This window comes from Nuphar pumila, chromosome 8 (genome assembly GCF_984573655.1).
Source record: "Nuphar pumila chromosome 8, dmNupPumi1.hap1.1, whole genome shotgun sequence".
NCBI classification, from domain to species: domain Eukaryota; kingdom Viridiplantae; phylum Streptophyta; class Magnoliopsida; order Nymphaeales; family Nymphaeaceae; genus Nuphar; species Nuphar pumila.
Window position 1 is genome coordinate 17350946 of NC_143256.1, and position 72089 is coordinate 17423034.

Genomic DNA, 72089 nt, shown 5'->3' on the forward strand with positions numbered 1-72089 from the left:
CTCACTATAAGTTTGCAATTACAAAAGGAATCCCATTACACAAGATATCAACATGTTCTTCTATAATACAAATTCTTGAAGGAGCTTCTAGATCTTCCTTGATATGCTCGAAAGGTCTCTAGAATCATCAATAATGCCAATATTTTAAAGAGTGCAAAAGGAGCAATCCAACTAAAAATAACTATATATATATATATATATATATATATATATATATATATATATATATATAGAGAGAGAGAGAGAGAGAGAGAGAGAGAGAGTAATGGGTACGTGCTAAATAAAATATGCTAGATGAAACATGCTAAATGAGTTTTTCAGGGTTTTTTTGTTTTATTTTTAAATTCTAATCGTACAAATGTGATCTATGTACTTGATTTTATAGGGTTCAACTCTTTAAGTGTTCGATTCTGACACATGAGCGGATTTTTATAACGTTTAAAAAATCACCATTCCAAAATCTTTGTTAATTTTTAGGCTCCAAATATCATTTTTTTCATCGAAAACACATGATCCAAGTGTGGATTCCTCGTAAATTGACCATGCCCAACACATTTATGGGGTCAGAACTGCAAAAAAAAAACCCACACCAAAAGAGCAGAAAAACCCATTTAGCACATTTCATTCGCATATTTCATTTCGTACACACCCATCTCTCTCTCTCTCTCTATATATATATATATATATATATATATATATAAATGACCAAACACGCCAAAAATACAATACATATTTAATAAGACATTTTAATAATTTTCAAAATCTTTTAATAGTAAGAAAATTTTTCAACATCAATTTTGAAAGTCATTAAATTTTTATACACAATATTCATTGAGAGTCTCACCTCAATAGATAATTTTACGAAATCATAGTTCTTGATTTATAAGAGAACACAATTGCATATTATCAAAAGAAGAGATGCATGCATAAAATATCTCAAAGATAAACGTATAAATCATTCATCACTTTAAACATTCATGAAAACATGCATTATTGAAAGTCAATACACACATCTATCTCGAAAAGCACATTAATGCATGAAATATGAATTTTCAAACAACATCAATACCATGAATAAATAACTCACAAAAGAGTTTAACCCACACAAAAAATATTCATAAAGCAGGGTTTTTCAAAACAAGTAGCCATATTAAATGTACAACAGAAATAATGGGGAAGTTCAAAATCCCACGTACAAATCATAACAAGAGATATTTTGTAATAATGACAAATATTAATAACAATTTAAATCTCAACAATAGAAACAATATCTATAAATACACTCAAAATATTGCATCCTATGCAACCAAGGCATATCATGATGTAAATCACCCAAGATAACTAATCATGGAACACATTTAAAATATCTTTAAGCATGCAATTAAAACATATTCAATGCAAAATGCATGAAGATTTTCAATAACCATTTCCCAGACAAGGGTAAATAAGTGAATTTTTTTTAGAAATTTTGTGGAGAGATTTGAAAATCCCACAAACATCAAGAAATGATATTTTGCAAACCTTCACAATAGTTCGACCACCATAAGCAATTTACCTCGCTTGACCTTCAAACCTCAAAATTCAAGTGTAATAGCTGCTAGAACAAGAGATCAATGACAATGCCACTTATGAGCTTAACAAACACACAAAAAGTGTGAACATCTCATCTATATAAAATAACACTTAAATAAGAGACAAACCTCAATGTTTCAGCTACTAGAAAAAGAGCATAATACAAACACACAAAAAGTATGAATAACCAATGGGTGCACCTAACTCATTGCAAACAAATCTTTCTTGTCTACGTAAAATGACACTTAAATAAGAGACAAACCTCAATATTCAAGTGCATCAGCTACTAAAATAAGAGTATAATACAAACACACAAAATGTGAATAACCAATGGGTGCATATAACTCACCACAAAAATATCTTTTAAATAAGAGACATAATAGGAGAAGACACAAAGTAAGAGAGCTTGTAATAAAAACAAACTAATGTCATCAAGAAGGATAAATGTATCAATTTTAACAATCTTTCAAACACCATATTTTCAAAATAGATAACCATCACAGATAAACATAATTATAAGTATTCATAATAACATTGTCCAAATAAACAAATGAGTGATATAACACACTCATAGAACTAGAGATCAAACAACCGTCAATTAGAGCCAAACTATAAGGCGACAATCTATACTGATAAGAAAACCAAGGTGCACACAACTCACCCCAACAAGCATCTCTTGTTCAACAAAAGCAACATGGATGTAGATACCAATCAAACCCAAGACAAGTGACAACACATCACTCATAACCTTTGGGAATCTAGACTAGTAAGATGACATGAGGTGCACACATAACTCACCTCAACGGCTAACTCTGACCCAACAACAAGGCCAAAAATAAATGGCGCATCCTAGAAAAATCTATGATGGACAAAAAACAATGCCAAAAGAAGGCAAAAAATACTCACGGAAATTGATTTTCAAATAAGTGAGTTCATATATAAAAGTACCGATTTGAAAAAACAAAGTTTTAAATCAAATCCAATAAAGGTAGATGAAGACTTAGAATGAATATAGTTCAATCATATGCACAACAATATGTCAATTGATGCAATCACTTCCAACACAAGATGTCTCATGACAAATTTTACAAACTTTGACAAGCAAATAATGGACAAGAATCATGCCCAATATAAATAATCTACATAGGTGTGATGAAATTATGATGTTAGAGTATCTTTCAAAAGATAATGGAATCATGAATCCACCAATCAAGAAACAAGTGCACTAAGGCACATCATATACAAAAGATCCAATAAATCTCAATAAAAAGACAAAAGTATATGATTTTATTAAAGAAAAGCTTCTAAGAAGCTAGATCTAAATCATTAGTCTACTATTAGACAATTGATGACAAACATATAGAGATTCACAAAGAGCTATATAACTATCAACAACCATGAACTCATATATATCATACAAAGAATTTTATCACAATGTAACAAATATAAAATCTTTAAGAAACATGCAATGAAGTATCAATGCACAAGAAAGAAACCACTAAGGGTTACAAAAGTGCACAAACACTCAAGTCACTAAGCTACCAAAAAGCACATAAAACTACTAAGGGCTAAGCAACAATCATACAAGAGTCTTTTAAAAAATATAAGTTTTATTCATAAAATGCTCAAGAAGCATACACAAGAACCCACTAAAAAATATAATGCATAATAGAGAAATTAAAATATGTATTCGAGTTCATGATGACAAATCATGCTTATGCCATCCAATAATAATCACAAAGGCTACATAATTAAAATCATGCATGGTCACATAGTTAGAATCACCAAAGAAACATCACTATATATTAAAAATCCCAAAGATAATCTATGTAAATACATACATTAAGAGACACAAAAAAAAATGTAAAAAATTAATATTTTGCAAAACATGAAACACATAAGATTTTAAGAAACCACATATTTTTGCAAAATATAATTTTTTCAATATACATATCCATAATCTAAAAAATATATTAAAAGACAATAATTTCTATTGAGAATGTAGGGTACGGGTCTGGTTCTAGACCCAAAATGATTCTTTTGTATTGTATTTACATGGTTGGTGTTATCAGGTCTGGGTTGACAGACCCGATCCAACTTGTATCATATATATTACATTGAATATAGGGCACAACCTCTCATTGAGAATCGTGCCAGTCATTGCTGCCTCTCCTTCTTGCAAATCCCTTTCTCTTCTGCTGTGGATGAAGATCTGGTCGAAGGTGCGTGACTTCTAACATGGTATCAGAGCAGGCTGAGAAGTAAATACTAGGTCGAGTTCTCTTCTTCCTTTCTTTGATCCAAGATCTGATCTTATCAGATCAGATTCTATTCTCCTTCTGTCCTGAAAATTGATCTTATCATATTAGGTTAAAAATCTCTCTCTTAAAATTTTTAAACATCTTTCTTCCTCTCTAAGTTTTCGATCTCTTAAAACTGAATCTGTTCACGTCAAACAGTCTGGTCACGTCAAACCAGATCTGTTTTCTTAAATCTTGATTATTTTTTTTCCTCTTTGATGCTGGATCGGATCGTTCCAGATCTAGTGTTTTCGTTCCAAGCCAGACTAAATTAGATCTGGCCATGGCATATTGATTCTTCCCTTCAGCAGCGTTAAATCAAATCTGATCGTATCAGATCAGATTTGTGTTTCCATTTAAACCTAGATCTCTCTTTTGTCTTTCAAGTCAAATCTTATTCTCCAAAACCAAATCAAAGTTTCGGTCCATACAAAAAAAAAATTCAGATCATTAATTTGTCGTGTTCTACTGATTATTTGTTTCCCTGCAATATTATTTTCGTAGCAAAAAGAAAAAAAAAATAGATTTACATTGCTGGTAAATCAAACTGCTGGTCAGAGTGTTCTTTTGTTGTCCTTTCACATGGATTCTCCCTTCCAGTTTCCTTGGACAACTCATATAACTACTTGACCTGGAAGCGACAAAGTTTTCCTTTTATTAAGAGTCTGGATCTCTCTGGATATCTTGATGGAACGATCCATGCACCACTAGAATTCGTCCTGCAAGAAGAGCGAGATGATAAAGGGGAGGTTTCCAACAAATTGATTCATAATTCAAAATTTGTAACATGAAGAAGAAAAGATCAGGCAGTTGTGGCTTACATTACCTCTATGCTTTCCCATGAGATATTAGTGGCCATCCTAGATGAATGTTCAGCCAGAGAGTTGTGGCAAATATTGGCGCAGACTTATTCACAGATTTCATAAGCTAGGATTTTGCATTTAAAGAGAGAATTTCAGCTTTTGAAGAAATAGAGTTTATCAGTGACATAATACATGAACAAAATCAAGAGTATTACATATCAACTAGCCATGGTGGGTTGCGTAATTCTTAACAAAGAAAAGGTTCAACAGGCACTGAATGGTCTGGGTTCTGACTACCACATGTTAGTCACCTCTCTTCTATGCCTCCCTTCATTGCCCAGTTTTGAAGATCTACGGACTAAGCTACTACAATATGAAGTTACCATTAGGGGCGAGAAGATGACCCTGAATTCCAACAACCATGAGGTACTTGTCACATGAGTAGTATTAGGGCGAGGACGTGGGGGCTTTTGAGGCGGGCGTGGACATAGAAGAGGTAATCAAGGAGGCCGTGGGCTTTTTCCCATACCCTACATGTCACCTAACTTGTATCCAGGGAACCCTATAAACATCCCGACATGTTTTCAGTGTAATAAAATGGAGCACATTAAAGCAAATTGCTGGCATAATCCGCAAAACAAAGGCAAGTTTAATGGTGCTGGGCCTTCTACTAGGGGACAAGCAGGAGACGACCGTAAAGGAGATGAAAAGAAAAATGTGAAGAATCTTTTGATTTTCGCTCTTTCAGAATTGAGCTTCAAGCAAACTGAGTAGGAGACTTGGTACATTAACTCCGGGCTGCTGCACATGTGACATGTGATATTGGTAAGATTTATTAAAACCGGAGATGGTGTTCTTCATCCTATCTCTCATGTTGGAAATATTTTCCTTCTACTCCCCAATTCCTCATTACCTTTATCTGATGTTTACCATTCTCCTAGTATTGTTAAAAACATTGTTTCTGTTTCTAAACTTGTCGATGATACTAATTCTTTTGTCGAATTTACTCTTTCTGTATGTGTCAAGGATCTTCTCACGAAGAAGACACTCGTTGATGGAGAACGACAGGGAAACATGTATGTCTTCAAGGAATCTCTTCTAGTTCATGATGCATCAATAAATTCACAACCAGTTCGTCCAGTGTCATTCAAAGTTTGTTTTAGTCTATCTCAATGTAATAAGCCAGAGATTTGGCATCGTCGTCTTAGTCATTGTAATCATTCATTTATTGAGAAGCTTGTGTCTAGTGGACTTGTTTCGCAGTCTAGTTTGAATGTCGAGGCTGATTTTCTTCTTTGTTTCCGTTGTCAATTATGTAAAAGTCATGTTCTTCCATTTCATTCAATAAATCAAAGAGATTTTGTGCTTTTTGAAATTGTCTATTATGATGTCTGGAGACATGCCCCGCAGTCTTCTTTATTGGGCAATCATTATTACATTACTTTCATTGATAGTTACTCTAGATACACCTGTATTTATTTTATCAAATATAAATCTGAAGTTTTCAAGCTTTTTTGCTCATTCTGTGCTTTAGTTTGTAATCAATTTTCAACTAAAATTCAATATTTTCATTGTGACGGTGGATGAGAGTACTTATCAAAGGAATTTACTGAATTTCTCTAAAATAATGGAATAGGTCGTCGAATATCTTGTCCACACACACCACAACAAAATGGTGCGACTGAAAGAAAATACTGGCACATTGTAGAGAGTGCGCTGAGTATGTTGCATAACACTCACATTCCTTTAAACTTGTGGATGAAAGTTTTTCATTCAGCTGTCTATGTCATAAATCGACTGCCAATGAAATTGTTAGCAGATCAATCCCCTTATTTTACGCTATTTACACTATTTGGGGTTCATCCTGACTATAATGAGTTGCGAGTGTTTGGCTGCATATGCTATGTTCATATTGACAGTTCTTAACGTGATAAGTTTCAGAAAAAGGCATGCGGGTGTAGGTTTGTTGGATATGTTGATCAATATAGAGGATATCACTGCTATGACTCCACTACCAGTCGCATCAGAGTTTCATGGAATGTCGTGTTTGACGAGACTCATACTGATGATTCAGGAAGTACAGAGGGACACTGTAAGGATGCTAAAAGTTATCAGCCATGGCTTGTTGCTGAGGTGCTTGATCAAATTGTGATGCATGACGTACCCTCATGTCATACACTATCTGCAGAACAAAATAGTATAGTTGTACACCCAGAAAAGAAAATGTCGACAAACACACAAGATATTACTATGCCTGTCATTTCAGATGTTATAAAGTTTTAAGGGATTACCTATGTGCAGTGAAACAAAGACAAAGTTCAACGACCTATTGTGCAACCCAGGAGGCTTGAGAGGATTCACCATCCTATTGAAAAATGGGTAAGTTATGACAACTTCTCTACAGACTTACAATTGTTCATCTCCCAGATTGAAAAGCATGATGAACCTATCAGTTTCTCACAAGCATCTATGTCAATCAAATGGGTTGAGGTCATGAATGAGGAAATGAAAGCTTTACATGAGTGTGGGACTTGGGAGATTGTTCCTAGACCATCGAACAAGAATGTTGTAGGATCTAAATAGGTCTATAAAATCAAGTATAAACTCGATCATTCCATTGAACGCTATAAGGTGAGGCTAGTAGCGAAAGGGTTCACTCAAGAATACGGGCAAGATTATGCCGAAACATTTAGTTCTGTGATCAAGATGGAAACTATTCGATTAGTTCTGTCCTTGTCAGTTCAGTATGGATGGACTCTAAGTCAACTTGATGTCAAAAATGTATTTTTTGCATGGCACTCTCAAGGAAGAGGTGTATATGGAGCAACCCTCTAGTTATACCAAACATAGCCCCAACACGCATGTTTGCAAGCTACGAAGAGCCATCTATGGGCTAAAGCAGGCCTCCCGCTCATGGTTTGATAGTTTCTCTATTGAAGTTCAGAGACATGGGTTCGATCTCATCTTGATCATTCCCTTTTTATTTTTCGAGATTGTCAGGTACGGACATTAATTCTTATATATGTGGATGATATTATTATTACTGGGAACTCCGATGAACACATAGAAGCTACCAAGATCTTATTGAGTCGACAGTTTAAGATGAAAGATTTGGGGGTTTTGCGTTATTTCTTAGGGGTTGAGGTGGATCGACAGGATGAAACACTTCACTAACCCAACACAAATATACTTTGGATTTGTTGGATAAGGCAGGCATGAAGGATTATAAACCTCTATCCACCCCTAGTGTCCTTAATCATAAACTCGGATCCCGGGATGGGGAAGCATATGAAGATTCCAAGAAATATCGGAGTCTTGTGGGTATGTTCCAATATCTCACCTTCACTAGACCAGACATTGTGTATGCAGTGAATCAAGTTTCACAATTCATGCATGACCCACGAACTAAGCATATGAATGTTGTCAAGAGAATCCTTCGATATTTAAAAGGAACTCTTGGAGATGGTCTAGTTTATCATATGCCCAATATGTGGTTCATGCATGAACTGAGATACCTGATTGACAGAATAGACAATGTCAGGCCGAGTGAAGGTAAGATATTGAAGCATTCCTACTATCCTGCGATATCCTGTAGGATCCTCGTACAAATCTCCATCTTAGCAACTGAGTTTCTGATGAAGTACATTGGGTGTGCTGAGGGGCTTACAATCTGTCATACCTGCCTTGCTAAGAACATCAATGGTATACTTATGCTGAGTAAGCGTCATGCCTTAAGGAGTCCTGTCAACTTCTACTCCAAGAAAGTATCGCAGTTTACCAAGATCCTTCATCTTGAATTTATGATTCAAAAGTTCTTTAACCTGTTCAATATGTTCATTAGAGTTACCTGTAATGATAATGTCATCAACATATATCAATAACAGGGTAATTATATATTTGCATTTAAATATGAAAAGAGAATGGTCAAGAAGAGACCGACTAAACCCATATTTTTCTACTTCAAGAGCGAAACTGTCAAACCAAGATTGAGATGCCTGCTTTAGACCATATATAGCTATCTTTAACCTGCACACGTATTCTTTAGAGTTCCCTTTTGCATACCCAGTGGGCTGCTCCATGTATACTTCTTCCTTCGGAGTTCCATGTAGAAACGCATTCTTCACATCCAATTGGTTGAGAGTCCACTGGTGCTCAACAGCCAATGATACTATGATGCGGATAGTTCCCATTTTCACAACTAGAATAAAGGTCTCATCATAGTCTTGTCCTTGCTCCTGTGTGAATCCTTTGGCAACCAGCCTTGCCTTATATCGCTCGATAGCACCATCTAGCTTATACTTTATCTTATAGACCCATTTTGACCCAACCACATTCCGATTATGTGGTCTGGGAACAATATCCCAAGTGCCAGACTCATGAAGAGCCGCCATTTTGTTGTTCATAGCTTCAATTCATCTCTTAGAATTTATTGCTTGATAAAATGTTGTCGGTTGATCTTCCTTGCCCAAAGAGGTTAAGAAAAGTTGAAAATCCATCGTGAAGTTCTCATAACTGACCCACCTATCAATAGGATGCCGAGGTCGGGTAGACCTTCTGTGAGCAAGTGATTGAGTGGAAACATAAGGAGAATTATGCTCCTGATTAAAGCTGGGAGGTATCTCCTTCTCACGTCGAGAGTAACCAATGCCTTTATACCTTTCGGGGGCCAATAGTGATTCAGACGTTACACTTTCTTGAGTTCTTTGCGCAACAGTAGATACGTTTCCCTAGTCTCTTTGATTACATTAAGAAGAACATACATTATCAATACTAGAAAAGAGATCTGAGTTCAACCAAGGGTGATAAACTTCAATTTCAGGAGGAGTGCTAGCATTATGACCAAAATTTGATTCGTCAAACACAACATTTCTGGATATTTTTATGCGCTTGCTCACGGGATCATAGCATTTGTAGCCTTTGTAATCATCAGCATACCCCACAAATCTGCACTTTAAGGCCTTATCCTGAAACTTGTGCCGCATTGAACTGTCAACATGAACATAACATACACCCGAATACACGCAAATCGTGATAATTTGGATGCACACCATGCAAAGAGAAATAGGGTGATTTGTTCTCTAAGATGTTCATAGGCAATCAATTTATGACATAGACAGTTGTGTGAAAAGCCTCTGCCCAGAAGGTAACTGGAAGGTTACTATCATGCATCATGCTCATTGCACTCTTGACAATATGACAATGCTTCCGTTGAGTAATCCCATTCTGTTGAGGTGTGTAAGGGCAAGACACATATCTACTTATTCCATTTGTTTGGAGGAAATTTATGAAGTCATTTGAAGAGAATTCACCCCCTCCATCACATTGGAAACAAATAATATTCTGAGAGAATTGGTTTTGAACAAAAGAATGAAAATTCTGAAATAACTTGAAGGTTTTAGATTTACTTTTCATAAAGAAGATCCATGTATATCGAGAATAACTGTCAACAAATATGAGATAATATCTAGTGCCATACATGGAAGGAACTGGAGCCGGGCCCCAAACATCAGAACACATAATTTCAAATGGTCTTGAAGCTCTTTTATTAATGGAATGAAAAGGAAGAACATGACTCTTACACTGAAGACAACTAGAACACTTTTTATTATCGACACTTAAGTCTAGACTTGACTTGGGAATAAGACTACTTGAAACAAGCTTATCAATAAAGCGACTACTACAATGACCCAGATGACCATGCCAAAGATTCGACTCAATACATTCAGAAAGATTAAAAACACTCTCAATAGAAACTGAAGATGATGATGTGAGCTTCAAGATGGAATCAACAGGTTGAACACGAGAGGAAGGATTCTCTTGGAACACGTACATATTTCCTTGACGTTTTCCTTCAGTGAATGTTTCTCTCGTTTGAAGGTCCTTAACACAAACAGAAAAAAGAGTAAACTCAACTGAAGCATTAATGCCATCTACAAGTTTAGAGACAGAAACAATATTTTTCTTGATATTAGGAGCATGAATGACATTTGAAAGTGCAAGAGAATAGTTGGACATGGGGATTACAAAATTTTCAATGTGCAAAATATGGTGGTGAGACCCATCTCCAGTGACTATACTATTTCTACCAACATAAGAAACAAGATTTAGGAGCTTACCAGCATCACCAGTGACATGAGTGGCTGCACCCGAATCAACATACCAAGTACCTTGATTATTCTGTTTGATATTCAATTCAGCCAAGGCAAATAATAGTAACTCTTTGACTTCTCCACTATTTTTCAATGTATCTGTTCCCTTTCTTGTCTCCAATTGCTTTCCTCTATTTTGCGGGTTAAACCAGCAATTTGCCTTTATGTGTCCCCTTTTGTTCCAGAGAAAGCAGGTAGGTATTGTCCTTTGCCTTTGCCCATTGGGAGGAACATTGGGTGTAGGTAGTATTCCACGACTTCCTTGTCCATTTCTTTCTTGACCCCATTTGTCTCGAAAATCATACCTACCACGTCCTCGCCCATAGGCAACTCCTGTGGCAAGAACATTGTGTGCTCCAACATGAGCATGAGTATCTTCAGAAAATCCTTTCAACGTCATCTCATACTGTAAAAGCTTGACACGAAGATCTTCAAATGTAGGTAAATCTGGCAAACACAATAAGGAAGTAACCATCATATGATAGTCCGACCCCAGCCTACTCAAAGTTTGTCGCACCATATCTTTGTCACTAACAGGGCATCCCACAATGGCCAATTGATCTGTAATAGTCTTCATTTTGTTCAAATACTCCATAATAGTCATGGAGTCCTTTCTTAGCATTTGAAACTCTTTCTTTAAAAATAATACTCTGGCCTGAGAAACTTGAGAATATGTCTGAACCAGTCGATGCCATAATTGCATTGTTGAGCATGAAATGAAATGGGGATCTTCGAAACACGAGCTTAGATTAACAAGGGCAAGTGTCAAGAATGACACTAAAGCATAACCCTTAAAAAGGGTATAACCGGAAACAAAATAAAAACAAAAATGTATTATTTATTGATATGAAAAACCAATTGCTTAAGAAGCATTGGAATGAAATACAAGAGGGGCTGCACCCCTTTATATACACAGCTGAAAGAGGACTCAATAGAGCTGTTGGACACAGTCCAACAGCTCTATTTAGAGCTGTTGGAATGTGTCAGTCCAACAGCTCTATTGCTAGTCAAGTCTGGACAGGACTTGACTAGCAACAGCCATTCTAGTTCAAACTGAACTAGATGACATAAAGACAAAAAATAAAAATAAAGGAAAAAAATACAGAAAAAAAAGAAATGAAAAATGTATTTATATATATATATAATAATAATATAATATTATTATATATACATATGTGTACAGTTTTACATTTTAACACTCCCCCTCAAACTTACGGTACAATGAGCGAAAGTTTGTCTAAGAGAAAGTGAAATCGGGGAGCAGCGAGAGGCTTTGTAAAGAAGTCTGCTAACTGATATTCTGAAGTGACATATGGCAGATCAATTATCCCGTGTAGATATTCCTCTCTGACGTAGTGACAATCCATTTCGATGTGTTTGGTGCGTTCGTGGAATGTTCTGTTACTGGCAATGTAGATCGCACTTTTGTTGTCACAACACATTTGTGAAGCCTTTGTTGCTTCAGCTCCCATGTCAGCAAGCAGTCGTCGGAGCCAAACTACTTCCATGGTCATGGTTGCCATGGCTCTGTATTCAGCTTCGGTGGATGAGAGAGATACCTTCTGCTGCTTTTTACACCTCCACGAGATCAATGATTCCCCTAAAAAGACACAAAAGCCAGTGGTTGAGTGTCTGTTATTGGGATCACCTCCCCAATCAGCATCAGTATATGCAATTAAATCAAGAGAAGAGGAGGAAGATAAGAAAAGTCCTTGTGAAAGAGAGGACTTGATATATATGATAATACGCATGACTGCTCCCATATGAACAGAAGTAGGAGCATGTTGAAATTGACTTGCTGTATGAACAGCATGTGCTATATCTGGTCTGGTAATGGATAGATAGGAAAGTGCCCCGACAAGCTGTCTATAAGGAGTAGGGTCTGCAAGAAGTTCTCCCTCATCAATCTTCATTTTAACATTAACAACTTCTGGAGTGTCAACTTTCTTATCATCAGTAATACCAGACCTGAAAACAATATCAAAAGCAAATTTAGTCTGAGATAATAAATATCCTCTAGGAGAATAAGCAACTTCAATGCCTAAAAAGTATCTCAACAAGCCCAAATCAGTCATTTCAAAATGAGATTTAAGAAGTGTTTTGATTGTTTCAACTCCCTGTTTATCGCTTCCGGTGATGATCATATCATCCACATAGAGAAGAAGCACAATGATCCCTGCATCAGAATTCTTAATAAACAAAGCAGTGTCAGTTAAACAGAATTGAAAACCAATATCAATCATAACACGACTAAACCTATCATACCAAGCTTTTGGTGCTTGTTTAAGTCCGTAAAGAGTTTTTTCTAAGCGAAGGACTTTACCCTTAGGAATACTTAGACCAGAAGGGGGTTCCATGTATACTTCTTCAACTAGCTTTCCATTTAAAAAAACATTTTTGACATCCATTTGAAAAATAGACCATTTTTTGATAGAAGCTAAGGCAATTAAGGTTCGGACAGTAGTCATACGAGCCATCGGAGCAAAGGTTTCTTCATAATCAATCCCATATTCTTGGGCATAACCTTTGGCTACTAAACGGGCTTTATATCTTTCAAGAGTACCATCACTCTTGGTTTTAATTTTATAAACACATCGACATCCTATAGTTTTCTTCCCTGAAGGAAGATCTTGAATATTCCATGTAGAAGCCTTTTCAAGTGCATCTAATTCAGTTTTCATGGCTTCTATCCATTTGATATCAGTTTTTGCTTGAAAATATGTGGATGGTTCTTCATATGAGTGAATTAATGCAATAACTGCCCTATATGTGGGTGAGAAAGACTCGTATGATACAAACCAGTGGCGTAGCTAGGATTGACGTGGGGGATGGGCAAACAGGGGTGTAGCAAAAAAAAAAATGGCGTGATAGTCGGGGGCTCGGGGGCAGCGCCCCCGAAAAAAAAAATTGAGATAAAATAAAAAATGGCTACAATTATTAATAAAAATCTATTTTATATGGACAAATCAAACTATTTGCTGCAGTCAGGGCTGAGCTGGGCTAGGACTGGGCTTTTAAAAAAAAAAAAAATTAACTGTTTCGAGAGGCAGGACTGGGCTACAGCCCATTCCTGCCCCCGCCCCCCCCAGCTCCGCCTCTGACCACCAAGATTGGCCGTAGAACCCCGAAAAAGCTTTAAGCTAAAAAATGAATACATTTTTTATGACACCGATGATGACCAACATGCACCATATGCAGAATTCAAGCAAAAAGAGTATAAAAATGCCTGTTAGACAAAAAATACAGACGCCCAATTATTAAAATCTGTCAATGGCCACAGTTACTCACTACAAGAATCCTAGACAATCGAGAACAAGCAATTCACTCACCAACTATCTGGTAGATAAAGATACGTTATCCGTTGCCTTCGTTACATTGATAGACATCCATACCTTGTTTTAGCAGCAGGCACAAAAGGAGAGTCCTATGCACGCACGATGACCAAGAAAGGATAGCAAGATTGACTCTTCCAATGAGGTTGCGCCCAAAAAGGAGGAAAGAAACTAGACCCACGTTCAGTTGTGCCCCAAAAAGAAAGGATCAAGAACCAAATTGAAGGATTGGCCTGTATTGCTCCTGTAGAATGGATAACTGGATACTGTATCACTAGAGCCACTGAACATGAACAAAACCCACCCTCAAATTTAGGAGATAAGAGGGTCTTCTTCAAACTGCTAGCGATGGTTGCCAGAGATTGGCAAAGGTCCGACTGACTGCGACACCGGTGCCTCGCGTCGCCGGAGATTGCAGCCGAGAGGGAGAAGCTCGGAGGGGGGCACCGCCACCGCGGGTTCACCGAAGGGAGGCCGGCGGCACTGCAGAGCACAAGGGTTGCCGGCGAATGGGGTTGCCGTCTTGCCTGTGACTGAAGGGGAACGCTGGAACGGAGGGGCAGAGCTTTAGAAAACTGGCTAGGGTTTTACCCCTCGCCTCTTTTGGCAGGCTCTAGACTCATCGAGAGCCCGGGTCTCGGTCGACTCGGTTTCACGAGTCCCGATTCGACTCGGTTTTCCGAGTCATGAGTCAACTCGATTTCAAATTTTAGGGTGGGCGGCCGCCCACCCATGCCCACCCCTGGCTCCGCCACTGATATAAACTTTCCTGGAGGCCTCGAGATTCGGGATGATTGTCTAGTTGGAATGTTAGAATATTTTTCAAGTGCACATGGAGGATTAGACTTTTGTCGCCTGGAATGTTGAATACTAGTATCTCTATGAACTTCTTCATTTTCAACATTAAGATCAATAATTCTTTGATCATCATCAAAGTTACAATCAAGGTCATATTCATCAGATGTTGATATTAGATCTAGCAAAAAGGAGTACTCAGTGACGTCTTTTAATTTTCTAAAATCAAAGAAGCTCTCCTTTTCAAGAAAGGAAACATTTCTAGACACATATAGTTTATTATTTTTGAAGTCAAAACATCTATAACCTTTCTGGTTTTCAGCATATCCTAAAAAGGCACAGGGAATCACACGAGGAGAAAGTTTATCATTTTTGTCAGTAAATATGAAACATTTGCACAATTTTACATTTTAACAGAGCAGTCATCTGGAATTGCCACAAGCACTTCTTGTGACAATGTAGAAGTGATATAGGCAACCAACGCCTGATCTCACTTCATCCAGGATACATACTCAGGATTTCTAACATAGGTAATAGAAAGATCTTTCTCACCATTCTTTTCTTCTTGTGGTATGAATTCTAGAGGAACAGGAACAGAAAACAGGCAAAACAGAGATGAAAATGAATTCGAAGATGAAATTATTTCAATCAAGATAGATCTGGGCGTGCAGATCACAATCTGATCTGACATCAATATGCAAATGAGTTTGGAGTGATCCTTTTCAACTCTTGTAATCACACATAGATCAAAAAAATTGATCTTGCTTGATTATTTTGCTTATGGATGGGTAAGATCACGTGCAGCAATGTGAAAGAAGTAGTAGATATGACAGAAGAACAACAGGGAATGAAAGAAGGAGGAAATATGCCAACGTGACCAAATTTCAGTTTTGGATTTTGGAAATAAGAGAAACACGTTGGCTTAAATAAAAAAGGGGAATCAAAAGGAGGTACTTGAAGAAGACAATAAGCAGATTAATGATGTATTTCAAAAGAGCAAAAAGAAAGAGGAGAGTACGAAGAAGAGATTTCAGTCCAGACTGCAGATTTAAATACAAGAGAAATCGATAGGAAAAATGAGAAAACAGGTACCTTAGAAGGAGACAAATCAGTCATAGAAGGAACCGATCTTCAATATTGAACCTGCTGCTCTGATACCATGATAGAAATCATGGGTTCCTTTCTTCATCTACAAGCAACAACACAGCATGGGGAGAGAGAACGAGGCTGCAGCAAAAATCCCTAATCAGGGTATTCATTTTTGCTTCTCTGATTAAATACACACAGATACAATAGCTAGGGTACGAAAATACCCATTACATGTTATGATAAAATTATAGCATGTCATTAATGAAACATTAATGAGCATGTGTTTAAAATGAAAGGAATTGGGTCTGGATCCTGAGATCCAGACTTTATACTAAATGACAGTATCTTTTCACGCCTAACCCGTTTATTAAACGGGTCGGGTTCGTGTTAGGGGTATGCCAACCCAGCTGACCCGTTTAATAAACGGGTTAGGCGGGCGGGTCAACCTGCTAACCTGCCAATCCGTTTACCCGACCCAACCCGTTTATAAACGGGTTGGCGGGTCGTGTCGGGTTACCCGTTTAATAAACGGGTCGGGTTCGTGTTTGCCACAGCCGACCCGTTTAATAAACGGGTCGGGTTGAGGTATGCTGACCAGCCAACCCGCCGGGTCGACCTGCCAACCCGACCCGATTGCCACCCCTAATTGAGATAGGCAACAATGCTCCATCTTGAGGTGTTGCAAAGATATCTATCGAATTGATTTATGAAGTCAAGCCTTGAACTCTCTTGGAGAATTTGCAATTCTGTTCAGAAATTTTGAAGTGCTAAACATCTTGAATGCAACTCTTTCTTATTAAAGTGGCAGGTCACCAATATATGGTTGCTTCTTTTCATAGATATTATTTATCACCATAAAGCTTCCTAGAAGTTTCACCTGAATCTCTGCCTTTTGTAATATTGCTTTTACATGAATTCTTTTCAAATGGCCCAAAAGACATGGCTTTATAATGTGGCTTCAACATTTAAGCTTATGATCATTTGTCTCTTTTCTATTCAATGGTACAGAATTCACTCTCAAAGAAAATAAAACCAGAGGCGGTTCTTTTATGCACATACATGCAGGTCATCTATTTTGTACTTCAAAGGAATTGGCATAGAAGATTCCTTTTTGATGAGTAGCCTTCAATTTTTTGAATATTCATGGCCCATCTCAGTATCATTTCATTGTGCATGAATTGATTAATCAGGCTAATCGGATAACACATATGTTAGTTAATTCACAAGGCTCCAAACTGACTAATAACAGTATCTTCCAACATATTCTCTCTAAAAGATAAATATACTCTTTGTTGTTCTTGTAACTTCAATCTCTAAGAGGTACGTAAATGAGACCAATTTCTTGATGTCAAATTCTTGAATTAGAAACTTAAATAGCCTTTGAAATTCTATATAATATTCCATTGAAATAGTTTGACCAAAATATGCAAGTAATATCATTTTCAATACTCCTTGAGAAGAAATAAAAAATGAATTGAGATTTGTTCACGCCCATGCTTGAAATGAGCAGTACTACATCTTTTAAGCAAGTAATTCAACTTTATGTTCATGTGGTGAAGACGAAGAATAGAGAAGAGATAACAGGAGGTACCACAGGGCTGTAAAGTGCCTCATATGGTGGGTGATGTCGCAGTCAACTCTCTTGTATGTTATGTCTAACTTTAGGTTAACCTAATTACACATATACCTTTTGAAAGGTACACCTTGCCATGTAATGATATAATATGACGAGCAGTGCTTCATTGGCCTAATCATAGCACTATGGATATTGTTTTGTTCTGACATTGTTACCGTGCCAGTTGTAATTTTGACATATAAAATGTCATGAGCAGAAATTCTCTTGATCCAATGTTCACAGCATAAGGAATTGATTTGTATGTGACAGTTGACACTATTTGTTATTCATTATGTAAGTTGTACAAGTGGAATTTGATTTTCGCACGTGCATGGTATAGTCAACCTCTCTCACGCTCTCTATAAACAGGCAACTAACTACAATTTGTATTCATACATGTGCATATATGTATTGGATAAACTGGGAGCTATGTCACATAGGTACGGGTGCAGATGCGGGGGCGGCGATGCTGCACTTTAAAAGAACTTGGGTGTGGGGGTGCGGGAGGGTATATATATATATATATATATATATATATATATATATATATATATATATATATATATATATATATATATATATTTTAACACCACCCCTTTACCCTTTCTCGTGGTACCCCATTCTCAAGCCCCATCCCTCTTTACCCCTTCTCGAGGTACCCCTTTTTTTTTTAATTGGGGGGGGGGGGAGGGGGGTGCTCGAGGTACCGTTACCCATTATCGAGCCCTGTCCCTTTTTTTAATGGACAAAGTTAACCAAGTCCATTTTGGACAATGATAACCTTGGGTGCGGGTTGACCGAATTGGGTGCCACACCCGCGTCGCGTCGACGTGGGTGCAGAGGCCTCTTTGGTGAGTCCCTGTGACATAGACTGGGAGCATGTCTGTGCTCGCTAGTATGTCTAATGGCAATAATATGTGAAAGATTTCCAAAGGCTATTCGGTTGGAGATTTTCTCCTCGTTTTTAAGTTATATTGTCCTAGTCCAATTTGATGATTTTATCAGGTGTTCTCCAAATATTTGGTCCTCTTCTTTGATGTTTGGATAGTAAATATCAGAGATAGTCCATATATTCTTGTCTGGAAAGCTTTCCAGCCAATTATAAAAGTTCAATACACGGTAGTATTGCTCACCAAGTCTGATGAATAGCATATTCCTTTAATAAGGAACAATTTCTTAATCTACCTGCCAAATTCCAATTGATGATATCCTGCTGTGGGGCTTATATTTTGCTGACTGTACAACAACTGTAGCTATGTACAATATGTTCAACTTGCTTTTGCTACAAGAGATGATCCTTTTCCCAAAATTTTACAGGTAAGGAGAATTCCGCTGCATGCTAATCAGTGTGGTGATGAAGAACAAATTGATATTGGTGCACAACCAAAGGACTTAAATATTGCACTTGATAAGCCCGAGCTGGCATTGCTTTCAACTGATTCCGAAGTAATCATGCTTCGTGGATCCAAAGTGTTGTCAACTCTGAATCTTGGGTTTGCTGTGACGGCATCTGCAATTTCACCTGATGGAAGTGAGGCCATTGTTGGTGGCCAAGATGGGAAACTCCACGTCTATTCTGTCAATGGGGACACTCTCACTGAAGAGTCAGTCCTTGAGAAGCATCGTGGTGCTATTAACGCCATTCGTTTCTCCCCAGATGCCTCTATGTTTATTTCTGGTGATCTCAATCGAGAAGCTGTTGTATGGGACCATGTCACTCGAGAGGTACCATCTCTCTCTCTCTCTCTCTCTCTATATATATATATATATATATATATATATATATATATATATATATATATATATATGTGTGTGTGTGTGTGTGTGTGTGTGTGTGTGTGTGTATCAATCCTTGAACACAAGCACACACACATAACAAAAAGAAAACAAGAATTGGTGTATGTACAGAGTCTACAAACAGTATGCGAGGGAGATGCACATTATAACACTTTGCAAACCATGTAAATCCTTTTTTTTTGTCTAAGAGAAATAATTTAAGCCAGGGGATAAGAAATCTTTCAACAAGCTTACAGAATAGATCAAATTAAGATTCTTAACCACCAGTCCTATTCCGACCAATCCAAGCTAAATCCCCATCTGGCCATTTTATTGGCACAATCCAAAGCTTGTTTGAACAACCACTGAAATGCTGGATAAAACCAAAACAAATGCTCAATTGTTTCGTTCTCATCGAAACAGAAGTAGCAAGTACTTGCAAGCTGGAAACTTTTGTCTTTCAATTTGCACTGGTTATTAACCTTATCAAGTGCTAAGAGCCACACAAATATCTTGGCTGTAGGAGAGGGATGGAAACCCTGGACGGTGTCATTTGGAAAGTGGTCTACATCTTTACAGCCAAAAGCATGGCTAAATGAAGCTATAGAGAACATAACACATCCGTCACATTTCCATATAAGGAATTCTCGCTGTCGGAAATTTTCCATGGGCCTAAAAATCCAATAGCCATAACCAAAACCAATCTTCTACCTCTTGCTCCTTGAAATTCCTTCTGAATTCAGTGAACTAACTAGCTCTTCCTTTCCAACATTCACTTACAAGTATGCTGTTATCTCTGTTTATGTGAAAAAACGGTGGATATCTTTCAGCAAGAGTTACATCCCTGGACCATAAGTCAGTCTGGAACCTCAGCTTGACCCCTTTGCAAGCTTGATTTGAACCATAAACTTAATTACCAATTCAATCACCCCCCTTTGCAAGGTCGTACTCCCTTGAAGATTTGATTATTTGGTTCCAGCCAACCACACCACCAGCTGAGATAGAGCTACCATTTCCACGTACCAATCCATTTATCCCCTTCACCCAAGCCTATGGGACCAAAAAACAAGTTAGATTCCAGATTTGTTCAAAGCTAACAGTCAGATATGCCTATGATTCCAGTAAGTGTTTTAAAATTTAACATTCAAAACAAAGAAATCTTCTGAAAAATATTAAATCCATAGAGAAGAAAGAGGTTAGAAGATTAGAGGAAAAAGCATGAAGATGAGATTAATAGATCACTTCGTCATGGCTGCTCTAATTCTGTGTCAATTTTTGTCATTTCAATTTGACTCAATGAAATAAAAAAGAGAAAATGAATATTCCAACTACAACAGGTTGATGTCCCAACTCATTAATCACATGGGATGATCTCTCATAATAGATTAATCCTCACTAGGATTGAGTTAATTTTTTTTTATTAGTCAAGCTAGGTTTGCCTGAATATGGCCCGGTTGAGATAGTGTGACTCCAACTGGTACTACAAATCAATTACCCGAGCCATTGATGACAATGATACAATACTAATGCATGTTACGTAAAGCAAAAATAAAAACACATATTGAAGAAATGCCACGTATCCTTACATCTTGTCCTTAAGAGTTAATTAAACAGAAAGATGAGCACTGTCAGGGATAGAATGGGCATGTTACAAGCTGTCTGAAATTACAGAACACAAAAAATTTGACATGAAGCAAGTTGAAGGAACTGGGAAAAGGAGGAGCCCAGTAAAGATTGGAGATCAGCAATAAGCAGGAATATTACTATTGGGGACCATAAGTTTAGCTTTAAGCAACAATGGGATTACAAAGCAAATTGTGGTGCATAAGACAAATACCAGTTTTGATAATAATGGTGTACTTTGCTATTAATTGCATGTTCTGAATTTTCATGAGAAGGTGACAAAGCAATCAAGACCTAGAATGAATTGATTCGGCGCAATATCCCTGTTATGAAAAATGTAGTAGACATTCATTCTATTGTATGTCAATGGCATTCTAGATCCAAAAACCTTGAAAATTCTTAAGCATTTATGGCCTTGTGTGCGGTATTATAATTACCCTTGTTTTCCTAGACTACAAAATGCCTATGTCACACGGACTCGGCTAGGGAGGTGCCGCACCCGAGTCGACACGCCCCGACACGGGTGCGGACACGGGTGCGGCTTTGGACTCGGCCCGGACTCGGTCAATGCCGAGTCGGACTCGATCAACGAGTCCAGGCCGCGTCCGTCCACATTTTGGACTCGGTCAACTTTGACCGAGTCCAAAAATATCCATTTTTAAGACAAAAAACAAAAAAAAAAAAATTTTATATATCTTTTTTTTTAATATATAACCAGACTGTGCAATGCATGCAGTTGCACAGTCACAGACTGTGCAACTGCAACTGCACAGTCATTGCACACAGTCTGTGTGACTGTGCACAGTCTACACAGTCACAGTCTGCATTGCACAGACTGTGTGCACAGTCTGTGTGACTGTTTCACAAGTCACAACTTATGTAAAAATATGTATAAAACACGATAAAAGGTAACCCAACCATTTGAGATAGCTAAATAAATGCTTTTCCAGTTTAAAAAAATACTAGTTTCACAAGTATTAGAAAAGCTAGCTTAAGAACTACCATAAAGAAATGGGAATGCCAAATTGAAACTTTCGAAAAAAGAGCTATATAACTATCAACAACCATGAACTCATATATATCATACAAAGAATTTTATCACAATGTAACAAATATAAAATCTTTAAGAAACATGCAATGAAGTATCAATGCACAAGAAAGAAACCACTAAGGGTTACAAAAGTGCACAAACACTCAAGTCACTAAGCTACCAAAAAGCACATAAAACTACTAAGGGCTAAGCAACAATCATACAAGAGTCTTTTAAAAAATATAAGTTTTATTCATAAAATGCTCAAGAAGCATACACAAGAACCCACTAAAAAATATAATGCATAATAGAGAAATTAAAATATGTATTCGAGTTCATGATGACAAATCATGCTTATGCCATCCAATAATAATCACAAAGGCTACATAATTAAAATCATGCATGGTCACATAGTTAGAATCACCAAAGAAACATCACTATATATTAAAAATCCCAAAGATAATCTATGTAAATACATACATTAAGAGACACAAAAAAAAATGTAAAAAATTAATATTTTGCAAAACATGAAACACATAAGATTTTAAGAAACCACATATTTTTGCAAAATATAATTTTTTCAATATACATATCCATAATCTAAAAAATATATTAAAAGACAATAATTTCTATTGAGAATGTAGGGTACGGGTCTGGTTCTAGACCCAAAATGATTCTTTTGTATTGTATTTACATGGTTGGTGTTATCAGGTCTGGGTTGACAGACCCGATCCAACTTGTATCATATATATTACATTGAATATAGGGCACAACCTCTCATTGAGAATCGTGCCAGTCATTGCTGCCTCTCCTTCTTGCAAATCCCTTTCTCTTCTGCTGTGGATGAAGATCTGGTCGAAGGTGCGTGACTTCTAACATGGTATCAGAGCAGGCTGAGAAGTAAATACTAGGTCGAGTTCTCTTCTTCCTTTCTTTGATCCAAGATCTGATCTTATCAGATCAGATTCTATTCTCCTTCTGTCCTGAAAATTGATCTTATCATATTAGGTTAAAAATCTCTCTCTTAAAATTTTTAAACATCTTTCTTCCTCTCTAAGTTTTCGATCTCTTAAAACTGAATCTGTTCACGTCAAACAGTCTGGTCACGTCAAACCAGATCTGTTTTCTTAAATCTTGATTATTTTTTTTCCTCTTTGATGCTGGATCGGATCGTTCCAGATCTAGTGTTTTCGTTCCAAGCCAGACTAAATTAGATCTGGCCATGGCATATTGATTCTTCCCTTCAGCAGCGTTAAATCAAATCTGATCGTATCAGATCAGATTTGTGTTTCCATTTAAACCTAGATCTCTCTTTTGTCTTTCAAGTCAAATCTTATTCTCCAAAACCAAATCAAAGTTTCGGTCCATACAAAAAAAAAATTCAGATCATTAATTTGTCGTGTTCTACTGATTATTTGTTTCCCTGCAATATTATTTTCGTAGCAAAAAGAAAAAAAAAATAGATTTACATTGCTGGTAAATCAAACTGCTGGTCAGAGTGTTCTTTTGTTGTCCTTTCACATGGATTCTCCCTTCCAGTTTCCTTGGACAACTCATATAACTACTTGACCTGGAAGCGACAAAGTTTTCCTTTTATTAAGAGTCTGGATCTCTCTGGATATCTTGATGGAACGATCCATGCACCACTAGAATTCGTCCTGCAAGAAGAGCGAGATGATAAAGGGGAGGTTTCCAACAAATTGATTCATAATTCAAAATTTGTAACATGAAGAAGAAAAGATCAGGCAGTTGTGGCTTACATTACCTCTATGCTTTCCCATGAGATATTAGTGGCCATCCTAGATGAATGTTCAGCCAGAGAGTTGTGGCAAATATTGGCGCAGACTTATTCACAGATTTCATAAGCTAGGATTTTGCATTTAAAGAGAGAATTTCAGCTTTTGAAGAAATAGAGTTTATCAGTGACATAATACATGAACAAAATCAAGAGTATTACATATCAACTAGCCATGGTGGGTTGCGTAATTCTTAACAAAGAAAAGGTTCAACAGGCACTGAATGGTCTGGGTTCTGACTACCACATGTTAGTCACCTCTCTTCTATGCCTCCCTTCATTGCCCAGTTTTGAAGATCTACGGACTAAGCTACTACAATATGAAGTTACCATTAGGGGCGAGAAGATGACCCTGAATTCCAACAACCATGAGGTACTTGTCACATGAGTAGTATTAGGGCGAGGACGTGGGGGCTTTTGAGGCGGGCGTGGACATAGAAGAGGTAATCAAGGAGGCCGTGGGCTTTTTCCCATACCCTACATGTCACCTAACTTGTATCCAGGGAACCCTATAAACATCCCGACATGTTTTCAGTGTAATAAAATGGAGCACATTAAAGCAAATTGCTGGCATAATCCGCAAAACAAAGGCAAGTTTAATGGTGCTGGGCCTTCTACTAGGGGACAAGCAGGAGACGACCGTAAAGGAGATGAAAAGAAAAATGTGAAGAATCTTTTGATTTTCGCTCTTTCAGAATTGAGCTTCAAGCAAACTGAGTAGGAGACTTGGTACATTAACTCCGGGCTGCTGCACATGTGACATGTGATATTGGTAAGATTTATTAAAACCGGAGATGGTGTTCTTCATCCTATCTCTCATGTTGGAAATATTTTCCTTCTACTCCCCAATTCCTCATTACCTTTATCTGATGTTTACCATTCTCCTAGTATTGTTAAAAACATTGTTTCTGTTTCTAAACTTGTCGATGATACTAATTCTTTTGTCGAATTTACTCTTTCTGTATGTGTCAAGGATCTTCTCACGAAGAAGACACTCGTTGATGGAGAACGACAGGGAAACATGTATGTCTTCAAGGAATCTCTTCTAGTTCATGATGCATCAATAAATTCACAACCAGTTCGTCCAGTGTCATTCAAAGTTTGTTTTAGTCTATCTCAATGTAATAAGCCAGAGATTTGGCATCGTCGTCTTAGTCATTGTAATCATTCATTTATTGAGAAGCTTGTGTCTAGTGGACTTGTTTCGCAGTCTAGTTTGAATGTCGAGGCTGATTTTCTTCTTTGTTTCCGTTGTCAATTATGTAAAAGTCATGTTCTTCCATTTCATTCAATAAATCAAAGAGATTTTGTGCTTTTTGAAATTGTCTATTATGATGTCTGGAGACATGCCCCGCAGTCTTCTTTATTGGGCAATCATTATTACATTACTTTCATTGATAGTTACTCTAGATACACCTGTATTTATTTTATCAAATATAAATCTGAAGTTTTCAAGCTTTTTTGCTCATTCTGTGCTTTAGTTTGTAATCAATTTTCAACTAAAATTCAATATTTTCATTGTGACGGTGGATGAGAGTACTTATCAAAGGAATTTACTGAATTTCTCTAAAATAATGGAATAGGTCGTCGAATATCTTGTCCACACACACCACAACAAAATGGTGCGACTGAAAGAAAATACTGGCACATTGTAGAGAGTGCGCTGAGTATGTTGCATAACACTCACATTCCTTTAAACTTGTGGATGAAAGTTTTTCATTCAGCTGTCTATGTCATAAATCGACTGCCAATGAAATTGTTAGCAGATCAATCCCCTTATTTTACGCTATTTACACTATTTGGGGTTCATCCTGACTATAATGAGTTGCGAGTGTTTGGCTGCATATGCTATGTTCATATTGACAGTTCTTAACGTGATAAGTTTCAGAAAAAGGCATGCGGGTGTAGGTTTGTTGGATATGTTGATCAATATAGAGGATATCACTGCTATGACTCCACTACCAGTCGCATCAGAGTTTCATGGAATGTCGTGTTTGACGAGACTCATACTGATGATTCAGGAAGTACAGAGGGACACTGTAAGGATGCTAAAAGTTATCAGCCATGGCTTGTTGCTGAGGTGCTTGATCAAATTGTGATGCATGACGTACCCTCATGTCATACACTATCTGCAGAACAAAATAGTATAGTTGTACACCCAGAAAAGAAAATGTCGACAAACACACAAGATATTACTATGCCTGTCATTTCAGATGTTATAAAGTTTTAAGGGATTACCTATGTGCAGTGAAACAAAGACAAAGTTCAACGACCTATTGTGCAACCCAGGAGGCTTGAGAGGATTCACCATCCTATTGAAAAATGGGTAAGTTATGACAACTTCTCTACAGACTTACAATTGTTCATCTCCCAGATTGAAAAGCATGATGAACCTATCAGTTTCTCACAAGCATCTATGTCAATCAAATGGGTTGAGGTCATGAATGAGGAAATGAAAGCTTTACATGAGTGTGGGACTTGGGAGATTGTTCCTAGACCATCGAACAAGAATGTTGTAGGATCTAAATAGGTCTATAAAATCAAGTATAAACTCGATCATTCCATTGAACGCTATAAGGTGAGGCTAGTAGCGAAAGGGTTCACTCAAGAATACGGGCAAGATTATGCCGAAACATTTAGTTCTGTGATCAAGATGGAAACTATTCGATTAGTTCTGTCCTTGTCAGTTCAGTATGGATGGACTCTAAGTCAACTTGATGTCAAAAATGTATTTTTTGCATGGCACTCTCAAGGAAGAGGTGTATATGGAGCAACCCTCTAGTTATACCAAACATAGCCCCAACACGCATGTTTGCAAGCTACGAAGAGCCATCTATGGGCTAAAGCAGGCCTCCCGCTCATGGTTTGATAGTTTCTCTATTGAAGTTCAGAGACATGGGTTCGATCTCATCTTGATCATTCACTTTTTATTTTTCGAGATTGTCAGGTACGGACATTAATTCTTATATATGTGGATGATATTATTATTACTGGGAACTCCGATGAACACATAGAAGCTACCAAGATCTTATTGAGTCAACAGTTTAAGATGAAAGATTTGGGGGTTTTGCGTTATTTCTTAGGGGTTGAGGTGGATCGACAGGATGAAACACTTCACTAACCCAACACAAATATACTTTGGATTTGTTGGATAAGGCAGGCATGAAGGATTATAAACCTCTATCCACCCCTAGTGTCCTTAATCATAAACTCGGATCCCGGGATGGGGAAGCATATGAAGATTCCAAGAAATATCGGAGTCTTGTGGGTATGTTCCAATATCTCACCTTCACTAGACCAGACATTGTGTATGCAGTGAATCAAGTTTCACAATTCATGCATGACCCACGAACAAAGCATATGAATGTTGTCAAGAGAATCCTTCGATATTTAAAAGGAACTCTTGGAGATGGTCTAGTTTATCATATGCCCAATATGTGGTTCATGCATGAACTGAGATACCTGATTGACAGAATAGACAATGTCAGGCCGAGTGAAGGTAAGATATTGAAGCATTCCTACTATCCTGCGATATCCTGTAGGATCCTCGTACAAATCTCCATCTTAGCAACTGAGTTTCTGATGAAGTACATTGGGTGTGCTGAGGGGCTTACAATCTGTCATACCTGCCTTGCTAAGAACATCAATGGTATACTTATGCTGAGTAAGCGTCATGCCTTAAGGAGTCCTGTCAACTTCTACTCCAAGAAAGTATCGCAGTTTACCAAGATCCTTCATCTTGAATTTATGATTCAAAAGTTCTTTAACCTGTTCAATATGTTCATTAGAGTTACCTGTAATGATAATGTCATCAACATATATCAATAACAGGGTAATTATATATTTGCATTTAAATATGAAAAGAGAATGGTCAAGAAGAGACCGACTAAACCCATATTTTTCTACTTCAAGAGCGAAACTGTCAAACCAAGATTGAGATGCCTGCTTTAGACCATATATAGCTATCTTTAACCTGCACACGTATTCTTTAGAGTTCCCTTTTGCATACCCAGTGGGCTGCTCCATGTATACTTCTTCCTTCGGAGTTCCATGTAGAAACGCATTCTTCACATCCAATTGGTTGAGAGTCCACTGGTGCTCAACAGCCAATGATACTATGATGCGGATAGTTCCCATTTTCACAACTAGAATAAAGGTCTCATCATAGTCTTGTCCTTGCTCCTGTGTGAATCCTTTGGCAACCAGCCTTGCCTTATATCGCTCGATAGCACCATCTAGCTTATACTTTATCTTATAGACCCATTTTGACCCAACCACATTCCGATTATGTGGTCTGGGAACAATATCCCAAGTGCCAGACTCATGAAGAGCCGCCATTTTGTTGTTCATAGCTTCAATTCATCTCTTAGAATTTATTGCTTGATAAAATGTTGTCGGTTGATCTTCCTTGCCCAAAGAGGTTAAGAAAAGTTGAAAATCCATCGTGAAGTTCTCATAACTGACCCACCTATCAATAGGATGCCGAGGTCGGGTAGACCTTCTGTGAGCAAGTGATTGAGTGGAAACATAAGGAGAATTATGCTCCTGATTAAAGCTGGGAGGTATCTCCTTCTCACGTCGAGAGTAACCAATGCCTTTATACCTTTCGGGGGCCAATAGTGATTCAGACGTTACACTTTCTTGAGTTCTTTGCGCAACAGTAGATACGTTTCCCTAGTCTCTTTGATTACATTAAGAAGAACATACATTATCAATACTAGAAAAGAGATCTGAGTTCAACCAAGGGTGATAAACTTCAATTTCAGGAGGAGTGCTAGCATTATGACCAAAATTTGATTCGTCAAACACAACATTTCTGGATATTTTTATGCGCTTGCTCACGGGATCATAGCATTTGTAGCCTTTGTAATCATCAGCATACCCCACAAATCTGCACTTTAAGGCCTTATCCTGAAACTTGTGCCGCATTGAACTGTCAACATGAACATAACATACACCCGAATACACGCAAATCGTGATAATTTGGATGCACACCATGCAAAGAGAAATAGGGTGATTTGTTCTCTAAGATGTTCATAGGCAATCAATTTATGACATAGACAGTTGTGTGAAAAGCCTCTGCCCAGAAGGTAACTGGAAGGTTACTATCATGCATCATGCTCATTGCACTCTTGACAATATGACAATGCTTCCGTTGAGTAATCCCATTCTGTTGAGGTGTGTAAGGGCAAGACACATATCTACTTATTCCATTTGTTTGGAGGAAATTTATGAAGTCATTTGAAGAGAATTCACCCCCTCCATCACATTGGAAACAAATAATATTCTGAGAGAATTGGTTTTGAACAAAAGAATGAAAATTCTGAAATAACTTGAAGGTTTTAGATTTACTTTTCATAAAGAAGATCCATGTATATCGAGAATAACTGTCAACAAATATGAGATAATATCTAGTGCCATACATGGAAGGAACTGGAGCCGGGCCCCAAACATCAGAACACATAATTTCAAATGGTCTTGAAGCTCTTTTATTAATGGAATGAAAAGGAAGAACATGACTCTTACACTGAAGACAACTAGAACACTTTTTATTATCGACACTTAAGTCTAGACTTGACTTGGGAATAAGACTACTTGAAACAAGCTTATCAATAAAGCGACTACTACAATGACCCAGATGACCATGCCAAAGATTCGACTCAATACATTCAGAAAGATTAAAAACACTCTCAATAGAAACTGAAGATGATGATGTGAGCTTCAAGATGGAATCAACAAGTTGAACACGAGAGGAAGGATTCTCTTGGAACACGTACATATTTCCTTGACGTTTTCCTTCAGTGAATGTTTCTCTCGTTTGAAGGTCCTTAACACAAACAGAAAAAAGAGTAAACTCAACTGAAGCATTAATGCCATCTACAAGTTTAGAGACAGAAACAATATTTTTCTTGATATTAGGAGCATGAATGACATTTGAAAGTGCAAGAGAATAGTTGGACATGGGGATTACAAAATTTTCAATGTGCAAAATATGGTGGTGAGACCCATCTCCAGTGACTATACTATTTCTACCAACATAAGAAACAAGATTTAGGAGCTTACCAGCATCACCAGTGACATGAGTGGCTGCACCCGAATCAACATACCAAGTACCTTGATTATTCTGTTTGATATTCAATTCAGCCAAGGCAAATAATAGTAACTCTTTGACTTCTCCACTATTTTTCAATGTATCTGTTCCCTTTCTTGTCTCCAATTGCTTTCCTCTATTTTGCGGGTTAAACCAGCAATTTGCCTTTATGTGTCCCTTTTTGTTCCAGAGAATGCAGGTAGGTATTGTCCTTTGCCTTTGCCCATTGGGAGGAACATTGGGTGTAGGTAGTATTCCACGACTTCCTTGTCCATTTCTTTCTTGACCCCATTTGTCTCGAAAATCATACCTACCACGTCCTCGCCCATAGGCAACTCCTGTGGCAAGAACATTGTGTGCTCCAACATGAGCATGAGTATCTTCAGAAAATCCTTTCAACGTCATCTCATACTGTAAAAGCTTGACACGAAGATCTTCAAATGTAGGTAAATCTGGCAAACACAATAAGGAAGTAACCATCATATGATAGTCCGACCCCAGCCTACTCAAAGTTTGTCGCACCATATCTTTGTCACTAACAGGGCATCCCACAATGGCCAATTGATCTGTAATAGTCTTCATTTTGTTCAAATACTCCATAATAGTCATGGAGTCCTTTCTTAGCATTTGAAACTCTTTCTTTAAAAATAATACTCTGGCCTGAGAAACTTGAGAATATGTCTGAACCAGTCGATGCCATAATTGCATTGTTGAGCATGAAATGAAATGGGGATCTTCGAAACACGAGCTTAGATTAACAAGGGCAAGTGTCAAGAATGACACTAAAGCATAACCCTTAAAAAGGGTATAACCGGAAACAAAATAAAAACAAAAATGTATTATTTATTGATATGAAAAACCAATTGCTTAAGAAGCATTGGAATGAAATACAAGAGGGGCTGCACCCCTTTATATACACAGCTGAAAGAGGACTCAATAGAGCTGTTGGACACAGTCCAACAGCTCTATTTAGAGCTGTTGGAATGTGTCAGTCCAACAGCTCTATTGCTAGTCAAGTCTGGACAGGACTTGACTAGCAACAGCCATTCTAGTTCAAACTGAACTAGATGACATAAAGACAAAAAATAAAAATAAAGGAAAAAAATACAGAAAAAAAAGAAATGAAAAATGTATTTATATATATATATAATAATAATATAATATTATTATATATACATATGTGTACAGTTTTACATTTTAACACTCCCCCTCAAACTTACGGTACAATGAGCGAAAGTTTGTCTAAGAGAAAGTGAAATCGGGGAGCAGCGAGAGGCTTTGTAAAGAAGTCTGCTAACTGATATTCTGAAGTGACATATGGCAGATCAATTATCCCGTGTAGATATTCCTCTCTGACGTAGTGACAATCCATTTCGATGTGTTTGGTGCGTTCGTGGAATGTTCTGTTACTGGCAATGTAGATCGCACTTTTGTTGTCACAACACATTTGTGAAGCCTTTGTTGCTTCAGCTCCCATGTCAGCAAGCAGTCGTCGGAGCCAAACTACTTCCATGGTCATGGTTGCCATGGCTCTGTATTCAGCTTCGGTGGATGAGAGAGATACCTTCTGCTGCTTTTTACACCTCCACGAGATCAATGATTCCCCTAAAAAGACACAAAAGCCAGTGGTTGAGTGTCTGTTATTGGGATCACCTCCCCAATCAGCATCAGTATATGCAATTAAATCAAGAGAAGAGGAGGAAGATAAGAAAAGTCCTTGTGAAAGAGAGGACTTGATATATATGATAATACGCATGACTGCTCCCATATGAACAGAAGTAGGAGCATGTTGAAATTGACTTGCTGTATGAACAGCATGTGCTATATCTGGTCTGGTAATGGATAGATAGGAAAGTGCCCCGACAAGCTGTCTATAAGGAGTAGGGTCTGCAAGAAGTTCTCCCTCATCAATCTTCATTTTAACATTAACAACTTCTGGAGTGTCAACTTTCTTATCATCAGTAATACCAGACCTGAAAACAATATCAAAAGCAAATTTAGTCTGAGATAATAAATATCCTCTAGGAGAATAAGCAACTTCAATGCCTAAAAAGTATCTCAACAAGCCCAAATCAGTCATTTCAAAATGAGATTTAAGAAGTGTTTTGATTGTTTCAACTCCCTGTTTATCGCTTCCGGTGATGATCATATCATCCACATAGAGAAGAAGCACAATGATCCCTGCATCAGAATTCTTAATAAACAAAGCAGTGTCAGTTAAACAGAATTGAAAACCAATATCAATCATAACACGACTAAACCTATCATACCAAGCTTTTGGTGCTTGTTTAAGTCCGTAAAGAGTTTTTTCTAAGCGAAGGACTTTACCCTTAGGAATACTTAGACCAGAAGGGGGTTCCATGTATACTTCTTCAACTAGCTTTCCATTTAAAAAAACATTTTTGACATCCATTTGAAAAATAGACCATTTTTTGATAGAAGCTAAGGCAATTAAGGTTCGGACAGTAGTCATACGAGCCATCGGAGCAAAGGTTTCTTCATAATCAATCCCATATTCTTGGGCATAACCTTTGGCTACTAAACGGGCTTTATATCTTTCAAGAGTACCATCACTCTTGGTTTTAATTTTATAAACCCATCGACATCCTATAGTTTTCTTCCCTGAAGGAAGATCTTGAATATTCCATGTAGAAGCCTTTTCAAGTGCATCTAATTCAGTTTTCATGGCTTCTATCCATTTGATATCAGTTTTTGCTTGAAAATATGTGGATGGTTCTTCATATGAGTGAATTAATGCAATAACTGCCCTATATGTGGGTGAGAAAGACTCGTATGATACAAACCAGTGGCGTAGCTAGGATTGACGTGGGGGATGGGCAAACAGGGGTGTAGCAAAAAAAAAAATGGCGTGATAGTCGGGGGCTCGGGGGCAGCGCCCCCGAAAAAAAAAATTGAGATAAAATAAAAAATGGCTACAATTATTAATAAAAATCTATTTTATATGGACAAATCAAACTATTTGCTGCAGTCAGGGCTGAGCTGGGCTAGGACTGGGCTTTTAAAAAAAAAAAAAATTAACTGTTTCGAGAGGCAGGACTGGGCTACAGCCCATTCCTGCCCCCGCCCCCCCCAGCTCCGCCTCTGACCACCAAGATTGGCCGTAGAACCCCGAAAAAGCTTTAAGCTAAAAAATGAATACATTTTTTATGACACCGATGATGACCAACATGCACCATATGCAGAATTCAAGCAAAAAGAGTATAAAAATGCCTGTTAGACAAAAAATACAGACGCCCAATTATTAAAATCTGTCAATGGCCACAGTTACTCACTACAAGAATCCTAGACAATCGAGAACAAGCAATTCACTCACCAACTATCTGGTAGATAAAGATACGTTATCCGTTGCCTTCGTTACATTGATAGACATCCATACCTTGTTTTAGCAGCAGGCACAAAAGGAGAGTCCTATGCACGCACGATGACCAAGAAAGGATAGCAAGATTGACTCTTCCAATGAGGTTGCGCCCAAAAAGGAGGAAAGAAACTAGACCCACGTTCAGTTGTGCCCCAAAAAGAAAGGATCAAGAACCAAATTGAAGGATTGGCCTGTATTGCTCCTGTAGAATGGATAACTGGATACTGTATCACTAGAGCCACTGAACATGAACAAAACCCACCCTCAAATTTAGGAGATAAGAGGGTCTTCTTCAAACTGCTAGCGATGGTTGCCAGAGATTGGCAAAGGTCCGACTGACTGCGACACCGGTGCCTCGCGTCGCCGGAGATTGCAGCCGAGAGGGAGAAGCTCGGAGGGGGGCACCGCCACCGCGGGTTCACCGAAGGGAGGCCGGCGGCACTGCAGAGCACAAGGGTTGCCGGCGAATGGGGTTGCCGTCTTGCCTGTGACTGAAGGGGAACGCTGGAACGGAGGGGCAGAGCTTTAGAAAACTGGCTAGGGTTTTACCCCTCGCCTCTTTTGGCAGGCTCTAGACTCATCGAGAGCCCGGGTCTCGGTCGACTCGGTTTCACGAGTCCCGATTCGACTCGGTTTTCCGAGTCATGAGTCGACTCGATTTCAAATTTTAGGGTGGGCGGCCGCCCACCCATGCCCACCCCTGGCTCCGCCACTGATATAAACTTTCCTGGAGGCCTCGAGATTCGGGATGATTGTCTAGTTGGAATGTTAGAATATTTTTCAAGTGCACATGGAGGATTAGACTTTTGTCGCCTGGAATGTTGAATACTAGTATCTCTATGAACTTCTTCATTTTCAACATTAAGATCAATAATTCTTTGATCATCATCAAAGTTACAATCAAGGTCATATTCATCAGATGTTGATATTAGATCTAGCAAAAAGGAGTACTCAGTGACGTCTTTTAATTTTCTAAAATCAAAGAAGCTCTCCTTTTCAAGAAAGGAAACATTTCTAGACACATATAGTTTATTATTTTTGAAGTCAAAACATCTATAACCTTTCTGGTTTTCAGCATATCCTAAAAAGGCACAGGGAATCACACGAGGAGAAAGTTTATCATTTTTGTCAGTAAATATGAAACATTTGCACAATTTTACATTTTAACAGAGCAGTCATCTGGAATTGCCACAAGCACTTCTTGTGACAATGTAGAAGTGATATAGGCAACCAACGCCTGATCTCACTTCATCCAGGATACATACTCAGGATTTCTAACATAGGTAATAGAAAGATCTTTCTCACCATTCTTTTCTTCTTGTGGTATGAATTCTAGAGGAACAGGAACAGAAAACAGGCAAAACAGAGATGAAAATGAATTCGAAGATGAAATTATTTCAATCAAGATAGATCTGGGCGTGCAGATCACAATCTGATCTGACGTCAATATGCAAATGAGTTTGGAGTGATCCTTTTCAACTCTTGTAATCACACATAGATCAAAAAAATTGATCTTGCTTGATTATTTTGCTTATGGATGGGTAAGATCACGTGCAGCAATGTGAAAGAAGTAGTAGATATGACAGAAGAACAACAGGGAATGAAAGAAGGAGGAAATATGCCAACGTGACCAAATTTCAGTTTTGGATTTTGGAAATAAGAGAAACACGTTGGCTTAAATAAAAAAGGGGAATCAAAAGGAGGTACTTGAAGAAGACAATAAGCAGATTAATGATGTATTTCAAAAGAGCAAAAAGAAAGAGGAGAGTACGAAGAAGAGATTTCAGTCCAGACTGCAGATTTAAATACAAGAGAAATCGATAGGAAAAATGAGAAAACAGGTACCTTAGAAGGAGACAAATCAGTCATAGAAGGAACCGATCTTCAATATTGAACCTGCTGCTCTGATACCATGATAGAAATCATGGGTTCCTTTCTTCATCTACAAGCAACAACACAGCATGGGGAGAGAGAACGAGGCTGCAGCAAAAATCCCTAATCAGGGTATTCATTTTTGCTTCTCTGATTAAATACACACAGATACAATAGCTAGGGTACGAAAATACCCATTACATGTTATGATAAAATTATAGCATGTCATTAATGAAACATTAATGAGCATGTGTTTAAAATGAAAGGAATTGGGTCTGGATCCTGAGATCCAGACTTTATACTAAATGACAGTATCTTTTCACGCCTAACCCGTTTATTAAACGGGTCGGGTTCGTGTTAGGGGTATGCCAACCCAGCTGACCCGTTTAATAAACGGGTTAGGCGGGCGGGTCAACCTGCTAACCTGCCAATCCGTTTACCCGACCCAACCCGTTTATAAACGGGTTGGCGGGTCGTGTCGGGTTACCCGTTTAATAAACGGGTCGGGTTCGTGTTTGCCACAGCCGACCCGTTTAATAAACGGGTCGGGTTGAGGTATGCTGACCAGCCAACCCGCCGGGTCGACCTGCCAACCCGACCCGATTGCCACCCCTAATTGAGATAGGCAACAATGCTCCATCTTGAGGTGTTGCAAAGATATCTATCGAATTGATTTATGAAGTCAAGCCTTGAACTCTCTTGGAGAATTTGCAATTCTGTTCAGAAATTTTGAAGTGCTAAACATCTTGAATGCAACTCTTTCTTATTAAAGTGGCAGGTCACCAATATATGGTTGCTTCTTTTCATAGATATTATTTATCACCATAAAGCTTCCTAGAAGTTTCACCTGAATCTCTGCCTTTTGTAATATTGCTTTTACATGAATTCTTTTCAAATGGCCCAAAAGACATGGCTTTATAATGTGGCTTCAACATTTAAGCTTATGATCATTTGTCTCTTTTCTATTCAATGGTACGGAATTCACTCTCAAAGAAAATAAAACCAGAGGCGGTTCTTTTATGCACATACATGCAGGTCATCTATTTTGTACTTCAAAGGAATTGGCATAGAAGATTCCTTTTTGATGAGTAGCCTTCAATTTTTTGAATATTCATGGCCCATCTCAGTATCATTTCATTGTGCATGAATTGATTAATCAGGCTAATCGGATAACACATATGTTAGTTAATTCACAAGGCTCCAAACTGACTAATAACAGTATCTTCCAACATATTCTCTCTAAAAGATAAATATACTCTTTGTTGTTCTTGTAACTTCAATCTCTAAGAGGTACGTAAATGAGACCAATTTCTTGATGTCAAATTCTTGAATTAGAAACTTAAATAGCCTTTGAAATTCTATATAATATTCCATTGAAATAGTTTGACCAAAATATGCAAGTAATATCATTTTCAATACTCCTTGAGAAGAAATAAAAAATGAATTGAGATTTGTTCACGCCCATGCTTGAAATGAGCAGTACTACATCTTTTAAGCAAGTAATTCAACTTTATGTTCATGTGGTGAAGACGAAGAATAGAGAAGAGATAACAGGAGGTACCACAGGGCTGTAAAGTGCCTCATATGGTGGGTGATGTCGCAGTCAACTCTCTTGTATGTTATGTCTAACTTTAGGTTAACCTAATTACACATATACCTTTTGAAAGGTACACCTTGCCATGTAATGATATAATATGACGAGCAGTGCTTCATTGGCCTAATCATAGCACTATGGATATTGTTTTGTTCTGACATTGTTACCGTGCCAATTGTAATTTTGACATATAAAATGTCATGAGCAGAAATTCTCTTGATCCAATGTTCACAGCATAAGGAATTGATTTGTATGTGACAGTTGACACTATTTGTTATTCATTATGTAAGTTGTACAAGTGGAATTTGATTTTCGCACGTGCATGGTATAGTCAACCTCTCTCACGCTCTCTATAAACAGGCAACTAACTACAATTTGTATTCATACATGTGCATATATGTATTGGATAAACTGGGAGCTATGTCACATAGGTACGGGTGCAGATGCGGGGGCGGCGATGCTGCACTTTAAAAGAACTTGGGTGTGGGGGTGCGGGAGGGTATATATATATATATATATATATATATATATATATATATATATATATATTTTAACACCACCCCTTTACCCTTTCTCGTGGTACCCCATTCTCAAGCCCCATCCCTCTTTACCCCTTCTCGAGGTACCCCTTTTTTTTTTAATTGGGGGGGGGGGAGGGGGGTGCTCGAGGTAACGTTACCCATTATCGAGCCCTGTCCCTTTTTTTAATGGACAAAGTTAACCAAGTCCATTTTGGACAATGATAACCTTGGGTGCGGGTTGACCGAATTGGGTGCCACACCCGCGTCGCGTCGACGTGGGTGCAGAGGCCTCTTTGGTGAGTCCCTGTGACATAGACTGGGAGCATGTCTGTGCTCGCTAGTATGTCTAATGGCAATAATATGTGAAAGATTTCCAAAGGCTATTCGGTTGGAGATTTTCTCCTCGTTTTTAAGTTATATTGTCCTAGTCCAATTTGATGATTTTATCAGGTGTTCTCCAAATATTTGGTCCTCTTCTTTGATGTTTGGATAGTAAATATCAGAGATAGTCCATATATTCTTGTCTGGAAAGCTTTCCAGCCAATTATAAAAGTTCAATACACGGTAGTATTGCTCACCAAGTCTGATGAATAGCATATTCCTTTAATAAGGAACAATTTCTTAATCTACCTGCCAAATTCCAATTGATGATATCCTGCTGTGGGGCTTATATTTTGCTGACTGTACAACAACTGTAGCTATGTACAATATGTTCAACTTGCTTTTGCTACAAGAGATGATCCTTTTCCCAAAATTTTACAGGTAAGGAGAATTCCGCTGCATGCTAATCAGTGTGGTGATGAAGAACAAATTGATATTGGTGCACAACCAAAGGACTTAAATATTGCACTTGATAAGCCCGAGCTGGCATTGCTTTCAACTGATTCCGAAGTAATCATGCTTCGTGGATCCAAAGTGTTGTCAACTCTGAATCTTGGGTTTGCTGTGACGGCATCTGCAATTTCACCTGATGGAAGTGAGGCCATTGTTGGTGGCCAAGATGGGAAACTCCACGTCTATTCTGTCAATGGGGACACTCTCACTGAAGAGTCAGTCCTTGAGAAGCATCGTGGTGCTATTAACGCCATTCGTTTCTCCCCAGATGCCTCTATGTTTATTTCTGGTGATCTCAATCGAGAAGCTGTTGTATGGGACCATGTCACTCGAGAGGTACCATCTCTCTCTCTCTCTCTCTCTCTATATATATATATATATATATATATATATATATATATATATATGTGTGTGTGTGTGTGTGTGTGTGTGTGTGTGTGTATCAATCCTTGAACACAAGCACACACACATAACAAAAAGAAAACAAGAATTGGTGTATGTACAGAGTCTACAAACAGTATGCGAGGGAGATGCACATTATAACACTTTGCAAACCATGTAAATCCTTTTTTTTGTCTAAGAGAAATAATTTAAGCCAGGGGATAAGAAATCTTTCAACAAGCTTACAGAATAGATCAAATTAAGATTCTTAACCACCAGTCCTATTCCGACCAATCCAAGCTAAATCCCCATCTGGCCATTTTATTGGCACAATCCAAAGCTTGTTTGAACAACCACTGAAATGCTGGATAAAACCAAAACAAATGCTCAATTGTTTCGTTCTCATCGAAACAGAAGTAGCAAGTACTTGCAAGCTGGAAACTTTTGTCTTTCAATTTGCACTGGTTATTAACCTTATCAAGTGCTAAGAGCCACACAAATATCTTGGCTGTAGGAGAGGGATGGAAACCCTGGACGGTGTCATTTGGAAAGTGGTCTACATCTTTACAGCCAAAAGCATGGCTAAATGAAGCTATAGAGAACATAACACATCCGTCACATTTCCATATAAGGAATTCTCGCTGTCGGAAATTTTCCATGGGCCTAAAAATCCAATAGCCATAACCAAAACCAATCTTCTACCTCTTGCTCCTTGAAATTCCTTCTGAATTCAGTGAACTAACTAGCTCTTCCTTTCCAACATTCACTTACAAGTATGCTGTTATCTCTGTTTATGTGAAAAAACGGTGGATATCTTTCAGCAAGAGTTACATCCCTGGACCATAAGTCAGTCTGGAACCTCAGCTTGACCCCTTTGCAAGCTTGATTTGAACCATAAACTTAATTACCAATTCAATCACCCCCCTTTGCAAGGTCGTACTCCCTTGAAGATTTGATTATTTGGTTCCAGCCAACCACACCACCAGCTGAGATAGAGCTACCATTTCCACGTACCAATCCATTTATCCCCTTCACCCAAGCCTATGGGACCAAAAAACAAGTTAGATTCCAGATTTGTTCAAAGCTAACAGTCAGATATGCCTATGATTCCAGTAAGTGTTTTAAAATTTAACATTCAAAACAAAGAAATCTTCTGAAAAATATTAAATCCATAGAGAAGAAAGAGGTTAGAAGATTAGAGGAAAAAGCATGAAGATGAGATTAATAGATCACTTCGTCATGGCTGCTCTAATTCTGTGTCAATTTTTGTCATTTCAATTTGACTCAATGAAATAAAAAAGAGAAAATGAATATTCCAACTACAACAGGTTGATGTCCCAACTCATTAATCACATGGGATGATCTCTCATAATAGATTAATCCTCACTAGGATTGAGTTAATTTTTTTTTATTAGTCAAGCTAGGTTTGCCTGAATATGGCCCGGTTGAGATAGTGTGACTCCAACTGGTACTACAAATCAATTACCCGAGCCATTGATGACAATGATACAATACTAATGCATGTTACGTAAAGCAAAAATAAAAACACATATTGAAGAAATGCCACGTATCCTTACATCTTGTCCTTAAGAGTTAATTAAACAGAAAGATGAGCACTGTCAGGGATAGAATGGGCATGTTACAAGCTGTCTGAAATTACAGAACACAAAAAATTTGACATGAAGCAAGTTGAAGGAACTGGGAAAAGGAGGAGCCCAGTAAAGATTGGAGATCAGCAATAAGCAGGAATATTACTATTGGGGACCATAAGTTTAGCTTTAAGCAACAATGGGATTACAAAGCAAATTGTGGTGCATAAGACAAATACCAGTTTTGATAATAATGGTGTACTTTGCTATTAATTGCATGTTCTGAATTTTCATGAGAAGGTGACAAAGCAATCAAGACCTAGAATGAATTGATTCGGCGCAATATCCCTGTTATGAAAAATGTAGTAGACATTCATTCTATTGTATGTCAATGGCATTCTAGATCCAAAAACCTTGAAAATTCTTAAGCATTTATGGCCTTGTGTGCGGTATTATAATTACCCTTGTTTTCCTAGACTACAAAATGCCTATGTCACACGGACTTGGCTAGGGAGGTGCCGCACCCGAGTCGACACGCCCCGACACGGGTGCGGACACGGGTGCGGCTTTGGACTCGGCCCGGACTCGGTCAATGCCGAGTCGGACTCGATCAACGAGTCCAGGCCGCGTCCGTCCACATTTTGGACTCGGTCAACTTTGACCGAGTCCAAAAATATCCATTTTTAAGACAAAAAACAAAAAAAAAAAAATTTTATATATCTTTTTTTTTAATATATAACCAGACTGTGCAATGCATGCAGTTGCACAGTCACAGACTGTGCAACTGCAACTGCACAGTCATTGCACACAGTCTGTGTGACTGTGCACAGTCTACACAGTCACAGTCTGCATTGCACAGACTGTGTGCACAGTCTGTGTGACTGTTTCACAAGTCACAACTTATGTAAAAATATGTATAAAACACGATAAAAGGTAACCCAACCATTTGAGATAGCTAAATAAATGCTTTTCCAGTTTAAAAAAATACTAGTTTCACAAGTATTAGAAAAGCTAGCTTAAGAACTACCATAAAGAAATGGGAATGCCAAATTGAAACTTTCGAAAAAATTAAGGTCATAGTTTTGGCTACTTAATTTTAATTGTTTACTAGAATTATATATATATATATATATATATAGCTGAGTCCCCGTGTCCAAAATTTTTGAAATTGCGCCGCACCCGTGTCGCACCCGCACCCATGTGACATAGCAAAATGCCATGGTTCAATTTATCAGGCACAATGTAAATCCTATATGGTTTTTTAATTTTCTTTTTGTTTCCTAAATTCTTTTTACACACATTAAAGTAGTGGAAGGCTGTCATGCTTCATCCATGTTTCTTTTTTCTTTATTTTTGATAGATTTTGTCACTATATTTAAGTTGTTCATACTTCTAACTTTTTGGTTCCCATTTGCATAGTCCATCTCTCTTTCTTCCTTTCCCTTCCGCATTAATCCTTTTTAGAAATGTAATGTTAATTACCAAGGTTTGATTTTTAACTTCCTGAACATTTGTCTCACTAACCAGTTGACTATCTTCTGCAGGTTAAGCTTAAGAACATGTTGTACCATACTGCTCGTATAAATTGTGTGGCTTGGTCTCCTGATAGCACAATGGTTGCTACGGGATCTCTAGACACAAGCATAATTATATATGAAGTTGATAAGCCAGCTTCAAGTCGTATAACCATAAAGGGTGCTCACTTGGGAGGTGTTTATGGATTAGTTTTCAATGATGATTGCACTATTGTAAGCTCTGGTGAAGATGCATGCATTCGTGTGTGGAGATTAGTGCAGCAGTAACGGGATCGTAACTGCAATTGATGGTTGATTTGGTTTTGGAAGCAAGTTGTGTGGCCTTACATTTCTTGCTCTGTGCAGTCTTCGTCAAAAGAATTCTCTGTTTTGTTTGTAGGAAAACCCTTTCCAGTTTGTCTTTGATTGAAGACTAGAAGAACATAGCAGAATGGCTCGTGTTTTGATATGATTTTGCTGATGTGAGTTTTTCGCCTTTTTTGGGTTATATTGGGTGTTTTTTTTTTCCTTCTCCTTTTGTCGGTCTGATCAGCCATGCATACACCTAAATATTTTCCATGATCATATTTGTGTATGCAATGTTCATTGCTGGAATTGTGATGAAATAATAGAATGCTTAATCCCTTGGCCTATTCGCACTCTCTTCTTTGTTCAAGCATGGATATTGCTTTCTTTTCGGGAGGGGATTAAAGAGACACTCTTTCGTAGGAAAGAGAACTTTTACTAAGGGAGGTGAAACAAACATCTCCATGGAAAACATGTGGTGGTGTTTACATAATAAAGGCAAACAAGCATCTTTCCTGTCAAAATGGGTTCACACCACTGTTGTCTGTATCGGAATCGGACTTGTATCGTTTGGCCCAATGATTCAGGTGAATCCTCCAATATCCATTCTCAAGTGAATTATTCTGAATTGGCCAAAAAATAATTAAAAAATATTGTGTCAATCAGAACGTGACACATGTTAAAGCCATTAAAATAATATAAAAAATTAATTTTAATCTATTTTTTACATTTTATTAAAAAATAGCCAATTCAGGTCAGTATTTTCTGGTGCATCGACATTCAGGCCAATATCGACAACACTGGTTCACACCTTCCCCCCATGGGAAAGGACTTTTTCTCATGCGTCCCTTCAAGAAGTGGCTTCCCTTGGGTGGGGATGCAATAAATGCCCTCTTGATGATATTTCGATCTTAAGAATGTGAAATAAGTCTCCATATGGGAACTGGTAGTTGGAGGGAGTTTATGCATTTGACAAAGTGGCAGCAGTCCATTTCTGGATTTGGCATCTACCATTTTATGAGGTGGTAGTTGCTAAATCCAGTTTTCAATGCAAATACAAAGGCCGTCTCACCTCCTTTCTCAAATGCATAAAGTGCCTTAACATCATTCTCTGGCACAACTGCCACTCAGTGAATCATATTTTTGATCCTATATCCGACCAAATTTGATTGTTCAGTTGCATTTGATAAGCTAAAACTATTCGAGTATAATTCGATTCTGATTTTGCAATCAAATCTGATAAATATCCAAATTTGAAGGATATCTGAATCTGTTTATATGTAACATATAGCGATTACGTAATGATTTATTTTGATAGGTATTATTATGTACAGTGATTACTGTGATAGTGATTACTATGTATAGTGATTATTGTGACCTATGTATAGCGATTAGTACGTATAGCGATTACTTTGATATTGATTATTGTGTATATGATTACAGTGATAGCGAGTGTGCAACGATTATTATATATAGGAATTACTGTGTATAGCGACATGTAAAAGTACAAATGAGAGTAATTTTGATTTGATACAAATAATATGTTATTTTGTGCTACACAGAGGTCAGAAGATAAGTAGAGCGCCAGGTGAAAAGCTCAAAGGGCGGTGTCAGTGGCCTGCAGTTCTGTCGTAATATGGACATCTGAGTGAATATCAGAATGATCAATTATGAAATATGCACTTCAGTGGCTTTCTCGTGTTGGAACACTATGACCCACCCGGTCAATAAGTGAAATCATAAGATGAACACATTTCAGTTTGATTCTTTTGAGATCACCTTGACCCTAGAAGATGTGCCACAAATTACGGGTCTTAAGTGCCATAGAATTGTTGTCCTAGCATGAGATTCAAACTATAATGCAAGGGACAAGTGCACGACCCTTCTAGGAATGTCGATGGAGGATTGGGGTCAATGTATTTTTGGTGAAAGCAATTTCACATTAATGAAAGTTTCTTCTTTTCGTAATAAATGGGAAGGCCGGTCTGCTACATGTGCATCTGAAAGAGCTGACCAAGAGTTGCGCAGCTTCCTTCTTTATTTTTTTGGACTTACTCTATTTTCGGATTTGTCTGGTTCGAGGTTAAGTTACCTGTGGCTGCAGTTCTTGAAAGACTTCGATGAAGTAGACAACTATGCATGGGGTGCTACTATTCTTGCATTCTTATGCAGTCAACTTTACCGTGTGAGTAAGGGTACAAAAACCGTCGAAGGGTTTTAGCCATTTGTTAAGGTAATTATTTATTACATATTTGGTAGTTATAGACTAATGTCGTTGAAGGTTATAGTCTTACTAATATATTATTTTTGTAGGCCTGAGCATGAGAGCATATTGTCGCCTTTTGTCCTCAGTGTGGCCCTGCGATTTATGGTTTTTCCAAGATCGACCGATAGGCTACAATACATGTCAAGGAGGATAATGCTAAGTTCATTTTAGATGGTCTGCAATTAAATGAGGTAAATGGTTTAAAATCGTTTATAATCGTTTCAGCATTTATCATTCATTAGTATAAATTGTTGAAATGTTTAGCATTCTTAAGTAATCATCGCTGCAAGAATTTGTCTTCGTTAGTACAAATCATTATCGCATTAGCATTTAGCATTCATTAGTATAAATCGTTCTAATGTTTAACATTCTAAAGTAATGATTGCTTATAAGATTTTGTATTCCTTAGTACAAATCGTTGTTGCTTTAGCATTTAACTTTTATTAGTGTAAATCTTTGAAATGTTTAGCATTTTTAAGTAATCATCGCTGTAGGATTTTGTCTTCGTTAGTACAAATCATTATCGTATTAGCATTTAGCATTCATTAGTATAAATCGTTCTAATGTTTAACATTATTAAGTAATGATCGTTGCAGGATTTTGTATTCCTTAGTATAAATCGTTATCGCTTTAGCATTTAACTTTTATTAGTGTAAATCGTTATAATCTTTAGCATTCTTAAGTAATGATCGTTGAATGATTTTGTCTTCGTTAGTACAAAGCGGTATCATTTTAACATTCATTATTGTAAATTGTTGTAATATGTAGCATTCATTAGTGTAAATCATTTTAATACAAAACATTCATTAGCAACAATCGTTGTAATATATTTAGCACTCGTTATTATAAATCATTTTAATATTTAGCATTCATTAGCATGAATAATTATGCCTATACCTAAACCATAATCTCCAATGTACTGGTTGTGTGGAGACTGTATGAAGATGGGGAGGACGAGGACCAAGAGGTTATTGCTGAGGCTGCGAGACTGTCTGGCTGCAATATTTGGCTATTTAGCAAATCTGAAGCCAAGTTGCAGCATGGTAGTCAAGTTCTCCTGTAAGCTGGCTTGGGACAGTCTACCCCAAAGCAGCTTGTGGAAGTGAGAAGGAAGATGAATAGTGGTGGGGTCAGGAACGAGAATTAGCACGAACGCTTTAGGAAACAATTGGATAGCTGGAACAAATGAGGTGTTTGTAACATAGCATATGATTATAAAGAACGACAATATGACCTCAACTTTTTAAAAAATATTAGGAACCCATGCATCAAAATCTGGAGATTGAGAAGAAGCAACGTGAAAATATTGGGAACCCATGCATCCCTCCCATCCCCCAACATGTCATCTCCCAGCATAGAAAAAATGTTCATCGTGTCCCTCTGCCTACAACAACGATTCCCTCAGTTGTAGTACACGGTGAGGAGCAAACACAACTCACAAAAAAGAAGGTAGTCTCTGTCACAAGGTTAGAGATGTTGGAGAGAGAGAATAAGGAGTTACGGAAGTAGGTGCAGAATTTGGAGAGATAAATGCGATCACAATATGGTACACTGGTAGAGATGATTACCAGTGGTTTGAATAAGTTCGAGGAAACCAAGAGGCCACCCAGAAAAGAGAGTCCACCAAGGAAAAGAAAGAGGCGATTTGTATATCATAGTCCATCTGAGTCGTCAAGTGCTACTGAATAAACATTATGTGATTTTTGTATCCCGATAATTATTTATTGTAATTCTATAATTCTTTGTTGTAATTCTATAATTCTTTTTTGTAATGTGACATTCTATAAATATATAATTCTTTTTTTAATAAGTTCAACACACAAGTGCTACTGAATAAATTGTTGTAATGTTCGGCCTTCATAAAAAAAAATTGAAGAAGCATTTAGCGTTGTGTACTACAGAAATTATGATTTACTTTTACGACCTTTCTTCCTATCGTGATTTACACAAAAAATGATAAAAGGCTGAAAGGATTTGTACGTATAAAGGCTACATGTTATCGCGATTTGCTTGATACCGATTGGCTTGCAATCAGTTCTATAAGAGATCGCGATTTATTTTTTATAGAAGAAGTGTTCTATCACGATCTGTACACCCATGAACATAAAGCAAAAATGATTTGTCCTATCGTGATTTGTGTTTACGAGCTTTGTCTATAAGAATGATATGCCCTATCACGATTAGGGTTTAGGTTTTTGTGTTTTAAGGGTTTAGGGTTTTAGAATTTAAGGTTTAGGGTTTAGGGTCTAGGGTTTAGGGTTTGGTGTTTAGTGTTTTATGGTTTAGGGTTTTAGGTTTTAGGGTTTGTAGTTTAGGATTTAGGGTTTGGGGTTTGGGGTTTGGGGTTTAGGGTTTAAGTTTTGGATCTATCTATATTTCAAATGGATCATCTTAAATAAAAAAAATTTGGGTTTCTTTGATACCCAAATAAATTTAATTAAAAAATATATATGTAAATGTGTATATATATATATATATATATATATATATATATATATATATATATATATATATATATATATATATATATATATATATATATATATAATAGTTTAGATTGGGTTTGCCTTTACGAGCTTTGTCTAAGTGAACGACACGTCATATCGCGATTTACACAATGACTGATTCATAAAAGGTAAAAAAAGAAAAATAATAAACAAATCGAGACGATGTTTAGACTTAGTAAAGAACAAATCGAGTTAACTTCAATGATACAAATCAATGTAACTTTATAAATACAAATTGATTTCGTTCACAAAGACATATCATTGTCGCGGTAACTTCATAACTACAAATCGATGTGATTTACAACCACATTCATTTACAAAAAATATGAGTATTTAGTTATAATACATCATAATCAATGGTTTGGCTTAGATACAATACATGACCATCATGGATATGGAAATAGTTTAGACTCAGATCAGGGTTTGGACTGGACCTATAAGAGATTTGGATCCGTTTAAGACCCAAATAAATCTAATCTAATGTAAAAGTATTTTAGATCCATTTAGAGACCAAATTGGATCCTACTAAGAAAATAAGATATCGAATCTACTTAAAGTCTCAATTTGATCTCATTATGTATATTAACATTTAGACCCATTTGGAGATCCAATTGGATTCCAGTAAGTAAATAAGGCTTTTGGATCTACCTGAGACCTAAATGGTTTTCATGAAGGTAAAATGAATTTGTTTAAATCTGAATTCAATTCGAGGTCCAAATAACTCCTACTTAAGAAAAAAAGAATTGGATTCACTTATGATCTAAATGAATCATTTTAGTGTACTGTGAATTTTACTAAAATATAATAAGTTTTTGATCTATCTAAATTCCAAATGGATCATACTTAAATATAATAACTTTTGGGTTCATTTGAGACCCAAATAAATTTAATTAAAATATATATATGTAAATTTGTATCTCTCTCTATATATAATAGTTTAGATTGGGTTTAAATTTGATGAGAGCTAAATAGGTCTCACATCCAACCCAATCCAATCACTCCCCTACCTAAACCCATCTGACAATCAAATACATCTCATCCCACCAAATCCATTTGAATATCCTATTACGATTTGCCTTTACGAGCTTTGTCTATATGAATGATATGTCCTATCGCGATTTACAAAATGACTGATTCATAAAAGGCAGAAAAGAAAAACAACAAACAAATCGACACAATGTTTAGACTTAGTAAAGTATAAATTGAGGTAACTTCAGCGATACAAATCGAGGTAACTTCATAAATACAAATCGATTTCATTGAGAAAGACAAACAAAGGCATATTGTTGCTTGATATTGATTGACTTGCAATCAATTATAATTCATTTTTGCAAAAGGCAAATGAAATGATGTTTTTTAATTAATGTGCAATGCAATTTATTTGTGTGTGCTTTTTTAAAATGAGCGGTATGTGAAACGATGTTTCCTTTATAAATGAATGACAGGTCGCACAAGTTTAGGAGGGTGTCGCTTCGCTTTGCTTCGTCAGTAAAGAATAGACGAAGTGACATTTCCTTTATAAATGATGAGTTTGTGGTTTGAACATATAACAGACAAATTATGTAAATCTCTCTAGGTTGAAATAAAAATTAATTTACTAAACACGTCAATAAGTTGGACTGTTATTTGTAGCAAAGGTAAATCGTTGTCTCCGACATAGATGTCATTGTGTAAATCACTTAAGGACATTATCTGGTATAACGATTCAAATACAATATATGTACAACAATTTGAAGAATTTTGCAAAAGTTTTGAGAAGAAACTTGGAGAAAGAATGGCAATTTTTGTGTTTTGAGCCAAACTTGGAGTATTCGAGCTTGGAGGAACCGAGTAGGATGCCTTCCATCCTCATGGTATCGTGATGGACATGAAGGGCATCCACCATTGTTGTTTTAAGTGCATCTCTGCTACTGTTCGTGACCCATAATGTTGCATGTGTTCCTTGGTGGCAATTTTAGATTACACTTCTTATCTTGTGACCACTAGGATTGAAGAAGCATGTTTGTGGCTTGAACTGGCCAATTTTTGTCTCCATCAGTTTGGCTAAAACCCAATTGCTCTATTAAATTTGTGTTGTGGATGTTGTTATTGCTTCTTAAATCTGTCATCTCATTGTTAGAGTTGGATTGTGTTGCACCATATTTGAAACATGCATGTCTTTTGAATGAATACAGATTTGTTAAGTTATTTTCTTGAAAGCTTGTGTGGTTGATTATCTTTCGTGTTTGAGTTGAGCATTGTCTAACCGGAGTTGGGTTTCAGAGAAAGGGCAGTTGAAAATTTGATAAATCACCATTGGAAGTATATTTTTTGTGCAGGTCAAATTTTAACCACCAAAAAATTAAAATCGAAAATCAAAACTTGTGCATTTGTGCTTGATGTGTGTTTATGCATTTTGGTTTGTCTGACCCAGTCCTGATAATCAGAGTGTATCTTCGTAGATATAGGTCTATTTTGTGCTTACTTAGATTTGTTGAAAATCTAATGAACTCTCCTATATTTCCAGTGTTCAGTCCGCTGACAGATTTTGTATTTGCAGTCACCAAAAATAGATCTGAACAAAGAGTACAGTCATTCGAGTGACTGTATTTCTGGTGCATCATTCAGACCGGTTATTCATACCATATCATGGCACCCCGATATCAAAAAATTACAATTATTGATTCGTTGGAAAGATATTTTTGTTTTCTGTGTTTTCTCTGTTAATCAGTTTTTTCAAATTTAGTGACCTACTAAGTCAAATTCTAGTAGTATCAGTCATTGTCATATTCCATAAAATTTCACTTTGACTGCTTTTACAATAGAATTTTATTTTGATGTCTTGATCACGAACTGACTTATTGTCGGTGTGCACCATATTCCATAAAACTAAATAAAAGGATAAAGAAACTACACAAAAATACCTTTTCAACGATACCTGATTTGCAGAAAAACTACGAACGAGATACAACCCTGACAACATTCTTAAAACAAGAGCTGAACAAGCATGGTTATTCCTATCCCAATTATTCTATACTATTTTTTAGCCATTTATACTAGAAACCCAAAAACATAATAAAAAGAATAGAGGCATATCGAGGTGTTATATTTCCAATGCCACCAAGGTTACCATGATCTAATGAGTGGTTGGAGAGAAACATCCTTTAAAAGTTAGACTATTTGGTTGTTCCAGTCTACAAAGCATGTTTCGTTTCCAATTTTGTAACTCCAACGAGAACCTTAGAGGGGTTTTCAGTTCTGACTCAAAATAGAAAACTTATTGACATGTATCTTAACTTTCCAACAACTTAAAAATATATGTTTTCAACGTTGAATCAGAGAGATACATATCTGAGAACAATGAATGTTCAACAAAAATTTGTAAATATGCGAATATGCGAATTTTCTCCTAAATACACGATCTTCCTCTTAAATATGCAAAATTCCTCCTGAATATGTGATTTTTCTCTCAAATATTTAAATTTTCTCTTAAATATGTGTCTAAGTATTGCATCCAAGATTTGCTACAGACTTTACCACTTATTTTTTACCCAAAAAATGAAAGATTATGAAAAAATATAAAGAAGAACAAACAAACTAGGCATAAATACATTACCAACGATACTTGATTTGCTAGAAAATGATAAACGGATGCAGGGATACAACCCTGATAACATTTTTAAAATAAAAGATGAACAAATGTGATTGTGCCTATCCTGATTATTCTATGCTATTTTCTAGCCACGTGCCAAAAATCTAAAAAAATAATAAAAAGTGCAGAGAGATCATGCTGTTCGCTTTTTAATGCCACTAAGATCAGCTTGATCAGATTAGTGGTGGGGAAGAAACATTCTTTGAAAGATAGATTGTTCAATTATTCTAGTTTGTAGGGCATATTTCTGTTCTATTTTTTAAACTCAAAAACATAAACCTTAGAAGGGTTTTCAGTTCTTAATAAGAACAGGAAAGTTACAGGCCTATATCTTCTTCTAACGACTATAAAAATATAGGTTTTCATTATTAGATCAGAGAGATACAGATATGAAAAAAAAATGGTTTTGCAGAAAATACGTGAATATGCAAATTTCTCTTAAACATGTGAATTTTCTCCTATATATGTATTTTTTTCTCTCAAATATGAAAATATTCTCCTAAATATGTGAATTTCTTCTTAAATATGAGAAATTTCTCTTAAATATGTGAATTTTCTCTTATATATGCAATTTTTTTTCCAAATATATAAATTTTCTCCTAAATATTTATTTTTTCTCTCAAATATATGAATTTCTTCCTAAATATGCAAATTTCCTACCAAATATGTGAATGTCCTCTCAAATATATGATTTTCCTCCTAAATATGTGAATTTCTTCATAAATATGTGGGTTTCTTTCAAATATGCGATTTTTTGCTTAAATATATGATTTTCTTCTCAAATATTTAGAAGAAATCACATATTTAAGAGAAAATTCACATATTTGGAAAACAATTTGTATATTTGAGAAAAAATGCATATATTTGGAAGAAAATTTATATATTTAGAAGGAAATTTGTATATTTAAGAGAAAAATATCATATATATAAGAGGAAATTCATATGTTTAGAAGGAAATTTACATATTTAGGATGAAATTCGCATATTCACATATTTTTTGCAGAATAATTTTTGTTCTCAAATCTTTATTTCTCATATCCGAAGTTGAAAACCTATATTTTTATAATAGTTGGAAAGCGGAAACACAAGACTGTAACTTTTCTGTTTTAAGTCAGAACCGAAAAGCCCTTTAGGGTTCCCCTTTCTCAGTTTCAAAATCAGAACAAAAATATATTCTGCAGACTGAAACAACCAAACAATCTATCTTCTAGTGGATATTTTTCTCCAACCTTTCATCAGATTAAGGTGATCTTGGTGGTGTTGGAAAGCTAAGGCCTCAATCTGTCTCTTTTCTTTTTATTATTTTTTTGGATTTTTGATGCAGGTGGGCAGAAAATAATATAGAATAATATGGATAAACACAATCACACCTATTCTTCTCTTATTTTAGGAATCATGTCAGGGTTGTTTCTCAATGCTTGTTCATTGTTTTTTAGCGAATTAGGAATCGTTGAAAATGTGTTTTGTCAAGTTTCTTTGTTTTTTTATGTATTTTTCAAAAATCCTTCATTTTCTAAGTAAAAAATTAATGGCAAATTCTAACACATATCTTAAATGCAATACTTTGACACATATTTAGAAAAAAATTCACATATGTAGGAGAAAATCACATATTTAGGAGGAAATTCATATATTTGGGAGAAAATTCACATATTTTAAAGAAAATTTGCATATTTTTTGCATGACAGTCTTTGTTCTCTGATATGTATCTCTCTGATATGATGTTGAAAATTTACATTTTTATAGTTGTTGAAAATGAGATACATGCATGTAACTTTCTTGTTTTGTGTAACAACTAAAAACCCCTTTAGGATTCTCGTTTTTGAGTTCTAAAACTGAAACAAAAACATGTTCTGCAGACTAGAATAACCAAACAGTCTATCTTTCAAAGGATATTTCTCCCCAACCACTCATTAGATTAAGGTGATCTTTATGGTATTGGAAAGTTAATGCCTCGATTTGTCTTTGTCCCTTTTGTTGTTTTTTCAGATTTCTACTGCAGGTGGTCATTAGCATAGAATAATAAGGATAACCACAGTCGTGCCTTTTCATCTCCTGTTTAGAAATGTTGTAAGGGTTGTATCTCAACATTTGTTCACAATTTTTCAGCGAATTAGGTATCGTTGAAATGGTATTTATGTCTAATTTCTTTGTTCTTTTGTGTGTGTTTTTGAAATCATTTATTTTTTAGGTAAAAAATCAGTGATAAGGTCTGTCATAAATCTTTGATGCAATACTTGGGAACATATTTGGGGGAAAATTTGCATATCTGAAAGAAAACCACTCATGCAAAGGTTAAAATGGTCTTTTTAATGACAGATATTTGCAATTTTGGACATCAAACAAATTTTTGAAAATTATAAGGTTTTTCGTGAAATGCATCATTTTTGTCGTACAATACTTATGATAATTTTTCATACTTTTATTATCTCCCTTTCTGCCCCTCTTAAAACATATTGGCATCAATGCACTCTTAAAAAGTGTTTCCCATGTAGAACATTTGTCGGTCGAACAAGCAAAGCGACAAATGTTCTGGATATAAGAATCTTGAGTGAGAGACAAATGTTTTGGACTTTTGCATCCCCTCAATTAAATTGAGCACATAACACACATGATAGGTGAATCAAATGCGGGACAACACCTCAGCAGGGAGTGTGGTGTCCCTCCAAGAGATTCTTCGGTGAATCAAACACCCCCTTAACATGATTGCACATCCACAAAATCATTTTTCGAGTTGCTGGTCCATAATAATTCTACATCCACACACAAGGGCTAGTACCAAGATCTAATCAGTCACCAGCAAGGCACAATCTAATCGGTCAAACCCACCATTAGGTGTAAAAAAACTAATAAAAATATGTAAGTGTGCACAAGTCTCTTTGAGTTTGAGATTAAAGGAGCAGCTAACAACCATGACTATATGACACTAGCCAATCACACGACAGCATTGCATGGGGCCCACAACTACAAAGTTTAGACCCCACGTGAAATGTTGTCATGTGTTTGCCTGTGTCAAATAGCCATGGCACTTAGCCATTCTTTGAAATACTGCTCTAACATCTTATGAAATTGGGATCCTCAAAGGATTTTTAGCTTGACCCCCTTGCCAAAAAGCCTTGCATTTTTGGCAGTTTTGAAGATTTTAGATCCACGGATTTGAGATCTCTCATTTTAGTAATTGGAGGATTTGGCATGAGTTACCAATGGGGCTCGGTGTGGTTGGTAAGAGCTATCAGTGTACGTCTCCTTGTGGTGGGATGTTGCAGGTTAAAAACCTTAGTGGTACATTAAACAATAACTGGTGGGGTTATGCCTAACCCCATCTTGCCTTTCTAAAAAAAAGGATTTGGCATCTGTCGAATTTGACTTCAATCCAGAGATCTGTAACAAACCAAACTCATCCCTATTGAAAAGTGGATTTTTTTTTTATAATTGTGGAAACTCTACCCAGAGATCCGGAGCCTTACAGATATAACACAATCCAAACCACAAGGGATCTTACATTAACCCAACAATCGACTAATTAACTTTATTCATCAATAATTAAAGTTTAAGAACATAATCAAATAAATGTCCTTAATTATAGAGCCACACTGTCCCAAACAAAATATCAGAAAGTAGTCATGAAGCCTCATAAGCCCCATATAGTAGATGTCCTCATCATTGGGCTTCAGGACCTATGAAAAACATAAAGAGCACAGGGTCAAAATTAAAGATCCTTTGTACGAATTTTTCTAAAGATACAAATAGGCAAGAGAAGTATAAATCAATTCATATAACATTTTTAGAGGAACATGACTACAACTATCTCATAATCCAAACAACCAATCATGCATTTAATAACAATTAGCATGCAACAACAATATCTCACATGAAATGAAAATAGGTAAAGGTGCATAAACTAATTTCAGAATAGTAAATATGCATGATATCAATGCACATGCATGAATAGCTTATTAAATTCTTGTCAGAGTTTTCTTTTGTATGCATGTCGCTATTAAATGTACACAATTTTAGTTTCACTTTTCATTAAAACCTGCGGATATGAAAAAATGGGCACAACAATTCCCGAAGTTCAAGATATCCTAGTTATAGCTTAACACATAATTTGTGTTTTATTAATGGGTTTCAGATTTGGCCCTCGACCGATATCAAAAATCAATGTCATACATCAGAACATTAGAAATCAACATTTAATGTCGGAACACCAGGAAAATCAACATCTACTGATATCACTTTCTTGGTATACCAATAATAACTATGTCTGCACACCACCCTCAGGCAAAGTGACAGAAACTCCCTAAATCGTGGCTGAGAGGTGAACCACCATATCATATTTAGGAGCACAATCGCACACAGAGTTTTAGTATCCTTACGGTTCTCCAAAACCGCCATCTAGGATTCCCATAATGTAAAAGGAACATTCAAGAAGAAACATTAATTACACTATTTTATCTTTTTTATCTTTTATCAAAAGACATTCTTTTCAAAAGATTTATTTTACAAATCAACATGCAAAATACAACATGTGACCTTGGCCCGTTACAAAATTTAACAGTGCAATTAATTCAGAAATCAATAGTTTCAAATGGATTTTTGCAATGCATAGAATAAACTTAGAGCAACACCTGCTCATGGTCCACATGGCCTACAGTGGATCACATCTGACCACTGGTGCATCTTATGCAAAGTGAACATGTGATCACATAATTATCCAAACATGTTCACAAATGCACATTCATTCACACACAATACGAATGTGCATGAATAAACAATTTACATATGCATATGAACACATGCTTTCAATATACATTTTTATTTTCATGATTCATCTCATGCATAATATACAGCCGTACACATGATCATGCTGATGCAACAACAATGTAATTTCAGAATTCACGTGTTCACTATATGCATATTTAAGCCAACACAAAACTCAAGTTCATGAGCATATGTAAACAACCACATCTTTACCAAATTCGAGTATGCTCGGGTTACCAATCAAAACATACTGAGCCCGAAGGTATGTTAATCATACACGGCATAACACTAAGACCTCATTGGCAATCGGTTAGGCTTAGGCAAAACCATCACAGCCTCAACCGATAACGATATGCAGTCTCATATTAATTTCTCCACGTATGTGGTGTCTCTTTACGACACAACCATATAAAAATTTTGTGACATTTTTTGATACAAGAACAGTCACATAAAAGCATGCATAATCAGTCACATAACATATTTTTAGTAATATTCATAAGGCATGACAATCCTGTAAAAGTGTGCATAACAGTCATATAGAAGCACACATTATGTAACGTTTTATAAAGCATGAACAGTCTTATCATGACATACATGAACAGTCACATGATTATGTATTTAACCAGTCCGATAATTTGTCATGTAACCAGCTGAAAATCAACTATATGACAGGCTGAAATTTTTGTTATGAAACAGGCTATAAACTGACTATATAATAGGTTGAAATTTTTATTATGTAACAGGCCATAAATTGGCTATATGACAGGCTGAAAATATGTCATATATCAGGCCAAGAATTTGGTAATGTACATGCAAAAAATCAACTATATAATAGGCCAAAAAAAATCAAACTTACTACAGTTCATGTGGCAGCAACAAAACAAGCCATATTCAATCTAACAGTGGCAGCATACCTGATCTTAACTTAGAGTTCAAGATGAAACTTTAAAGGTTGTTTTGATGCTGGCCTAAATGGCAGCATCAAACAAAGTTGGATATGGGTCCTAGACGATGATAATCGACTGGGCTAAAACCCACTGACATCAGCTCCATTTCATCATTTTTTTTGTTTGAGTCTATCCCAGCTGACTGCAGTCAGCTGGAGTGTAACACATGAGATCTGCTCAGCTGACTACAGTCAGTTGGGCTTGACAGACTTAGAAACTGCTCAGCCGACTACAGTTGGCTGGGCATGACAGATTATAAAATATGATCAGCCAACTGTAGTTGGTTGGGCACAGAAGTGTTTGAATTATATTTAGTCGACTGCAGTTGGTTGGGCATATTAGTGTCTCGTATTATTTTTTGAACCCTGCTCAGCTAACAACACTTGGATGGGCCTGTGTACTAGAGAAACTGCTCAGCCGACTTTTGTCAGCTAGGTTGTTCACAGTTCATAAAAAAAATGAAATAAATTTGAAAATCAATCCTAAAACCATAATTTACGAAATTTGGGTTTTGGTGACATAATGTAAAACATGAACAGTCTTATATAATGCATTAAACAATTATATTAGTATGTTATATGACCAGTCTGAACACTTATCATGCCACAGGCCGAGAACTGATCATATACAGACCAAGAACCAGCCATATAATAGACCAATATCTTAATCATGTAACAGACCAAAAATCTAGTTATGTAACATGCTGAAAATCTATCGCAAAACAGGCCAAAAAAAAAAAAAACAATCATTGACATCCGTAGATCCGGACGAAATTTGTACGTTTATGAGGCTTGTCAGATCTGTCCACCATTACAATAGGCAGATCTATCCACATTTGTCCATACACATGGTAGGACAGATTTATCCTTGTGAACAGTGGAACAAATCTAACTATATGCACCGAAAATCGAAACAGCATGCATAGGCTAAAAGAATAAAATTTATGGATGGTTATAATATATATATATATATATATATATTATAACCATATATATATATATATATATATATATATATATATAAAACTAATGTAATGTTATCAATCAATCTCTCTCTCTATATATATACCTAGTAAAATCATATTCTCGTTTTTTTCTTCTTTTTTCATTCCACCAAAAACATTACATAAACCTCATCTGTGCTATTTCTCTGCATTTGAATCAAGAAGGAAGCCTGTACCTTTTTTTGAAGCTCAAAAGAGACCAGGAGAAAGATCGAATGATCGGAGAGAAAAAGTGCCTTCTTCTCCTTCTTTTCTTCTTATTTTTTCTTCTCTTTCTTTCTCTCCCACGGTTTCTCTCTCTCTCTCTCTTTGTTTCTTCTTTCTTTCTTTTTCAAGTTTTATATCAGAGGGGGCCTCTAGAGGGTGACGCCCCTCTAGGGCTTCCTCACATGGACAGGAGATAGAATTTTCCATATGGGATTCTATCTCCAACCTCCTTTCCTAATCTTTCTAGATTTTTTTTGTTGACTTTTCCAACTCCTTCCTCTTTCTAATTACTTACTTTTTTTTTAAAGCAACCAAAGGGGCTCTTATAGAGACCCCACTATTTGGTAACTACCATATCTAACTGAAATTTCAAATTAATTAATTTTTCATAATTAATTAATTAATTAATAATTATTAATTATTAATTATTAAAAAAATCTAGAGGGTGTCTTATCCCTCTAGGAGTCTTTTTAACCTTAAATTTTCTTAAATTAAACCTTTATACTAAATTTAAAGCTTTGATTTCGTTGGACCTAGATTTTGGATCTGAATTTGGATCCAAGATCCAAATCCATATTCAATATTCATATGGATCTTGAATTGAATCAGATCCTAATTAATATAGGTCTTCGACTGAGTCTAGATCTATATTAACTTGGATCATGCGGATCGGATCTAGTCCGATCCAACCCGAACCCGATCCTATCGAGATGGGCACTTTTTAAAAAAATGTAATTTTTGGGCGAACTATAGTTCGAATTCAGGAAAATAAAATATCATTGAATTCAATATTTCAAGGTGCATCCAATGATGTATAACTTGAATTTTGCCTCCGATTTTCACATGAATTTAACTCAAATTTTGCTTAAATTTTACTTGATTTTAAAGGTAAAAAATAAAAGTTTTTATCATATCTTGTTTAGCTCGTTCAGGTCTTGTCAATGAGACTTGAGCCAAACCCAAACTCAATTGACACCACCTAAAATTAAGGAGTTATCAATTTTCTGCAACACAACCAAAATCTTTGAATTTGACTGTGTAAAAACACACGATATTACATCCATACCTTCTTAAAAGAATTTCATTCACAAAATTAGAACGTACTGAATAGGTGTGGGTAGTGCTCACGCATATCGACCTTGGGCTCTCAAGTGCACTCGTCCAATCTGTGATGTTGCCAACACACCTTCACGAATAGAATCGTCCTACTGTGCAGTGTCCTCTCCTGGCGATCCACAGATTTCATCAGCTTCTCCTATGTCATCAAGTCAGGTTGTACATCAACCGCCTCATAGTGGATCACATGTGAGGGGTCAGTCACATACTTCTTCAAGATCGAGACGTGAAAGACATTATGAATCTAAGAAAACTAAGGGAGAAGTGTCACACGGTATGCGGTCTACCCAACACTCTCAAGGATCTCTAAGGGTCCAACATATTGAGGACTCAACTTCCCCTTCTTCCCGAACCGGAAGACACTCTTCGTGGGCGAGATCTGTACAAACACGTGGTCACCCATGGCAAAGTTGAGCTTCCTACGCCGCTGATTGGCATAGCTCTTCTGCCTGCTTTGTGCTGCGACCAACCTCTGTCGGATCAACCGTACCTGGTCTGAGTAGTGCTTGATGGCCTCTGGTGACTCCACTGCTCTCACTCCAACCTTATTTCAGCACACTGGGGATCTACATGGTCTGCCATACAGAGCTTCGTATGAGGCCATACCAATGCTGGCAGGGTAACTATTGTTGTATGAAAACTCTACAAGCTTTACAACCTATCTCACTCTCCTGCCCAATCTAACGCGCATGCTCTAAGCATATCCTCTAGTGTTTGTATCATGCGCTTTGTCTGACCATCAGTTTGTGGGTGAAAAGTCGTGTTGAACTTCAATGTGGCACCAAGGGTCTTCTACAACTGGTGCCAAAAACGAGACATAAAATGAGGGTATCGATCTGACATGATCGAATGTGGCACCCCGTGAAGCCAGACTATCTCATCCACATAGAGGTCTGCTAGACTCTCCAAGCTTTGACTGATCCTGATCGGTAGAAAGTGGGCACTCTTCGTTAACATGTTCACTATCACCTAGATGGCATCGTGTTGACAATGGGTCCACGGCAACCCTATGATGAAGTCCATTAAGTTGTCATCCCACTTTCACTCTGGAATGTTTAATGACTGAGGAAGTCCACCAGGTCTCTAATGCTTGATCTTCACCTACTGGTAGGTAGACACCGAGACACAAACTCTGCTATGTCCTGCTTTATCTTGTTCCACCAATACATCCGTTGGAGGTCCTTGAACATCTTAGTAGAACTTGGGTGAACAAAATACCTCGACCGGTATGCCTCACTCATCAGCTCCTCCTGCAGTGCCTTTGGAACCCACCATCTGTCTTTGAACATGATGGTTTCATCCTCCTCATGACAAAACTATGCATCATGCTTCTGGGCACTCATGCACAACCTCTTAAACTCTAGATCGATTGACTGAAGCTCCTCAATGTGGTCTATAATCTTAGGTTACGCCTGCATCCCCGCATAAAGGATGCATCCAGAATCATCTGCAAATGGTTGTCATCTCACAAACTCTTTGATCATATCCCAAATATGCCCTATTAAGCTAAGTATCATGACTAAAGCCTTCTGTCAAGCGTGTCTGCCACTACATTTGCCTTACCAGGGTGGTAGGTGATGGAGAACTTGTAGTCCTTCAGGAACTCCAAACACTTGTGTTGCCTCAAATTAAAATCACATTGTGTGAATATGTACTTGAGGCTCTTATGATCAGAGAGGACCTCAAACTATTTCGCATACATGTAGTGACACAAGATCTTCAGTGCAAAGACAATTGCCGCTAACTCCAAGTCATACGTGGGGTAATTCTTCTCATGCACCTTTAGTTGTCGAGAAGCATACGCGATCACCTTTCTGTGCTGCATCAAGACACAGTCCAGTCCGGTCCCTGAAGCATCATTGTACACAATGAATCTACCTGTCCCAAAAGGTAAAGTTAATATTGGGGCCGTGGTCAACCTCCTCTTCAGCTTCTGAAAGCTCTCCTCACATCGAGGTGACCAAACCAACTTTATCTTCTTCTATAAAAGTCGAGTCATTGGAGCCGCTATACGAGAGAAGTTCTCAATGAATTGACAGTAGTAGCTCACCAATCCCAAGAAACTCTTGATCTCTAAAATTGTCTTCGGTTGCTTCCAAGACAACATTGCCTCCACCTTGGCTGGATCGACCTCAATGCCCTTCTTAGAGATCACGTGGCTGAGAAACATCACCCTGTGGAGCCAAAACTCACACTTCAAGAACTTAACATAAAGTTGATGTTCTCTCAGTGTCTGCAACACAATCCACAGATGCTCTCAGTGCTCCTCCACGCTCTCAGAGTAGATAAGAATGCCATCGGTGAATATAATGACAAAAGAATCCAACCATAAACTGAAGACCCGATTGCTTTCGCACTTCCTTTGGTCTGGGAATGTGTCGCACAAAAAGTACCTGCTTGTTTCTTGTCAACAGATCGTGCTTCCGAGGCACCAAGGTGGCTTAGAGATTCCAACTATGAGAAAGAGGAGCATCGTTTTAGTCTTGAAGTGGGCTTGGGAAGCTTCCACATCTCAATCTTCTTGGGCTATGATTGTTAGGCAAAAATATGGTAGTCTACATGAATCCCTTCTTTCCACGCCCAGTTCAGTGTGTCATTCGTCCCTCTGGCTAGAGTGGCGGAAGACACTTCGATCCTTCAGTGGCAGAGATTTTAGGCCTGTCCATGGCATGACATGGCTTCACTGGGCCATGGCGAGCGGAGATAGGTTCTCCATTAAGCAAGTTTACCATTCCTTGTTGCCATCCGGGATGAACTGGTTTCCCAGTGATTGTATGTGGGGTAAGGGGCCAGCTCCAAGGGCAAAAGCTTTGGCGTGACTTGTGGCTCTGGATCGTGTTCAAACCCAAATTAATGTCAGGAAACGGGGGATTCAATTTCCAAGCATGTGTGTTCTTTACGAGAAGGTTGTAGAGGACACGACTCACCTATTTTGGCTCTGCCCGGTCATTCTAGACTTATTTTTTCAAACTTGGGGTGCGCCACTTGTTCAAACTCGTTCGTGCTCCGTTATTCGGGACCTCTTGCTTGGTCCCAGGATTGTACGACACAAAAAAAATGGAGATTACTGTGGCGGGTTTGGTTGCTTTCAGCATGGTGGGTCATATGGACTGAAAGAAACGACATCTTCTTCAGGGGCATCAAATTCGATTTCGGAAGGCTTCGACAATGGGTCATGTCTGATGTGTATCTGGCTCTTAAATTACATAGTAGGGGGGAGGGGCTGATCAGCTTGTACTCTGAACTATGTACAATCGCCATCTAGATTGTGGCTGTTTTGCTGTTATGTTTCTCTTTTGTCTCTCCCATCCAATATTCTGTTGGATGTATTTTGGTAATGTTGAATGGTGAATGTTCTCTCTCTTTCTCTCTCTCTTGTACATGCACTACAGAGTTTGTAACCCAAACTGAAACTACAACACCACACGTATATTTGTGCGGATGCATAAACATGAAATTTTGCCCATCCAAATGGATGGGTTTCATAGATTTAGGCGATGTTTGGAAACTAGTTGTCAGAAGTAGCCAGAGTGGGAATACCAACACCAGAATTGTTGGTGATGGATGGAGTTGTAAGAAATGATGCAAGTGAGATGGTATTTGACACGTCCAATTCCACATTTTACATCCCACTTACATGAGGTGGTAGTTACCAAATACTACACCAGATCTCACACAGGTGACTGCTTCAACAACCTTCCTAACGTTCTTTCAGTATTATTTCCAACTTTTTAGTTGCATTCCAAACAGATGCACATGTGGAAGTGGTAAATCTCCCGTAAAATCAAAGTGGGCGATAAAGTAGTCGGAAGTCATAGGAAAAAAGGTTTCATTTCAAAAAAATTGCCTAGACCGGATATGTCTTATTTGCAAAATGGGACACCAGTTGATATGGCATTCAATCCATTAAGAGTACCTTCACGAACGAATGTGGGACAAATATTTGAATGCTCACTCGAGTTAGCGGGAGACCTGTTGGGCAGATATTATAGAATAACACCCTTTGATGAGATATATGTTGGGTTTCCCTCCTTTGTGGGATCCATTGGTTCGATGCACATTCAGTATCACTGCAGAATTTCAAGCACGATGCTTGATCTTTTCGAAGATGATTTGGAGTATTTGATGGATAGCGATTTGTAGAAGTCCTCTCAGCTAAATGACTATTCAACTGTTCAGAGTTTGAGGTTCAGCGAGTTGTCGATGACGATTTGTGGTGAGTGCCTTCAGTTGCATAGCGATTTGTGGTTAGCGTTATGTGTTTCAGTCGGATGACGATTTGTGGTTATCGTTGGATAGCGATTTGTGGTATCGCTGGATAGCGATTTGTGATAAGGTGCATCGTAAGTTATGCAAGATATTTAGTCTTCCGCATTTAATGTGAGTCTTGTCTTCTATTTAGGGATGGATGAGAGAGCAAAAGCAATGGGAGAGAGCAAAAAAGGCAGAATATTAGGGAGAGAGTGTGAGAAACACTTTTAGGGCACCGAAAGGGTGCGGAGGAAAAAAAAAACAAGAAGTGTTGCGACACTTCTTTCAAGACAGCTTCGTCAAGCTAGTTCTTCAAATCATTCGTTCTTTGTTCCTCAGTGAGGCATATCCTCTTGTTCATTTCGTTACACCTTGTGTGTTTGTAAGGCTTATGCCTTTTGGCCACTTTGTAATCTTTGTTTGAAGATAGTGGAAGTTGTTGACCTATTGGTCGTCGTGGACATACCTCAGTTGAGAGGGAACCACGTAAATCGTTGTGTGCTATTTTTATTTTCGCAGCTAGTTTGTTTTGGTTTATTTTTCTACCACTATCATCATCGTATTGTTTTCATCAATTCACACTTGTGGGGAGACCCGGTACGTCCATTTTAACCCCAACATATGGTATCAGAGATTTGGTTAGTATATTTGTGTGTGAAGTCATGGAGAATAACATTGGGCGTATGATCAGTTTGAATGGCACAAACTGGATGGCATAGAAAACTAAAATAGAAGACCTCTTGGGTTATAAAGATTTGGATGGACCCATAGACGGTGTGAGAGGCAAACAAGAAGAGATAAAAGATGTCGAATAAAAAAAACTAGACCGAAAGGCGATCAGTTTCATTCGACAATGGATAGATGATAGTGTCTTTCATCATGTATCCATAGAAACTTTGACGCATGGTCTTTGAACCAAACTAGAGAGCCTTTATGATAGAAAGGCAGCAGTGAATAAGGCCTTTCTATTTCGAAAGCTTGTGAACCTCAAGTATAAAGAGGGCGGCTCTATTGCAGAGCATTTGAATGAGATCAAAAGCATTGTAAATCAGTTGGCCACAATGAAAATCACTTTTGATGATGAGTTACAAACTTTGTTGCTCTTATTTCCCTTCCTGAGAGTTGGGAAACCTTGGTGGTCACAGTCAGTAACTTTGCACCTGATGGAATGGTAACGATGAGCCAAGTTACCAGCAGTCTGTTGAATGAAGAGTCCAGGAGAAAGTCATTAGGTCCTTCTACCTCAAAGGCGCTTGTGATTGAAAACAGGGGGAGAAGCAGAAGTAAGAGCAGGGCTTTGCACTACCATGGCAAATCCAGAGGCCACTCACACTCGACCTCAAAGAAAGACGTCGAGTATTATTATTGCCACAAGAAGGGGCATATGAAGCGACAGTGCAGGAAGCTCAAGCTTAAGGAGTAGAACAGAGAGAAGAGCTCAGAAGAAAAATAAGGTGCCACAGTCACAGATGGAGAGCTCATGGTTGTCTGTGATGGCACTAGCATAAATTTGATCGATCAGGAGACCGATTGGGTGATTGACTCTGGAGCTTCATTTCATGTTACCTCACGGGTTGATTTCTTCACTTCCTACTCGCAAGGTGATTTCGGTAATGTCTGAATGGGAAATGAAGATGTGTCAAAGATTGTTGGCATGGACAACATTTGCTTGAAAACAAGTGTTGGCTGTAAGTTGTTGCTGAAAAATGTGAGGCATGTACCAGACATCCGACTGAATCTGATCTCTGCTGGAAAGTTAGATGATGAGGGCTATAACAACACCTAAAGTGATGGAAGGTGGAAGCTAACCAAAGGCTCATTGGTGATAGCCAGAGGAACAAAGGCTCGTTCCCTTTACACTTTGTAAGCGAAGATCTGGAAGAGTGTTGTGAATGTTGTGGAGACTGGCTCGTCCACAAAATTATGGCATAGAAGGCTTGGGCATATAAGCAAGAAGGGGCTGCAAGTCGTAGTTAAGAAAGAGTTCCTGACAGGTGCAGTAGGTACATCTTTGGAACCTTGTGTTCATTGCTTCCATGGTAAACAAAATAGAGTTTCTTTCCATAGATGCATTGCATCTAGAAAATCTCATGTTCTAAATCTTGTACATTCTGATGTGTGTGGACCTTTAAAGGTCAAGACACTTGGTGGTGCATTGTACTTTATGACTTTCATTGATGATCACTCTAGGAAAGTCTGGGCTTATACACTGAGGACTAAAGACCAAGTTCTAGATGTATTCAAGCACTTTCAGGCCATGGCTAAATAAGAAACTGGCAGGCAGTTGAAGTGTGTTCGCTCGGATAATGGTGGCAAATACATTGGGCCATTTAATCAGTATTACACCAATCATGGCATCAAGCATGAAAGAACTATAAGGATGACACCTCAACAGAATGGGGTTGCTGAGAGGATGAAGCACATCATTCTTAAGAGAGTCAGATGTTTGCTGTCACACTCTAAATTGCCAAGATCTTTCTGGGGTGAGACAATGAGGACAACAATTGATCTTATCAACTTGTCTCCTTTTATTCCCTTGAAGGGAGATGTTCCAGAGAAAGTTTGGATAGGAAAAGAACCTTTCTATGGACACTTAAGAGTGTTCGGCTGTAGAACATTTATTCACATTCCGAAGGAAGAGAGGTCCAAGCTTGATCCAAAAGTCAAGCAATGCATATTCATTGGCTATGGACATGAAGAATTTGGCTACAGACTGTATGACCCTATTGATAAAAAGGAGGTCAGAAGTCAAGATGTTGTCTTATTGGAAGATTAGACCATTGAAGACATTGGTGGGTCTGAGCCATCAGAGTCCAGTACAGGTGATCTTATTGATTTAGATCCCCTAGATGCGCCGACTGTTCATGATTTCGTGGAGGAGATTCCACCTCCTCGCAATGATGCAAAGGAAGGAAGTGTTGAGTCAGAAATTGAGGGGGAGCCAACACCCCAAGAGTCACTTCCTCAGACTCCGATAAGGAGATCCACTAGAGAAAAACAGTCATCCAGAAAATACTCATCAAATGAGTATGTGATGATTACAGATCAAGGTGAGCCAGAAACTTTTGAAGAAGTTTTGGAGGATGAAAACAAGTCTGAGTGGTTTAAGGCAATGAAAGAAGAAATGGATTCATTGCATGCGAATCACACCTTTGATCTGGTAAAGACAACTAAAGGGAAGAAGGTGTTAAAGAACAAATGGGTCTTCAAGTAGAAGACTGATGAAAACAACTCTCAACCTAGATACAAGGCACGTCTTGTTGTGAAAGGTTTTGCTCAGAAGAAAAGAGTTGACTTTGATGAGATCTTCTCACCACTTGTGAAGATGCCCTCCATCTGAACTGTGCTCGATATAGCTGCAAGCATGAATTTGGAAGTTGAACAGCTTGATGTGAAGACTGCATTTCTATATGGTGACTTGGAAGAAGAAATTTATATGGAGCAACCTGAGAGTTTCATTGACAAGGGTAAAAAGCACCTAGTTTGCAAGTTGAAGAAGAGCTTGTATGGATTGAAGCAAGACCAAGGCAGTGGTATAAGAAATTTGATTTCTTTATGAATGAGCATGGATACTCAAGAACCTCCACAGACCATTGTGTGTTTGTGAAGAAATTTCCAGATGGTAATTTTATCATTCTCTTGCTTTATATGGATGATATACTGATTGTGAGCCAAGACATCAGCAAGATTAGCAAGTTAAAGTTGGAGCTAAGTGAGACATTTGCCATGAAGGATTTAGGTCCAGCAAAGCAGATTCTTGGGATGAGAATCGTTCATGACAGATCACATGAGATGATATGGTTATCTTAAGAAAAGTATATCAGAAAGGTTCTTGAGAGGTTCAACATGGACAAAGCAAAGCCTGTTAATTGTCCACTTGCAGGCCATTTCAAACTTAGCTCAAGACAATGTCCTACAAATGATGAAGAAGGAACAAAGATGCAGAAAATTCCCTATGCTTCGGCAGTAGGTTCGTTGATGTATGCTATGGTCTGTACTCGACCAGACATAGCTCATGCTGTTGGAGTTGTTAGTCGATTTCTGTCAAATTCAGGGAAAGAACATTGGGCAGCAGTGAAATGGATTCTAAGGTATCTTCAGGGCACATTAAAGATGAGTCTGTGTTTTGGAAAGGGTGAACCCATTCTTGATAGATTCACAGATTCTGATATGGCTGGTGATGTAGATAGTAGAAAGTCTACTTCTGGGTATTTGATTACTTTTGCAGGGGAGCAGTTGTATGGCAGTCGAAATTACAGAAATGTCTAGCTCTCTCCACTATAGAAGTTGAGTTCATTGCCATTATAGAAGCCAGTAAAGAATTGTTGTGGGTGAAGAAATTCTTGCAAGAGTTGGGCTTGAAGCAAGAAGAGTATGTTCTTCATTGTGATAGTCAAAGTGCTATTCATTTGAGTAAGAATTTCTCGTTTCATTCAAGATCGAAACATATTAATGTTTGATACCACTGGATTCGATATGTCTTGAATAAAAAATTGCTGCAACTAGAGAAAGTGCATACTGATGACAATACATCAGATATGCTGACCAAGGACAAGCATGAGAAGTGTCGATTCCTAGCAGGAATGGAAGAAGCTTCCACATAAGTCGGGAAGGGGGAGAATTGTTGGGGTTTCCTCCTTTGTGGGATCCATTGGTTCGATGCACATTCAGTATCGCTGCAGAATTCTAAGCACGATGCTTGATCTTTTCGAGGACGATTTGGAGTATTCGTTGGATAGTGATTTGTAGAAGTTCTGTCAGCTGAATGATGCTTTAGTTGTTCAGAGTTTGAGGTTCAGCGAGTTGTCGATGGCAATTTGTGGTGAGTGCCTTCAGCTGCATAGCGATTTGTGGTTAACGTTATGTGCTTCAGCTGGATGACGAATTGTGGTTATCACTGGATAGCGATTTGTGATAAGGCGCTTCAAGCACATCGTAAGTTATGCAGGACGTTTAGTCTTCCACATTTAATGCGAGTCTCGTCCTCTATTTAGGGGATGGATGAGAGAACAAAAGCAGCGGAAGAGAGCAAAAAAGGCAGAACATTAGGGAGAGAGTGTGAGAAACACTTTTAGGGCACCGAAAAGGTGCGGAGGGAACAAAAAGCAAGAAGTGCTACGATACTTCTTTCAGGACAACTTTGTCAAGCTGATTCTTCAGATCATTCGTTCTTTGTTCCTCAGTGAGGTATATCCTCTTGTTCATTTCGTTACACCTTGTGTATTTGTAAGGCTTATGCCTTTTGGCCACTCTGTAATCTTTGTTTGAAGATAGTAAAAGTTGTTGACCTATTGGTCGCTGTGGACGTACCTCAGTTGAGAGAGAACCACGTAAATCGTTGTGTGCTGTTTTTATTTTCGCTACTGGTTTGTTTTGGTTTATTTTTCTACCAGTGTCATCGTCGTATTGTTTCCATCAATTCACACTCGTGGGGAGACCCAGTACATCCGTTTTAACCCCAACAATATACACACAAAAATTTCCATTCCTGCCACATACTGACAGCTTCCAAACAGGGCCTTACTCAAGTTTATAGAAAAAAAAATCTACCAAATAGAGAGAGAGGCATGGAAATATAATATTAGTAAGAAAGTGAAAGAGGTCGATTTGACATACGCAGGCATGGCTTAGTGATGTATTGGGAGCAAAATTAAAGGCTGCCCTTTTGTATCATATATTAGAATTTTAGTAGGAAATTATCACTTTAAAGTGTAAACATAATGTATACATGTATGCCTTCAACCGTTTCTAATGTGATTGTGATTTTTTCCCAATAATTGCAAGTTACAACAACAATAAAACCCTATGATCTAGAGCTATGACCTTACTTTCTATGCCTCGGTTGTTTGACAATAGATTTCAGTGCACCAAACAGTAGGGGATAAATTGTGAAATTTAATCAAACAAGAATTACTTAAGCCAAAGCCCAGCATAGGCGCGACGGCGAAAGTCTTGACCTCAGAATTTTACCCCATTGGTGGTTGATCTATGATCTACCTGCGAATGGAACCAAGGTTATATATATATATATATATATTAATGAGTTTGTGCTAAACTCATTTGATGCTAAACCACATGCTAAATGGGTTTTTTTGTCCTTTTTTTCATTTTACTTTTAAATTCTGACCGTAATGTGATCTATGTACTTGATTTATAGGGATCAGCTCTTGAAGCATTTGATTCCAATATATGGGTGGGTTTTTATAAGGTTCAAAAAAACAACGGTCCAAAATCTTTGTAAAATTTTTAGGCTCCAAACATTATTGAAAACACAAGAGCCAGGTGTGGATCCTTAGTAAATCCACCATGCCCAACACATTTATAGAGCTAAAACTGCATAAAAAGCACCGAAGAAGCCCAAAAACCCATTTAGCATGCGGTTTAGCACCAAATGGGTTTAGCACGGACCCATCTTCCTATATATATATATATATATATATATATATATATATATATATATATATATATATATATAAAGTAATGCTAAGCTGCTTCGGGATTACCTACACACATAGTAAAATCATAGATGTAGTATCTTCTCAATCGGACTCCGTGTTCAACATAGTTATTTGATAAGAATCATGTCCGGATCATATTTTTGGACATAAAATAAGATTTTTTAAATCATGAAACTTTGCTACATTTTAGGCGGTTGATTTTTTTAAGGTCTTAAAAAACCTATACAATGATTACAATCGCATGATCTAAAACTTGTTTTCTGTTTAAAAATGCATATAGATCACATTTATAAGGTCTTATCAACAAAAAAAAAAACTACAAGATTTGGAAAACCCAAACCTTTTACTAGATGGGAGTAGGTGCTCTATATATAGGAAGAGGGACCGTCCAACTAAAAGAAGGTCCAAAATCTACAACCCATGATAATCCACGGTGTTCTTTTTCTAACAACCGAGTTTTATATCGATCACATTTTTTCAACAAAAGAAACTTTTTTTAAGCTATGAAAAAATTGAGCATTTGTGACCATTGATTTTTGAATCACCAAAAAAAAACACTTGCATAAACTGGATTCCCATGAAACAAAAAATTTGATCCCAACCAAATAGACCATGTAGATCATATCTATAAAGATTCACATAAAATAACACGAGCTATGAGATATTGCTCATTTCAACTCATTAATATTGTATGCACATCCCCACTAACTAACTAACTAACTATGTATATATTGTATGCACATCTCCACTAACTAACTAACTAACTAACTATATATATATAAAAGGAAGACTCTATTAAACATCAAGAAGTCTTTTTTTTATGAGGAATGTTGAAACCACCTGCGAAATCAGACCCTGCGCTGGCTATGCATATCGCACATTCAGCCGTTGATACCACGGTGTAAACCCCCTGAGACACACCTTGTCTTTAGGGAGTCGTCTTGCTTCGGCACGAGCTAAAGGCATGATACCCTTACCCTTCATAATGCAAGGGGCTGACATTTGTGAGAAACTCTAACCACCCGCCTAGCAGCCAAGGGCCCTTCCATTACACAAAACCCTTTGGGGCTACCAATCCACGTCTCCATGACTTGCTACTTACTATATTTGTATCCATGACTTACCACCCAAGGAATTGGCATCCACGCCATCTTGTCCGTTGAAGGGCATGACCAGTCTCCCTAAGGTTATAAATTAATGAGACATGATCAACTAGGCTAAGAGACTAATGGCTCTCACTTCTTTTTTTTGAAAGGCAAGGTGGGGTTTGGCCGACCCCATCAGTTATTCAACCTACCATTGGGTTTTGAACCTGCAACTTCCCACTACAAGGAGACATGCACTGACAGCTCCTACCAACAACACAACTTTGGCTACTAATGACTCACTTAATTAGGAGCAAATATGTATTTTGGCAACGTCTTAACATAATCTTACTTAGGACAAGAAATAAATAGGAAGAGTTTGACTAGCCCTGAACCCATCATCTAGCTTGACTTGACCCATTGCTTGGTTAACTTTGAGTTTCTCATAGCTACATTTACAAACATAAAAAATGAACCAGAAGAGACAAATAAGCTGTGTTGATTGAGGGAGAATTGTCTTTTTCTTTTTATTTTTTTTTGCTGTTTGATGAGCAAGTTGAGGGATAACGCCATGAACTTGAGACCCCAATTTGTATATATTACATAATAATATTTTGTCAAAAAATAATGTTTTTTATATTTCAAAGACCTGTTTGTTCCATTTTCATGGATGGGAATGATCTATCATACAAAAATAGGCATCGATTTTTAAAAGCTCTTGCCAGTTCAATTTAATTGAGAGAAGTATGAAAGGATTAATAAAAGGTAACCAACGGGGGCTCTGCTTGTTTGGTAGGAGCTGTTAGTGCAAGTCACCATGTGATGGAACGTTGCAAGTTCAAAACCCAATGGTATGTAGTGTAACGGGTGGAGTCGGCCTAACCCCATCTTGCTTATTAAAAATAAGAAAGAAAAGGTAACAAAAAAAAAACTGAGACTCACCGATGCCAACATGACAATTTTAACTGTGATGTTTAAGGGGGTGTTTGTGTGTCATGGAAAATTCAAGTTTTTTCGCAAAAAATGCATCGATGGGCGTGCGTTTCTGCAGAACTTACAATGCCAAAACAAACATGGCGTATGGAAAAATGCCTCGACGGGTGTGTCATTTTACACACTTAACTCTCATTTTTCTCGAAAAACTGTTCTCATGTGGGTCCCATTTAGTTTCCGCCGCAGAGGAATCCACTAAAGAAGTGCCGCAGAACCCTATTCCTTGACAAGAAAACGCCGCTAAATGTTTGTTTCATCGTAGCCAAAAGACTAGAAAAAGAGGCGTCACATTTTTTAAATGCGGCCCAACTTTGACAATCCATGCAGCAAACGTCTGGTCGACTCGGAATCGTAGCTTTCTCAAAAGCCAGTCTGGTAAAAGGTCCCTCAAGGACAGAGTAGGACGCCGGACCCACTTGAATCCAGACCGAGTTCGTCCTATCGTTTATGAATGCCAATGGATTCACATAAATGAATGCACCATCTAAATCTAACCCATGGCCTAGTCTCAGAGTGCAAGCAAAATATGAGGGACCGACAATCTGCCGTCGGTGATGATTTTTTATTCTTCTTTGGATTATAAAAAAATATAATAGAAAAAAAATAGATACCAACGGGAGATCCGCTTATCTGGCAAGAGCAGTTAGTGCATGTCACTTGTGTTGGTTGTAAGTTCGAATCCCAATGGTACTGTCGAAAAAAAGGGAAAAAAAAAGTAAATGCGTGTGACCCTGTCCACTAATAACCTAACAGGCTTACACGTTTGGCACTCAGAACCGAACAAACTTTTTTCTCTTAAACAGTTTAATGTTGCTAATTCCATTTAGTGCACGTCACATGTAGTTTTTTTATTATTTATAATTGAATCATTTGCACACAATTAAAAAATGACAAAGCAAGCATG

The 72089-nt window shown here is 37.4% G+C and overlaps 1 protein-coding gene across 1 annotated transcript; it reads left to right on the forward strand.

The window, feature by feature from the left end:
• Window positions 1–6548: 6548 nt before the first annotated feature.
• On the forward strand, window positions 6549–41942 carry LOC149829693 (actin-interacting protein 1-2-like). Its single transcript, XM_090015254.1, has 5 exons — window positions 6549–6636; window positions 6750–6808; window positions 18973–19380; window positions 38099–38506; window positions 41685–41942. The coding sequence occupies exons 1-5, from the start codon at window positions 6549–6551 to the stop codon at window positions 41940–41942; spliced, it is 1221 nt and encodes a 406-aa protein (XP_089871380.1).
• Window positions 41943–72089: the final 30147 nt, after the last annotated feature.

Excerpts from the sequence above, each read along its gene's own strand:
- LOC149829693 (XM_090015254.1), top strand. The coding sequence starts at position 6,549 with ATGAGTTGCGAGTGTTTGGCTGCATATGCTATGTTCATATTGACAGTT. Across the intron at positions 6,809-18,972 it reads AGCCATGGCTTGTTGCTGAG|GTAAGGAGAATTCCGCTGCA; the intron begins GTGCTTGATCAA and ends AAAATTTTACAG. Across the intron at positions 38,507-41,684 it reads GGGACCATGTCACTCGAGAG|GTTAAGCTTAAGAACATGTT; the intron begins GTACCATCTCTC and ends TATCTTCTGCAG.